At 38.5% G+C, this 72089-nt stretch overlaps 2 protein-coding genes across 2 annotated transcripts in view; one reads left to right on the top strand and one right to left on the bottom strand.

Annotated features, from left to right (window-relative positions):
• Window positions 1–4652, top strand: part of LOC108706739 (uncharacterized protein C4orf54) — a 10506-nt gene extending 5854 nt beyond the window's left edge. The window contains exon 2 of the mRNA XM_018243396.2: window positions 4007–4652. The gene's annotated coding sequence lies outside the window, so the exon portion shown is untranslated. The remainder of the gene's footprint in view (window positions 1–4006) is intronic.
• Window positions 4653–26859: 22207 nt separating this feature from the next.
• On the bottom strand, window positions 26860–69664 carry mttp.1.S (microsomal triglyceride transfer protein, gene 1 S homeolog). Its single transcript, XM_018243395.2, has 18 exons — window positions 69292–69664; window positions 56103–56290; window positions 54972–55115; window positions 47171–47278; window positions 45856–45972; window positions 43682–43821; window positions 43016–43166; window positions 41841–41998; window positions 40137–40305; window positions 39269–39376; window positions 38482–38694; window positions 37617–37828; window positions 34978–35075; window positions 33636–33757; window positions 32414–32641; window positions 31832–31956; window positions 28808–28978; window positions 26860–27402 (listed from the first exon to the last, which is right to left on the bottom strand). The coding sequence occupies exons 1-18, from the start codon at window positions 69353–69355 to the stop codon at window positions 27234–27236; spliced, it is 2685 nt and encodes an 894-aa protein (XP_018098884.1). The 5' UTR covers window positions 69356–69664; the 3' UTR covers window positions 26860–27233.
• Between the last annotated feature and the right edge of the window lie 2425 nt (window positions 69665–72089).

Raw genomic sequence — 72089 nt, 5'->3', positions numbered from 1 at the left:
GTGAATCTGCCCCTTCATGTTATAAAATGGACAATCTTAAGTTGGCCATAGATTTACCAGTAATATCATACAAAACAATATTTGGTGCGTTTATGGCAGGAGACGAGACAACCAATATTTGCAGAAGACTTGTATATCAGTCGGCTCGTCGATTGGACTGGCTGAAAATTTTGATTGGGCTCCTTTGAATGCACCTACCTGCACATTGCCCACTGTAGTGCTGAATCATTAGATACAGATACAATTCTATTGTTTCTACCTGTGTATCTGACGATTCAGTTCTAACACATTTGTATTGAATACAGTCTTTCCTGTGACCAATTTATGGATACCTTAAAGGGGTTGTTCACCTTTGAGATAACTTTTAGTATGATGTAGAGAGTGATATTCTGAGACAATTTGCAATTTGTGTTCATTTTTCATTATTGAAGGTTTTTGAGTTATTTAGCTTTTTATTCAGCAGCTCTTCAATTTGCATTTTAAGCAATCTTGTAGCTAGGGTCCAAATTGCCCCAGCAACCATGCATTGATTTGAATAAGAGACTGGAATATGAATGGGAGAGAGTCTGAATAGAAGGATCAGTAAAAAAAAAGTAACAATAACAATACATTTGTAGCCTTACAGAGCATTTGTTTTTTAGAAGGGGACAGCGACGCCCATTTGAAAGCTGCAAAGAATCAGAAGAAAAAGACAAAACAGCTATAAAAAATAAATAATGAAAACCAATTGAAAAGTTGCTTAGAATTGGTCGCTCTATAACATAATAAAAGTTACCTTAAAGGTGAATCACTCTGTTAAGGCTTACTGACAGCATTACGTAAAGACAGTGGCTAAAGGAAGAGCGGAACCAGTGCATATAATATCCCAGCTTTACAGTGTTACAGTTCCTAAAGGGTAATCTCATAATAGGTGCCAGTGCAGGTTTAAAGGAATTGTTCAGTATAAAAATAGAAACTAGGTAAATAGATAGGCTGTGCAAAATAAAAAATGTATTTAGTTAGGCAAAAATGTAATTTATAAAGGCTGGAGTGACTGGATGTCTAACATAATAGCCAGAACACTACTTCCTGCTTTTCAGCTTTCTTGGTTTCCAATCAGTGACTTGAGGGGGCCACATGGGCCATAACTGTTGCTTTTGTGTCTGAGCTGAATGCTGAGGATCAATTGCAAACTCACTGAACAGTTATGTCCCATGTGGCCCCCCTTCAAGTCACTGGCTAACTCAGAGTTAGAGAACTGAAAAGCAGGAAGTTGGTTTCTGGCTATTATGTTAGACACCCAGTCACTCCAGCCTTTATAGATTATATTTTTGCCTAACTAACTATATTAGAAATATTTTTGTTTTGCACAGCCTCTCTATTTATCCCGTTTTTATTTTTACACTGAACTGTTCCTTTAAGGCACTTCTTAAGCAGCAGAAATACACCAATGTTATATATGCCCATTTGCCTTGATAATCCCCCATTCCTTACAAATGCAGGTCTCCAAAGTCCCTTCTTCCTTAGATACAGTACTGAACACACACTGTGACATTGGGCTAGGGGCATGGCAAAATTCCAATAGGCTGTCACATGAATGTAAACAATCTGCCTGCCCCTCAACTCTGGCATTGCGGCTATCCAAGTGGAAGGGATGCTGGATATCAGCACAGATTAAAAAGTCAATACTTCTCATAACTGTAATCCAGGTGCAGATACTGAACTGTTTTGCAACATTAATTGATATATTTCTCAGCAGCATCTGTGGAATATTAGCTACTATTATATCAATTATAACTGCTGTTTTTACTGAAACTTCTGAGTAGGGCCAGAGATAAGAAATGTAGCAACTCAATGTATCAATTTAAAACTGTTACAGAGTTAGTGAAGCCCCCCCCATCCCCACACATAGCTGCTTTAGAAAGATTAGGTAAAAAAATGACAATTCAATCTTCATTATGAGAAAAACGGTCACATATAGAAAAAAGAAAAAAGTCATGATAAAGTTTATTTCTCTTGAACTATCTGAAACCAACTGAATTGAAAAAGTGTTGAAAGGTGAACAACCCCTTTAACGTTTATTCCAGGCTTAAGAAAGGATAAAGTCAATGTAAATTCTATATTGTGGCAGTAGTCCTACCCAATGGAATACATTAGCTTCATTTGGAAATAATGCTATGCAAGCAGCCTCTATAAAGATACAATTGACCCTTGTTGCTAATAGCTGATAGTTAAACACAACACTTGATAGCATTCAAAACTGATAATTTTTGTGAAATTGCTGTCTACTGAACGAGAGCCATGTTGGTAAAAAAATGTATTCACTAAAATGTAAGCTACATTCCATTGCATAGAGGGATCCTATTACCTGCTACTTATGTGTCTTCCAACTTCCTTCCAGTCATGGGATAGTAGCTGGGTGCTGCTGAACTTTGCATTCTGTAGCTAACACTTTTCTGGCACTACGCTGCAAGGGGTCATTCTGGGGAACTAGGACAGTGTCCCCAGCCATTGGAATATCTAGGAGCCACCAAACCCCATAACAACTATGGAAACAATTATGTGGTTTGCAAATTAGATATCATTTAGGGTCCTCTGGGCCCACTCTTCAAAATTACACATTGGCGTACTCATTGGCTGTAGGTGTACACAGGGCAGAAACTGCTGCATCTGATCTTGGTACATTTATGTGTCTATGTTTGCAGATACATATTCCTATTGGTTCAGGATATGAGAATTGCATGGATTCATACACCAGGCATCCAAGCTTTTAGTGTGTTATGGGATGGCTAATTGTAACCAACTTTTCAATTGGCCTTCATTTTTACAGTTTTTGAATTATTTGCCTTCTTCTTCTGACTATTTTCAGTTCAAATATGGGTCAGTGATCCCATTTAAAGCAAATGCTCTGTAAGGCTACAAATGTTGTTATTGCTACCTTTTATAGCTCATCTTTCTTTTCAGGTCCTCTCCTATTCATATTCCAGTCTCTTATTCAAATCAGTGCATGGTTGCTAGGGTAATATTGACACTAGTAACCAAATTGCTGCAATTTGCAAACTGGAGAGCTGCTAAGTAAAAAGCTTAATAACTTAAAAACCACAGAATTGCACAGTATCCTTCTGTCAGCCTAAAGGTGGCCATAGACACACAGATCCTATCGTACGAATCGAGGATTCGTACGATTTTCGCATCGTGTGTGGCGTGTGCCGACATCTTTCGTTCGGCGGAGATCGGTCGTTTGGTCGATCATTCAGGGTTGATTTTGACCGGACAATCCCGCCGGAGCCCATTGCGCATCGTAATCGGATCGTTCGGCGATACGGCCGAACAATCAGATTACCCCCAATCAGGCCCGGACTGGCAATCTGTGGGTTCTGGCAAATGCCAGAGGGGCTGCTATAAGGTCCAATTGAAAGTCAGTATTTAGTGGGCTGGTGGGGGCTGATTGGGCCTCTGTGTACCTGAAATGCCAGGGCCTATTTTAATTCTCAGTCCGGACCTGCCCCCAATATAGCCATGCTCGTTAATGGCATTTCGGGGAAAGATCTGCTCGTTTGGCGATGTTGCCAAACGAGCGGATCTTTGCAGGCCACCTTTAAGGTGGTGGCAGCACAATGGCACTTGTGGAGCTTCAATTACCGAAGTCGCCCAAAGTTGCCACACGAGGAAACTTCAGGCGACTTCAGAAATCGAAGTGCTGCGAGTGCATTGCCGCAGACGATTTTTCATTTTAGCAGGCGGAAGGCAGGGGGAAGGCAGTTTGGGGAGATTGTCGCCCGAAGAAGAGGCGATTAGTCGCCAGGCGACTAAATGTATCCCGAATCTGCCCGTGTGCCCCTGCCCTTAGTGGTTTTTCTGCAAATCTCTAGTGGAGGTAAAGAAACATTGAACAAAATATACCTGTCATATATCACTGATAAACTGTGTTACAGAATCTAATTGGTTATTATTATTATCTATAATAACAGGAAACAACCAAAATACCAAACTAAATAACATATTCCCTTTACCTTCTGTTTTCCAGAAATGATTTCTTTTGTGTCGGTGACTAGACAAATCCTTGTGAAGCACAAGAAGTTGTGGAACTCACACTAAGCTTGAAATGCATGGCAGATGCCTCCTAGTGAATACTAGTACATGTCCTTGGTGTGTAACCAAAAGAGAAGACAGAGAAGTCAACAGATTCCACACTTGGACAGCCAAATGTGTGTGTGAGTTTGGGTTCATAGAATTTAGTATATCTGGCAGACTCTGTTGCAGCCTTAACAAGTATTTATGTACTTTTGGTATTTTTCTTTGTCTCTCTGTACTGAAAGTCAGTGAGAATATTGTAAGAAGAAAAAAAGGAATTTTAGGAATATATGCCTACAATGGTATGGGTGCTTTTCATATGCTGCTTTAGGATATGTAAGAGTTTAAGCAAGTCACATAGGTTTGTATTAGCTTTGGCACTTCTGGCAGAGAGAGATTACAGAGACCTCTTTCTAAGATAGAAGTATCTCATTACAACTTGTGCTGCTATTTCAAATTAAATTATAGACCTTAATTATGATAATTGTACATGTATTTTCTGCCTTAAAGGGGAAGTAAAGTCTAAAATAGAATTAGGTTACAAATGCTGTATTTTGTATACTAAACATAAACATGAACTTACTGCACCACAAGCCTAATCAAACAAATGATTTATTCTTTCAAAGTTGGCCACAGAGGGTCACCATCTTGTAACTTTGTTAAACATCTTTGCAAGACCAAGACTGTGCACATGCTCAGTGTGGTCTGGGCTGCTTAGGGATCGTCATAAATTATCAAAACAGCAAGTCAAATAATATCTTCCAGAAGCAGATACAGCATGATTAATAATTAGAATATGCAGACTGCACATGTGTTGTCATGTAATCTAATGTGGATTTTATAGTTTTTGTATTGTTTAATACAAACTTTCTCCAACTCTGCAGAACCACTGGCTGCAGCAAAACAATTCTACAAATAGAATTCCAGTTTATCTTTTTAAATCTGGCTTCATGATCTTTGCCCCTGCAGCTGGAGTTGGAAACAATAAAGGGGATGTAAAGGCAAAAATAAAATCTAATACAAATTTCTACACAGTCGCCGACTGTTTTACAGGGAAACAAACAAAGCTGTTTGAGTTCTGCATGGCTGGGAAGGAAGTAAGGCGGGGGCTTCCCCTGCTGTTCAGGGCAGGACTACATGGCCGATTCTGCCGCGATCCGCCGTGCTGCACAAAATCGCAGGTGTCACGTCAGATGCGATGGAAATAAGGTAAGTAATGCCAGTGTCGGATCGTGTTGATGCGACGCGACACAACTCTCGGATGCAGACGCAGTGTGCAGCGTCTGCATTCGACAGTCGTGTCGCAGCGTCCAACAATTGAATTACTTACCTTATTTCCATCGCATCCGACTTGATGCCAGCGATTTTTGCAGCACGTCGAATTGCGGCGGAATCGCCCGTGTAGTCCTGCTCTCATAAGTATGCAGCGCAGTTAGGGACCGTCTGACAATTCCTATCCACAGCAGTAAATGAAGGGAGAATTTCACTGCATACAGTCAGGTTTCTTATAAAAACATTTTTTAATTAAAGCATATTGGTCATAGATTTCTTTTTCAGTAAAGAAAGTAAAAATGGGATTTTATTTTTTTGCCTTTACCTGCCCTTTAATGACACGTGCCTTGTATGCTAAATGTTAGGGCTCTGCTATGCCCCATCTTGCATTAAAAAAAAATTGTGTGCGTTTTTGGGTTGTTAAACACCCACGTTCTGACATTTACAGTTGTATGCAATGTAAATGTAATTTAAAACAAAATAAACTCTCAAGATATATATATATATATATATTTCTAGAAAAATAAGTGCCTTATACTGTTACAAAACGCATATATTTGGTAAATAGTTTGCATTAGCAGCTGCATTTCATATTTATTTTTATTGTTAGCTGATTTAAGAAAATATTATTTTCTAGTTACTTCAAGCACTTTTGTTGGTGATTGTCATTCAGATAAGATCCTGTGGACAAATTGCTAAAGAAAAGGGAATCAAGACTAGTGATGGCAAACGCTGTCTGCGTAGTTCCCTTACAGAGCTGTTTGTAGCAACATGATAAACCTAGCAGGTGCAATGCATTTTGAAGGTATTTATGTTCCAGCTGATTTGTCTAACTCAGTAAAGGACTGAAATTCTCAAGCTGAAGCCAGATTTTACAAAAGTATACTGTATTTACAAATAGTGATTACCTGGGTTTCATTGTTCTGTAGAGGTTCAGCAAGTAAGAACACTTTATTTTGCTGTATTAATCTCATTATTGCAATGAATATGTGTAGAAACAGACATACTGCTCTGGAAGTATAAAAAGTATTACTGATAAAAAAAAAGAATGTTTGATTTTACCAAGCAATACTATTGTTTTACGCATCAGTAGAAATCATGGAATTTCGTGATTTTTCTGCATTTTCCCTTGGAATACTAAAGCGCTGATTTCTTTTTAGACTTCTTATTGGTTTATATCTAATAAAAGGCACACATTTTACCCAGGTGCAGAAACCCATAGCAACTAATATGATGCTTGCTTTTAAATGAGGTGATTGGTAAATGCTACCTAATGATTAGTCGCTATATGCGAATAGACCTGTAGCAGACATTGCACCCTTTATTACATAAACCCATTAGATGCTATATGCAGAGCAAAAGGGCTGGTTTTATATGGTCTCTATTACAGGAGATGTTCACTTTCGGACAGATGTCTGAAATTGAACAGTTAATGCCTTTACAACATTTTTACAACTGATGTTGGTTTCTTAAATCAAAGCGTTACCATGATATTTAGCTCTGTAGCGCCTATTTGCCAGTCCTAAATAAATCTCTGATTCCCCTCCCAGCTGGGGGGAGGGGGGTTTCTGACCCTGCCAACATGTTCCAGTGCTACTGTGCATTGCCCTTTAATTTACATGTCATTGATCCGATTGGCTGAAGTTTGCCAGCCAATCAGATCACAGATATGCAAATTATTGGAAGGATGGCACTTGTGCAATAGCGATTTGGGTTTTTGCAGGCTGCAAGACCACGAAACCAAGCTTGACAGGGATCAGAGGTTCCTTCAAGACTGGCAAAGTTGAGCTGCACAGCTAAATATCTTGGTAATGCTGCATTTTACGAAACCAACATCAATTAGAATAATGTTTTTTGGGCTGTTCACTTATGGACTGTAGGTGAATAACCCCTTTAAAGTGCAAGAGTACTAAGGGCCACAAAACTGTAGACCGTAGAGCACTGTGCATTAAGATCTTGGCTCTAGTCAATGGTGGAAGGGTGCCCTGCTAGGCTTGTGGTGCACCTTGCTTCCCCTCGCACTGTTTTGAAGATGTGCAGGGAAGGATGGTGCTAGGAAAGGTAGCTTTGTTACTATCAATGCATAGGGTTTATGTATTATTTAGTATTTTAAAATATGCCCCCCCCCATGTATTATTTTACATATTTTTTTTGTAAAGTTACATGGTTCTTTCTGAAATTATTTGACCCTGGTATTTTTTCAGGCTGTAGCAATACTAGCACAGTGCTGAACATTAAAGGAGACATTACTCTAGTTCAACCCCTTCCAAATAACTCTTCTATCAATCTAAAATGTAAGATTTTTTTGGTTTCAACATTTCATAAGGACTTATCCTTCCTCTATCACAAGTTTTGTTCCCCTAAGTATTCTGTGTTTCCAGGAATAGCTAAAACAGCAAATATATTTCACTCCAGTTCTTTTCTAATTAGGATAGACCCCCAATTCTTCTGTTTTCACTTCACAAAGTTTGGTTTTAGTAAAATATATGAGAAAATATATGTCAGGCAGCCCTCATGCCTGAATCCATTTACCAAGCAAATTCAATCTGCTTTTTCCAAAAAGAATAATGGAGCGGTGCCCTTGTTCGTTCCCTCCAAGGGGTTCATAATATATATAATCAGCCAACCATTTCGATGGTTCCTGAAAACATTTCTTATTTCCTGATCGCAGACTTGCTCTTTGCAAGGGCTAGAACTAGGGGTAGGGAGCCGAGGCATGTGCCTTGGTCACAAAGGTAGAGGGGTGCCAGTCACGTACTTCTTCTGCGTCCTTCCCCTAGTTCCTTCCTTCTTCTGCAGCCTTTCAGTGGATGCGGTTTATATTCAGCGCGAGTAGAGGCGACGTAGTCAGCCAGGTTACATAGGGTGCCCAGCCAACACGTCCTGGCACTGCTCTATACCCTCTTATATGGAGGCCTGGACATCTGTAAAAAAATAATTGTCATTCTTTAATATAGCCATTTTAATTAATAGCAATACATTTTTGCAATTTTAGCACTTTTAATTTATAAACTCATATTTAAAAAAGAAAGATTATCATTTACAGATGGAATGGCTCCAGGGACCCAATAAAAATTCTGATGCAGGAAATATTTATTAAATAATTGTCAGTTTTAATTTATATTCCAGTAAATAATCTGTAGGTTATTATATACATTAAACCACATTATTTGACATACAGGTATATGTGTGCTGCTTATTCAGCCATGGTAACAAAATATCGTAAGTTGACTCCCAGGACATAGTACATACTATGGCAGACTGATCTGTGCATTTTGGGCCTGATCCTTTGACAGATAAAGTAAGACTACACATAAATGGTCAGTAAAATAACCTTTCAGCTCTGAGTAGCTCACTGTATCAGCCAAGGTTATTTCCTAAGCTAAATGCTATGTTCTAAAGCTCTTAGCTTGTATTTACTGGCTTTCCAGACCTCCTGTTCATAATGCTGGTACTTACTGAGGCAGCAGTTGCTGTTTTGAAAGTGTTAGCCAAGTGTTTGTTTCTAATCCATCCACATAGTAGCAGATAGGCCTCAGGCTGCATATGTGCTGTTGTAGTCTTGACAACAGTAGGCATTAAGACAGATCAGTTATGGTGTCCAGCATAAAGACACATGGCATAACTTGTTGTACAGTGGTCACCAACCAGCACTGCCCTATTAAAAAAAAGTAAATTCTTAGTGCTAAGTGCACTTAAGCTGCAACGCTGGTAAAAGCTGCAAGGCCAGAACACGGCAGCAAGTCAGCCGAGACAATCATGCAGCACCAGAGGTTTTGGGAATAATGCAATAAAGCAGGCAAATTTGCACCAGGTTTAGTGTCGGCCAATCAGCAGGTAGGATTTATTGGGGAGCTGTTTGAAAGGTTGCCGCAGGGTCTAAATGATGTGCTCTACTGGACCTGGTGCAAATATTTTGTGATTTTTCTTCTATTACACCACTTTTTATAGTATGGACTGCTGCAACTGAATGTTCTTAAACATTTTATCTTTTATAATATCAGTACCAGACTCAAAACCTGTCAGTGTAAAAAGTTTTTAGTGTCCCATCATGGCAGCTAATTTGTGAGTTTCTTTGTATCAGTGAGTTGCCCTTGCGAGATTCACACTATAATGATGCTAGGCAGTAGACAACCCCCCCCCCCTCTATGGAAATATCCAGGATGGATTTCTATATTATATCTGTGTTTATTTTTCCTGACTGCAAATTAAAGACACTTGCTGGGACATGGTGCTGTAGGAAATCCCATCGTTCCAGCGCAGGGCACTGGATAGCTAACCTTTTTTTAAAACATATATTTTCTTATACTTGGTGCTCAGCTATTTGTTCCATGTTACAGTTTACAGAATATAAACATCTCAGGGCTTACAGGTAGTCCCATGTGCTCTATCACACTGGATTAACCTGTAGCATAATTTGATATTTTCTGCTTTATGATAGTCTTCTGATATGATTTTATGCCACATGAAGGTTGCTTCTGTTCAAAATGGGGGGGGGTTATATTTTAATTAACATATGTTTGAGTCTGGGGAATAAAAAGTAGCAGCTTAGCACAGAGGCTCAGAATTTGTGGATACTCTTTATATATTTTTGGGATACTGTTCATGAAAGGCTTTTAGAACACACACCAGTCAAAATAACGAGTCCCTACATTTACAAATGCTTTAAACCTACAAAACACTGAAAGTCTGTTTCTTTGGTGTTTCCTAAAACATACAGGTCCACTATGTATGTATGTATAGCTTTATTTGTAAAGAGCTGTTAGAACTGTACAATGTATAAAAGTACAAAATATAAAAGAACACAGGGTGGACAAGTAACATAATAAATACAATAAATATACACAAAGTACACAGAGCTTACAGTATATAAGGACAAATACCCTCGTTGCCATATGTATGAGACACAGTAGGAAGGAGGTCCCTGCCCAGTAGAGCTTACAATCTAAGTGGATGAATATGTCCCACCTACTACACTATCTACAATCTGGTAAAGTTAGCCTGACTAAAAGGTTTTCTTATACATTAATACATGGCACATATAAAGTATGCCATAGAGTATGCATTGTCAGCTCACTGTGGATACTTTGAATGTATATCCTGTAACACACTGGAAACAATTACACTAGCCATTGTTAGCAAAAGCTACTATAATATAGACATAAAAAAATAGAACTGGAAGAATCCTAAACACAGGGTGATTTTCAAGGAAATGCACTAGCCATAATACGCACATGGAGGTGTTTTTACCTTAAATAGGAAATGGAAATGTAAAAAATGTCAAAAAGTTTAATAAGAAAAAAATGTTACAACTAAGAACAAACATTTGCATTTTGCAGTGTGATATTTTTCATTACACAGTGTGAATTTTAATTGTGTAGGCCACATTTCACTTAAAGGAGGATGAGGACTTAAGGGGTTGCCCAAAAGAAAACATTTTTGATTTGCTCATATTTTTTCAGTCCCCCCAACCTGAGTGTACAGTATATTTTCAGTAAGCTTCAATAAGAATGCTTGGATGCATAAAAATATCATCATATGACATATGATGTCATAATTGGAGAAAAGTCAAATAAAATCTATCTTGGGATAAAATAAGATAGAAGGGTTTTTTATGTGTGTGATTTTTCTGTAAATTATGCAGCACATGTCATGTTTCAAGGCAAACCATGTATTGGGGTACATTACTCACTGTGGTACAGCATGGTAACACGTTGGAAGTCAGACTGAAAAGAACAGTATGTTGTCAGATGGACTAGGAAAGTTCTGCAGAAAAGTGCTATCGCATTACATGAAAGGATTGTGTGTCGGGGTAGTAATGCCTGTAATGTTTGTGTTAAAAGATACATGAGCTGTACAGTAATCACACTGTTGAAAGCAACGAGAGGAAGAACTGTTGATATATAATGCTTGAAACTTGGAATACTAAACTTGTTTTTGTTATAAAGAAGTTTGTATAGTGTCTGAAGCGATTATAATTGAAAAATGTATTTTTAATAAAAGTCTGAAAAACGCATTTGGTCTTGGCAGTCATTTTTTCTTCTTCTGTTTTAGCAGCTATCAGATGTATTTTCTGTACAATTACAATGTATGTCGTATATTGGTATGTAACTTTACATTGATAAATTGGAAGTCACACACCTCAGTAATATTTTGATGAGAATGTTAAGTTTAAAGAAAAAGGCTAATGTAGCAACAGATGCAAAGTTTGCCACAGGGTTACTAACTCTAAGCAGAGCATCAGATGCTCCCTTTCAAACATGCTGGTAAATACTATGTGCTCATTGGCTGTTATCAGATACAAGTACTGCTTATTACTTTGCCCCCAAATCTCTGTGCAGTGTATTAGGCCTCTGTATACAGGGACCTGGATTACAGTTAGGGTGGCCATGCTTCTTCATGTGCATAGTACTTTCTTAAAGCAAACCTGTCACCCAGACATAAAAAGCTGTAAAATAAAACTCCTTTCCAAAAATCCAATTTTTTTCATTTAAACATCCATATTTGTAATACAGTATATGCATTTAAAGATTTCAGCTGTCAATCCTATATTGCCTGCCCCTCCTCTATGCCTTGGGTAAGCAATTATTTTCACTTTCCATTCTGCATTTCCTACATGTTGCCTCCCCCTCCCTGTTCACAATCTATAATGTGTAGCCAATGCAAAGGTATGGGCATCAGGTCCCCCATTCTGGTGCACAAACAAGATTTTGAGAAGTTACAATGCTTGTCTTAATAACAGTGTCCACAAAGTGGCTGCTGCCTGCTTGCTGTGGTGGTGAATTACAAGGCTGACCACAACCAATATTTAAATATAGTGTAAGTAAAGTTTATTTTGCTTAACAAACACAATAGTATTTGGAATTATTTCTTAGCGTGACAATATCAAATTATAACAAAAATATACTTTCTATTACAATAGAAGTAACAGGGCACATCAGCCATGTGGCATACATAAACGTTTTTTTTTTTTTTTGAAGAAAACAAATCTAAATAGAGGTATAGGATCTATCTATAGCAGGGATCTAGTGACAGCAGGATCTAAATAGAGGTATAGGATCTATCTATAGCAGGGATCTAGTTATGTGCTGGTCAGGGTTTCCCTGACCCGCACCCGACCCTAACCCACCCTGCCAGCACCCACTTCCGGGGGTCTTTTTATAGTCCCGCGCCAACCTGCTCACAATGACATCACAAAAGGGGCGGGGCGAGCAGACGCGAGACTATAAAACCGGACGTCGGATGCCGGCACCCGCCCGCCACCCGCGAGGAGCACTGCAAGGTCGACCCGAACCCGCCCGACCCGAAGGTCCAGCCGGTATCGGGTTGGCCCACATATCAATTTTATAGTAATAAGTCAAATCATCTATTTGCTGCATTTTCTTTTTTTCCTTCATTCTGAATTGAGAAAGTCAGTCCGATGACTAGGAAAATGTCTTCAAGGAAAAAAAAAATACAAGTCCAGTTAATTTGACTTTTTACTATAGATATACCATGACCTGGATGAATGAGAACCTTCATAGCTATAGGATCTGTTATTTTAATACCCATTATCCAGAAAGCTCTGAATTACAGGAAGGCCATCTCCCACTTAATCCGATAATTCAAATAGTTTTAATCGTTTCCTTTTTCTCTGTAATATTAAATCATTATCTAGTACAGGTACGCAACCTGCTATTGAAAATGCTCGGGACTTTCCAGATAACAGATCTTTCCGTAATTTGGATCTTTATGCCTAAAGTCTACTAGAAAATCCTATAAACATTAAACAATCTCAATAGGCTGGTTTTGCTTCCAGTAAGGATTCATTACATCTTAGTTTGGATCAAGTACAAGGTACTGTTTTATTATTACAGAGAAACAGGAAATCATTTTGAAAAATTTGGATTATTTGCATTAAATGGAGTCTATGGGAGACTGCCTTTCTGTAATTCGTAGCTTTCTGGACAACGGGTTTTCAATAACAGATCCTGTAACTGTACCCGAACATGTGATTAATCCTTACTGGAGGCAAAACAATCTTATTGGGTTTATTTAAAGCTCAATTGATTTTTTTATAGAAAAAGTTTAAGTTTCAGACTAGAGAAAAACCCCTTATTTGAAAAACTCCAGGTCCCAAAGAATCTGGATACTAGTTTGTATACCTGTATGGGGGGATCTGTACTGCATTCAGTAGGGATGTTAAAAATTTAATTTCCATTGCTTATGTTTAACAAGGGCATGGGATATACTTATATTTTACTGTATTGGGTACAGTAACCATTCAGTTATTATATTATAAGTATTATAAAGAGTAATTTGCAGCTATCTCAATACACAAAAGTGCAAAAATAGCTTCTTCATGTGTTGGTAAGAGAAATCTGGAGCTGTATTTCTTACTATACTAGGCAATTATCAGGTTACAGATTTTTGTGGTATATCCGAGTAAAGGTTTTCACAATATAAATAATTCTATTTTTATATTTGTATTCAAATGAAACTGAGCCCCTTGTATCCATAACTTCCAAAGGCTTATGTATAGTACTCCAAACTGATTTGGACCCTTCATTGCACTTGCAGGAAAGTTTACATTAGGCCTTAGAATTGGTGTGATGTTTCATAATTATGGTCATAAACTAAAAAATTAAATTTTCCCTTTGGATCATTAAGTAAATTTAAGATGTCCAGGGATTATATGTCATGGCCACCCCTGGCCTGGATTTCTCTCCCGGGTGCCTTGAGGCCTCAGGGTCCTAGCGCCCGATATCAGCGTGCACCATTCCCCCTCTCCGCGCGAGTTTGGACGAATGCGTCATAACGCTGGGGAAGGATGCGTTCCCCATACACTTTAGGATGCGGCTGGCCTTACATACCTTCAAGGAGAACTAAACCCTAAAAATTAATATGACTTAAAATGCCATATTTTAAATAGTGAACTTATTGCACCAGCCTAAAGTTTCAGCTTGTCAATAACAGCAATGATCCAGGACTTCAAAATTGTCACAGGGGGTCACCATCTTGGAAAGTGGCTGTGACACTCACATGTGAGCAGCTGTTGAGAAACTAAGCTTAGGGGTTGTTGCAAATTATAAAGCAGAAAATGAGGGTTGTCTGTAATATAAGCTGATGCTACAAGGCTGATTATTAAAGTCCGTTAGTTGCACTGGTTTCTGTGCTGCCATTTAGTAAATATCTGTATTAATTGCTAATCAGCCTTATATTGTGACATTTATATTCTATGTTCACTGTATATTGTGAGTTGGACCCTAAATTCAGTAAGTGACAACAGCACAGAAGCATGTGCAGTGAATCAGCAGAAAAGAAGATCGGGAGCTACTGGGGCATCTTCAGAGGCACAGATCTTCCCTGATGAGCTGCGGTTGCCTTGGGCTGGTACAGAATCCCAGAACATAATTACAGCATTTCTAGTCTATGTCTTTAGTCCTCTTTTAACCATCTGAGCATGGGTGTCATCCACAGGCAATGTCCAGTTAAATGCTCCCCACTGCTACACAGGTTGAGAGTATCTTTACCTACACCCATGTGTTTAAATTCCCAATATGCAAAAGTATAGGGACAAGGGTGTACTCACTTACCTACCAGACATGGATGAGTGAAATAAGACTAAGGACCACGCTTTCTCTTGTGACACTCAGATCAACAGGACCATGTACAGCTACATGTAATGGTAATACAGTAGGTTAGAAATGCTGCACATTTTGCTTTGAGATTCTGTAAGAGCTCAAGGCAACCACAGCTCTTTGGCAGGGAAGATCACATCTAGAGGCAAATTTACTTAAGGTCGAATATCGAGGGTTAATTCACCCTCGATATTCGACTGTCGAAGTTAAATCCTTCGACTTCGAATATCGAAGTCGAAGGATTTAGCACTATTCGTTCGATCGAATGAAAAATCGTTCGATCGAATGATTAAATCCTTCGAAACGCTCGATACGAAGGTTTTTAATCCATCGATCGAATGATTTTTGTTCGACCAACAGGCTAACATTGACTTCAGTAGCTTTTAGGTGGCGAACTAGGGGGTCGAAGTTTTTCTTAAAGAGACAGTACTTCGACTATCGAATGGTCGAATAGTCGAACGATTTTTGGTTCGAATCGTTCGATTTGAAGTCAAAGGTCGAAGTCTAAGGTCGAAGTAGCCCATTCGATGTTTGAAGTGGCCAAAAAAAACCAAGTTTTTTTCCTCTATTCCTTCACTCGAGCTAAGTAAATGGGCCCCCTAAAGTAGGACAAGTAGCTCTCCATTTTTCTGCTGATTCACTGCACATGCTCTGTGCTGCTGTCACTTAATGAGTTTAGGGACCGACTTACAAAATACTGTATACTGTAGACGATAGAAGCCACAATACAAGGCTGATTAGTAGTTAATACAAATTCTCATTACATTAGCAACAAAGTTCATCTGAATATAACATTCAGCCCTGTAGCATCAGATCATACCACACTGAGCATGTACTTGTCATTGACTCGGCTAATAAAATACAAGATGGGGAGCTCCTGTGCTCAAATATGAAGGCCTTAATCGTTGTTGTTATTGACATTTTGGTGCAGTTATGTATATAAAATACATAATTTCTACCTATATTTCTTTTTGGGTTTAGGTCTCCTTTAATGTGTCCAAATTTTCGGACATAAATATATGTTCCACAACAAAAAATTGTCCACTTTTTTATCTGCTTCAAATGAAGCAGATAAAAGGCTGAATTAAAAAAGCACTGATAATAAGCACTGCTATCTCTATGCGCTATCTTTTTCTGACATCTTTCCTTTTGATTTGTCTAATGTACATAATAAGTTAAATGTTACAAGTCAGAAGTTATAATTGAGCCGCTGTGTGGTCACCGAATATCCATGGTGTAAATGCCTTCCATTCATGCTTTCACGCCTCCGTATATATAACCTTGAATGTAAGGCATTCAAGTCATCCATCCACTCTACGACTCGCAGAGCTACTACTGACTTGCAGAAATCTGAATTCTTAGAGACCATTGCCACTGGCCTCATATTGGTGGCATATCTATAAAATAACACATTATTCTTCATTGTTTTAATTTTAGGAATCAAATGACGTGTCAAACAGTAGAAAGTTAATTTTCTACTGATCCACCATAGTTTTCAGCAGGCTATTCCTCATTATTCTTGGGATGGCTAGTTATACATCTCAGTGTATCGCCCCAGTGCTTATTTGCAGGTCTGCGGAGGCTATAACATGATTGGTATGTGTCATGGTCCCTTACATCTGACTCTGCACTACCATTGGTGCAGGAAAAATGAGTCGCACCAGTGATCTCCAAAAGCTCATTAATATGAACAACCATGTCTTATTACAGCTTATTTTTGATATCGAATTTTTAAATGCTAGCATTTCTATTTCTCTCCATGAAATTCCTCCTATATCGAGAAACACCTCTGCAGAATCTCTGTTTATAAAGGGAAGATAGTTTATTTTCAGACTTGAATTGTCCTATTCTATGAGATAGAGTTCTTACTGCAATCTGTTTTTAGAGGCATCACAGGTGCAAGAGGCACGATGCCCTTTACAAATAGCCATCTGCTTCCTATTATAGCTAAGCTAAGAGCAAACGTTCCCAGTTGAAATCTTTGCTGGTACACAGTTATAATCTTAGCATCTGCTTTCACACTTAAACCTCCCATCCTCTGGCTAAAAGTGTAGTTTGCTGTTAAGTTGGGATAGTCCTGTGTTGAACACAAAATGGTAAGTTGAAGAAACACTTTTGGTGAGTTAGAATAGCTGTGCTTTTGGCAATGGAAATTACAGATTATTTTAATTTAATGCAATACAATTGGATATCATTAGGAATAGGATAGGAGAACACCGCTAAAGACATTATTTAGGTTAAACAGAATATGGACCTTGGCCCAGTAGCAAAGATGCCAAAAAGGTCCATGTCGTGAAGATAATCATGACCAAGTCCTACATTTTAGAAAAAAAATCCTCTTCACTCAAAGTGTAATATCAAAAGGTGTCAAAAATGCCCAGAACAGATCATTATCAACCTAATGAAATTTGGCATAGTTGACATTGGTGTAGTAACCCACAGCTAGTCATGCGAACCAAACAGTATAACACAGAAAGAATAATGAAAGGAGAAATCTACCTGGTTCCTCATTATTAGACAGAGACATATAAAAACTCAGAGGTTACTTTTAATATTCTCATATTTTGCAACTGGGTGTACTATATTTATTATAATACACAAGTTTCAGTAAGTAATGTGACAGAAATGACATCAGAACTCACCGTTTATAACTGATGACATCAGAAATCAGAACTCACTGTTTATAAGGATATAATTTGCAAGATATTCATGCCTTTTGTGTATTTTATATATATATATATATATATATATATATATATATATATATATATATATGTATATATATATATATATATATATATATATGTATATATATCTCCAACACTCCTGACTTGTGGGGGGTTGCGCTAGATTCTATTGGCTTTATTAAACTACCTTGAAGAGTAAGGCACAAAAACGGTTACACATTTTCATCTATAAATCTGTTGTACAGGAAATATTTGGGCCGTGCTAATTAGCCTTATTATCTTAATGTTTCTAGCCTGCCTAAGTCTCTCTAGCAACTATTATGTATTGACCCTTTATTTGCTAAGGAACCTAGAATCTACTAGAGGGTCAGTGCCATAGATTCTGCACTTCTGGTTTCATTTTGATCTACACTACAGTATGTCCTGCCCCTTGTGTATTATTGACAACTCTTTACATGGCAAGATCAAAAACTACCACCTCTGTAAATTGATTCTATGAAGCTAGAAAAAGAGAGAGATTTTCAATTCCATCATGATAATATACATGAAAACCAATGCTCTAATAGAAGCTTTATGTCCCCTTTATCCCCTGCCAGTTGTATGCTGAACCTCACACAAATTAATATGCAGCAACTGCAACAGCAGCCCCTGTAATACTCACATTGATACCCATAAACAGTGAATGTGACTTACAGCAGGATGCCAGTTGTGCAGCAGTATTATTGCATAGCTTGTATGCAGAGGCATGCAATACTGAAAAATAAAATGTACTTTAAGTAATAATATTGTGAATATTATGAGACCCGTTGTGGCCATCAGAAGCTCATTGCTATTGTTTATTGATCCCTTTACATGATATGAGCTATGGAAACAACTGGGTAATTCAGCTGAAAGAAAAAACCTATGTATTCTAACCCATTCCCTCTAAGTTATATCATATTTCCTGGAATATTTCACACATCTCTCTGTGAACCTCATTACCCTTATTTTGTCTGACTTCAAATCCTATAATATTAGACATTATGAACATGACATTTGCTTTACGAAGAACAAAGCCTAACACCTAATCCTGGATTATATACATAATTAATGTTCATGTCACCAATGTTTATTTAAAGGGAGACCTTTCTCTGTTTATATGCAGGGCTTCTCTTGCATGAGTCTAAGCTATTTGTAGGTAGTGTCAGGCGGATCTCTGTGCACAAACTGGCACACAAATTTTGGCTTGTTTACTAATGTTCTGCATCACTGGTGCAAAGCATAAGGCAGAGCTCTGTGTGGTACTTACTGACAGCCAGGCTCTTTCTTGATGGTCATGTTAATCTTGTGCAATAATTTCAGGGTTTGGCTGAATACAACAATTTCAGAAAAATGATTTACTGCTCCACAGCGATTCATATGGAGGAAAGTGAATATATATATTCATCAGTGCCCACTAGAAGACGAATGCCACAGGTAGCATCTATTCCTAGGAGAATAGAAGAAGCCAAACAGGAACAGATGTCCCCTGAGGTCAAGGGATGGAGAATAAACCACAGTTGGATTAAGACCAAAGGTTGAAGTCCAACACCAGATAACATCCGTGTAAGTGAAAATGGAGTCATGTCATCATGTTTATTTTTCTCTTTAGACCTAGGTTACACTATGACCTCCGCTGGAAACATTCATTCTTTTTACCAAAGCATTTAACTGAAAAACAAGAAAATAACAATGAAAAATAGTTTGGGTGCAGAAAACAAACACGAAAAATATAAAATGACACAAATATATTGCAGATGTTTTTCAAAGTGTGATGTTTTTAAGAGACTAAAGATAAAGAGGAAACAAGTCAGCAAAGACGAGGCTTCAAACAAATACAGGAACTGAGGACTCTCCTTCTTACCATAAAGAGCAAGAGATCAATAATGACTCCACCACTTGAACAATGGAGGAACAGAAATTCAAACCTGACCTCACTTTGTACATAGATGAAGAAGAATACAGCGAGTCTTCCATTATGTGTTTAAATGAAGAGAAGAGCAGAGAGGTGGCAAATACAGAACCAATATTAAACACACAAAATCCTGTGGCAATGAAGAAAATGGAAATAAAACCTCTTCCTATTCAATAATGGAGGAAGAGAGAAATGAGGTTTCCACTGCTTGCAAAGCAGAGCAAGAGAGAAACAGTGACTCTACCACAGGGCCAGGCACCCTAGGCACAGGGTTGGACTGGGGCGCCCGGGGCCCACCGAGACTGCTGGTCCAGGGCCCCCCTCCAGCCCCCTGGCCCCCTACTGCGGCGCGCAGAGCTCGGCACTACTGTGTGAATGCTTCGCTCAGTGCGCATGCATGAACGCCGCCATGCACAGAAGGCAATGTGCATCACCAAATTTTTTTTCCCCCCAAAATAGAATTATCGGCAGAGGGGGCCTGACCTGGAGGTGGCCCACCGGGTTTTTTCCTGGTGTCCCACCGGGCCAGTCTGACACTGCCTAGGCAACCTCGCTGCACCTACCCCTGCAATGTAAGGACCTCAATCTTGCACCCATTTTTCATCTTAAATTTAAATTTGTACATGGACCTTATATACAGATACTTTCTGACAGCAAGAGAAACCACTGGTTTACTGGCAAAGCAAGTAGAGATTGCAGACAGTGTACAAGAACAACAAATGGTATTCTTATCAGGAACTGGTGTATGATCCAACAAGTACAATGAAAATACTTAATGTTGTGGGGTTGACTGTGGTGTTTATACTATTGCATTCCCATGCCACTGTACCCCCATTTGTTGGTATGATCAAAAGAAAATGAATTCCCTAAAAATGCATCATGAACAAACATTGGAAATAGAAATACTTCCATGCAATACAAGGCCTTCTCTCACATAAGTGCATAATATCTGAGCATCAGAAGCAGTGCACCATGTGACTAGAATGCCAGAGGTACCTGTCCCATAATTAGATAATCTAAAACTGAATCTCAAAGATGAAGTTCATAAAATTCCCAAAAACATGATTACAGAAATGAAAGGCAAACCCTTCCCTAAAGGGAATGATGGCTGGATCCCTGAACTGAACCTGACGCAGCAGCATAAAAGGAAACTGAAAAGTAATATATGCTTGGATGATATAATAATTGAAAAATCATTTGAATTTGAAACATTTGATCAGAAGAAATGAGGCACCTAATTCTTTGTTTTGAGAGGGGAAGAAATGAATGCATTCCCTAAAATGCCAGGTAAGACCATTCCTTAATGTATGTTGAAAGAGTACTTTGAAAATCATAAAATGGTAAGAAGTTCCTGAACACTTTTTTTTTTTAACTCCTTGGTCACCAACATTTGTTTGAATGCGTAGGGGCACTGGACACCAATGTTTTTTAACTTGTGGGGGCTTGGCCACCAATGTTTTTTATTAACTTGTATGGTACCCTGGCCACCAATGTTTTCTTTTAACGCAGGGATCCTGGCCATCAGTGGGATGGGCTGGCACTGGGGAGGGCAGGGCCCAGGGGGTTCAAAAAATTTTGTTGTATGTCTGATGGTGGCCCTGAGCATTCCAGAGTGAGGGAGAGGACGGATACAACTGTGAGATAAAGTGATGGGAGGACCAGAAGGTGGAAACATGGAGCCTGGCACATGCACTAACTGGGGAAATGGCCACCTGCTTTTGGAACGAAGAGCAAATCAGAAGAAACATGTCAAGAAAAAGATGTAGAAAATATGACCTTATTTGACTCTGATGGAGTTGATGACAAGGTAGATGAATAAACTCTACTGATTCTATACACAAAGGCAAAGATATGAGAAAGGCCAATGAATAAATAATCCCTGTGCTGATTATTTTCACAGACAAAATACTAAAGGAGAACTTATTGTGTATATGTATAGAACAACACATTTCATGATTTATACTCTCTACTCACTTAGATTGTAAGCTCTATGGGGCAGGGATGTCCATCTTCTTGTCACTTCAATACTTATAACCATCTTTAATGTAACTGTAGTTTGCATACATTTATATATATCATGGTATTGGCAACTGTTTGTTGTATTACTCTATTATTCTGCTGTACAGCACTGAGTATATAAGTAGTGATAGAGTAAGTAGTGATAGATAGATAAATAAAAATATACACACATACTTAAACAGTACCCCTAATTACACACTTATGGGAGCTGTAAGTAACTTTCTGGGTTTGCCAATAAATTGGCAAAGCCTACAAACTTTAACTAAGCTTCTAGACTTAGGGGCACATTTACTATGGGTCGAATATCGAGGGTTAATTAACCCTAGATATTCGACCATCGAAGTTAAATCCTTTGACTTCGAATATAGAAGTCGAAGGATTTACCGCATTTCGTTTGATCGAAAAATCGTTCGATCGATGGATTAAATCCTGGATTTAATCCATCGATCGAACGATTTTCCTTCAATCAAAAAAGCAAGGAAAGCTTATGGGGACCTTCCCCATAGGCTAACATTGGCGCTCAGTAGGTTTTAGGTGGCGAAGTAGGGGCCGAATTTTTTTTTTAAAGAGACAGTACTTCGACTATCGAATGGTTGAATAGTCGAACGATTTTTAGTTTGAATTGTTCGATTCGAAGTCAAAGTCGTAGTCGAAGGTCAAAGTAGCCAATTCGATGGTCGAAGTAGCCAAAAAAAAACTTCGAAATTCAAAGTATTTTTCATTCTATTCCTTAACTAGAGCTAAGTAAATGTGCCCCTTAGTCTAGAGAAACAGGTTGCTTTTTGGATGATAACCCCCAGATGCCCATATCCCATTGTGTTTTATACACAAACTTCATCCATATATTTTTATAACAATTTCTCTCAGTTCAGCTTTACTAGTACACATTCATTAACTGGGCTCAGGAGCAAGCAAATGGAAAGTATATGTACTGTACATTTGTTTGCACCTATAACATATAATAGTGTTGCCCCTATGTGATAAAGAAAGGACCACTGTCGTCTTATGGAAACAATAATTATAGTGTGTTTGTGGGATTTTAAGAGATTGTGAGTGTGACTAAAGCAGTGGCAGTGAAAGAGATTGTGAGAATGTAGCTTTGAAGACAGATATCTCTACAGCTTTTGCTTTTGTTTGTACAAATGAGGGATCTAGTTACTGTAGGAGCACACATTTATTTTTGGATTGTGATACTCCTATTTGGCACTGCCAAGTGAAACCAAAAACTACTGTGTACAAGATTTACGACTTCATGTGTAGCTGGAAGATTAGGTCTAATGGGGTAACATACCAGAACAGCTTTCCAAAATCATGCATTAGTACTTGGCAAAAACACAAAATTAACAGCCTCAGAGGGAAAAAGTGTTCTTGTTTTTAAGGACGCTGAGTGCTTGAGATTACAGCAACTGCTGAGTCCGGATGTTTGCAGATCCAGGTACATGTGCACCCGAGCTCTCCATACCTGGCGAATTTATTACAGTAAAATTGCTGGATCTGCAGTCATCTGGATGCACACACACATTCCTTGCTTGCCTTTTTCTCCCAGCAGGACCGAGTGGCACAAATAAGAATACATGTTAAAAGTAAAGAAAATAGAAATAATAATTTAAAAAAAAACTATATGGCCTCTGATCACACTCGCTAAGGGAGTCTGTGCATTAATCTGCCTCTGCACCCCAGGCCCATACACTTTTTTTTACTGTGGGGGTTATTTATCAAAATCCGAATTTATCTATCCTGAAATATACTCAAATCCGCACACGTTGTTTCCCCTTATTCATTAATACATTTTCCTGAAAAATTTCAGTGCATAAAAAAACTCACAAAAAAAACTTTTATGCCTGAAAACTCAAATTTTTGCATGGAACCCAGCACAGATCAGGATATCTTTTGGACTACACCCATTGACTTATATACAACATCGGCAGGTCTGAGAATTAGACTTTTTCCATTCTCGAGGTATAATAAATCATAAAAAATCATTTATAGTAATATACATTTTTTTTTACAGTTTTAGCCATTCGGACTATAAATAACCCCCATAAAATCTATATAATTCCCTTCACAGTTGTTTCTCTTTGTGCAATAATTGCACATAAATCTAATAATAGCCAACTTGTGTATTATTGCAACTGGATTGCACTGGATGACACTTCAGGGATTTACATTTGACTTCATTAAAAGTCAGAGAATGCCAGCAGGCTCGCCATCAAGGGGTTACTCCAATCAAGGGCCCAGTGGCATGACCCAAGAGATGTGAAGGTGCCAGGTGCGAATTTGCGGTGAATTCCCGCAATAGGCCGCCGGCAAATAAATTCTCGAAATCGCAGCGAAAATTCGCGAGCGTCCAAAAAAATGGATGCCAGCAAATGTGCAGAGTTTGACGTTACGCTAGCGTTGGCTAATTTGCATACGGCGTGCAGTTAAAGTACAATGGCCATATATGCTGCAGCAAATAAATAAGACTACACAAGGCCAGTGAACCTTAATAAAATAAAATAGAGGTGTCATGTTGCCCTACACATGTGCCCACAGTTTAGTTTAGGTGCCATATGTTATCAAATGTAGGGGGGAAGGAGGGTACCCCCAAAAATTTTTTTGATCTTTTTCAGCCAATCACCATGTAAAAAGGGAAAGACGCCAGAGTTTTTCGGGGGAAAAAGTTTTCAACTTTTTTTTGAGGAACTCCCTTTTGCCTGGTCTGAGGTGGGGAAGGCAAGTCTGGCGATAGAGGTAAAGGTCAGTAAAATCAAAAACGTAGTGAATTTGCGTAGTAACGCTCTTTTGCCAGAGCGAAAATTCGCCTGGCGGTAGAGTGCGAAGTTGCGTCAGAGTCTATCTCCTTGGTGAAATTACACCAGCATTAGCCACTTCGCCCTTTAGTAAATTTCCCCCCATGTGTCTAGATTTTCTCTCTCATTTTGGCAAAATGCTTTTTTCCTCCATTGTCATTACTTTCACCTACATGTGAAATCAGGATTTGAGTTGGGCTCAGGTTTCTATTTCTGTTACAGGTATGGAATCTGAAAAGTGGTAAATCAGCTAGAGATCCTACAAACAGTCATTTTAAAGAGAAACAAAAAACGCTTCAAACTGCAGGACCATAAGGCTTAAAATTATGTGATTTTCATTACACCCTTTTATAGGGCTTAGCTATGGGGTCTTTAATTCAGCAACAGCCATACAACCACAGAGTGGCAGCTCCCAGCATCAACTTTAAATTATTTGTTCATATTCTTCAAAGAGTTGAATGCAAAATCCCTCTGACCAGCAGCAATATACACCTGCAATTAACATGATTTTGGTAGGGTCCGGACCACATACAGGTATGGGATCTATTCTGCAGAATGCTGAGGACCCAGGGTTTTACAGATAACAGATCTTTCCATAATCTGGATCTTCATACCTTAAAGGGGTTGTCGACCTTCAAACACTTTTTTGCAGTTCAGTTGGTTTCAGATTGTTCACCAGAAATAAAGACTTCTTCCAAATACTTTGTATTTTGTATTTGTGACCTTTTTTTATATTGAAGTGTAAAGTTTCATTTTTCACCTTCTAAAGCAGCTCTGGGGGGGGGTCGACACTTTTGCTGTTCTAAATTAATACATTTAATTGATACTTTTGTTATCTTTGTCCCTGCTGAGCAGAATCCCTGAGTTTCATTAAGGGCAGATGTTAGAATTGATACAGTAGTTTCTAAGATTCCACTGATGAGAAATGTATCAACTAATTGTATCAACGAAATGGAGCAAATTGTAATAGTTCAGATGCTCCTGGATCACTGAGCTGCCAGACTGAGACACTAGAGACAGGAACATTGAATTTTAAACTTACATTTTGGGAAAACAGTAAAAAATAAAAGATGGAAAGCAATTGAAAAAAGTATTTGTTTATGGTGATTAATATGAAAACAACTGTACAAAAACATTTTTGGAAGGTGAACAACCACTTTAAGTCTAGTACAAAATCATGTAAACATTAATAAACCCAATAGGCTTGTTTCGTTTCCAATGGTTATTATATCCAAGCTTGTATCAAGTACAAGATATTGTTTTATTACAGAGAAAAAGGAAATCATTTCTAAAAATTTGGATTATTTGATTATAATGGAGTCTATGGAAGATGACCCTTCCTTAATTCAGAGCTTTCTGGATAATGGGTTTCCAGATAAGGCAAACCATACTTGTGTTGAAATACATTCAGTCTCTTGTTTTAATTTACAAAAAATCTGTATTTATTTCTTGTACAATGAAGAACAATGACATTTAATGCACTTTTGGTTGACAATATAACAAAACACCTTGGTTCTATAGGACAATTGTGCAAAGAAGGAAAAATTTATATTATCTGTTAGGATTATGGCACATTATGTTGCATTCTGTCCAGTGCTGGAAACAAGTGAAAAATTATGGCATCCTCCATCTGTCTGTCACTGCTTACCATTGAGATCTATAGGAAATATGAATGTGGCAGCGACTGGTGGACCTCTGCTCAGATATGTTCAATTTAACATTATTGAGCTGACTCTCTGCCAAGTGTCTGTAAAGCAGTGTGTGTCTTCCCTAGATGGGAAACAGTGACCAGCAGAGAGAGGCATATTGATCGCCACTGTTTTTCACTTAGACGTCAAAATACTGCATGTGCCTTTCACCTTAATCTTAGGCACGGTAAGCAGGAGGAGGGGGGGTAGTAAAGGTAAAAAAACACTGATCCATTAGATGATTTTTAATGAAGAATAGACAGAGCTCATATTCAATACTATTTATGTGGCTATGTCATCCCTTTAAGCCTATTTTTCAGCATTCAGATAGGGCACTGGTAAAAGGTAATTTTGGGCATTATGTTAATTTTAAAAATACAAATATTCAATCTTTTTAAACAGGACAATTTTTTTAGCCTATGGCTGAAAAAAATCACTCTATCCTATCCTATACCTTACATTTCTTTTTAGCTGACTCTTAAACATCCTCCTGCTGCCAACTTGAAAGAGAACTATAGTTTGTAGCATAGACTTGAATGAGATACCTAAGGGAGGGACTACACGGCCGACTTCGATGCGTTTCCGTCAGATTTGATGCTGGGCGACAAAACGCATGCGTCAAGTCGGATGCGACAGGAACAAGGTAAGTTATATAATGTCGGATGGTGTCGCGACGGTGATCCGACGCGACACGACTGTCGGATGCAAATGCTGCAAGCTGTGTGTGTCTGCATCTGACAGTCGTGTCGTGTCGGATCACCGTTGCAACACCATCCGACTTTATATATTTACCTAATTCCTGTCGCATTCAACTTGATGCGTGCGTTTTGTCGAATCCGAAGGAAACGCATCAAAGTCGGCCGCGCAGTCCTACCCATAATCTTCTGTTCTAATAAGGCTATACAAAGGAAAGGATTATTACATAGAACTGTGCTTATGGGCTGTGGATATTTGCCTGCAAGTGTTAACCCTGCTATAAAGCACTTGCTGCATGTGGTAAAAAGTCTTACAAAACATATGTGCAAACTTCTTTATTTTAGAACATTTTACAAAGACTTAAATACATCTACATATGTAAACTTCATGTCTGCACTAATAACATACAGTGCACACACAACTGTCCGCCATGGAGCCATTGATTCAGTACTTGGAAATGGTTTCTGTGGATTTTAGAACCAGCTGTCCGGTGAGCTGTCCTGTTCTGCAGTCACCTGCCTACACATGTTGGAGTTCTCTTGGTGAAGCGGGAGCTCGGAACCTGGCACTGTCTGGACTCTTCCTTTCCGGGAGATGTATGATTTTCCAGATGGCAAGCTCTCATACTTTGTGAGGTATTGTCTATAGAGATAAATGTGGTGCCAACGTTAGTAGATTTATCTGATGAATAAACTGGCACTATAAAAAAATCTTTTTTTCATAATTGTTTGTTCTTAGCTTTCTCTTTCATTCCCACCACCCTTGACTTTATTCTACAAATTATCTCTCTTCTGCCATTTAACTCTATCAGAAAAGGCAGGTGGGGCATTGTCAGTGTATTTCTTTGAGCCAAAAACATGTTGGTATAAAGAAGTAAAGGGGTTGTCCACCTTTGAATTAAAGGTGTATGTTTAGTATGTTATAGAATTAAAGGTGTATGTTTAGTATGTTATAGAATTAAAGGTGTATGTTTAGTATGTTATAGAATGGCTAATTCTAAGCAACTTTTCAATCAGTCATCATTATTATTTTTTTTTGTTTGTTTTTAAATTATTTACCTTCTTCTTTTGACTCTCTCCAGCTTTTAAAGGAGAAGGAAAGTTGTTTCACACTTGGGGGGTGCCAAATGTTAGGCACCCCCAAGTGATTGTATTGACTTACCTGAAACCTTGGGCCGGTGCTCAGAAACCTGCACTGGCCCTGGGTTATTCCAGAGCGATCCTTTTCCAGCTTTTTCTTGCTTCTCACGTATGCACATTAGATTAAAAAGTCAAACTTTAATTCTACTACGCATGCATCTGCCCTGGGAAATTCGAAGAAAGACGAAGCAGGAAGAGGATTGCTCCATGGTGCTCACTGGAATAACTCTCTATCACTCTCTACATCATAATAAAAGTTAACTCAAAGGTGAACAACACCTTTAACTTTTAGTATGACATAGAGAGACATTCAGAGACAATTTGCAATTGGTTTTCATTTTTTATTATTTTTGGATGTTGAGTTATTAAGGGTTTTTATCCAACAGCTCTTCAGTTAGCAATTTTGGCATTCTGGTTCCTAGGGTCCAAATTACCCTAGCAACCATGCATTCATTTGAATAAGACAATGGAATATGAATAGGAGAGGCCTGAATAGAAGAGTGATACAAAATAGCAATAAAAATACATTTATAGCCTTGCAAAACATTTGATTTTGATGGGGTCAGTGACACCCCCCATTTGAAAGCTGAAAGAAGAGAGCAAAGAATTAAAAAAAAAACTAATGAAGACCAATTGAAAAGTTGCTTAGAATTGGCAATTTAATGACATACCAAAAGTTAACTTAAAGGTGAACCACCCTTTTAAAATGCTGTGTGTGCCATAGGCCAATAGCTTGCCCCAGCCTAAATCTTTCACAGGTCTCTAATGGTCTCTTATTTTGATAAAATTTACTTTGAGGTCTTATGAGACCATTGCCCAGATGATAATGTGAGTGAATATATATGACCGTAACAATAATAAAGCAGCAAAGAAAACGTGTTTATTTTGATACCAGTATGGCCTGTTACCTTAATGGAAATGCTCCTTTATCCATCTGCATGCAAACCAAAAATGGATATGAAGAAAATTTTACAGTTGTAAGGAAATCAAAGGATGACTCTGATTCAAAGCGGGTTTCCATCCCGGCATTTACAAATCCTGAATCAATGGTTATATTGCCAGTAAATACCACGGCCCCTCTGTGGAAACAAAAAGTATAATATCATTTATGTATACTGTACCTTCATATGGTAACATTAAAACCATTTTAAATCATAGTACTGCTGAAATACAGATGTTTTTATATAAAAGGGGATATAGTATTAGTCACAGATGTGTTGAAAAATTCCACAGGTTGGCATTTATAAAGAAATGGCAATAATTTGTCACTGTAGATACCTTCATAGCAACTAGTCAAGCACTGGTGCATAATTTTACCGTTTGTGTGATATCCACTAGTTTGCTTTTCCCATTGAAGAAGTAACTGATTTTGTATATTAAAAATCGAGTGGCAGGAAGGGGTTAACTAAGTATATAGAAAGTAGGCATGTGGATGGGAGTGCTGGTGAATATAAAGCAAGAGGGTTAAATATATAAACCAAAGGCTGTTATAATAAGTTTTATTAAAGAATGAGTCAAACCAATTGCATGGAAAACTTTCCTTTAATTGAGGAAGGAGCTAAGAAGTGGCGAAAAGCATGTCCCAATTATATTTTCCAGCTGGCAACTATTTTACCAGTTTGTCTATTAAATTAAATTAAATTAAAGGAGAAGGAAAGGTCTTTTTACTTGCCCTTGCCGGCATACCCACAAGTGCGCATCTGCCAATATGCGAGTGCGCCAAAAATACCAATTCGTGAAGGTGGGCAGAGCACGCACAGAAGCGGGAGCTCAGAGGCGTGCTGGAGAAGAGGTATGAGCTTGGCACCCCCATTTCTCTGCGCCCTAGGCACGTGCCTCTTCTACCTACCCCTAGTTCCGGCCCTGTCAGGAGTAAACTGCACAACTTTCCTGGGGCAGATGCATGCGCAGTAGAATGAAATAGCCGACTTTTTCATTAAAGTTCGACTTGTCGCTCTATTGCGCATGCGCAGCCACGAGAAAAAAGAAGCCAGAAGATGATGGCTCCGTGGTGCTCGCTGGAAGAATCCCGGGCCGGTACATTTTTCTCTTAATAGCTGCACCGGCCCAGGGTTTCAGGTAAGTAAATACAATCACAACTTTTGGCACCCCCAAGTAAAGAGACCTTTCCTTCTCCTTTAAAAACGATGCTTAAAACCAACTGTGGTGTTTATACAAAGGGCCTGTAGGTGTCACTGTGCACAAGAGTTATAGGGGCAAATTCACTAAGCGCCGAAGCGCCGAACGCTAGCGTTACTTCGCTAGCGTTTTGCATTTTCGTTACTGCGCAAATTCACTAACGAACGCTGGCGTAGTTTCGCTAGTGTTACTTCGCACCCTTACGCCTGGCGAAGTTTCGCTAGCGACGTAACTACGCAAATTCACTACCGCGCGCAGTGTACTGAACGCTACCTTTTACGCTAGACTTCCTTCGCCACCTCAGACCAGGCGAAGCGCAATAGAGGAGATAGGGAGTGCTTCAAAAAAAGTCAAAATTTTTTCTAAGTCCCAAAAAACGCTGGCGTGTTTTCTACATTATGGGTGATAGGCTGAAAAAGATCGAAAAATTTTTTGGGGCTCCCCTCCTTCCCCCCTACATTTCCTGACTCATGGCAACTTAACTATACAGTGGGCATATGTGTAGGGCAAAATAAAAATTTTATTTGATGTTTTGAAGCTTTTCTAGCCATTTGTAGTGCTGATACGTATTCCTCCATTGAAATTTGAATTTGGCGCCGTATGCAAATTAGCCTTCGCTATCTTAACTTCGCTTTACTTAGCGAATCAACGCTAGCGCAACTTCGCAACCTTGCGCTACCCCTGAGCGCAACTTCGGATTTTAGTGAATTTGCGAAGCGCTGGCGAAACTACGCCTGGCGAAGTGTGGCGAAGTGCTGCGAAGTTACGCCTGGCGCAACTACAAATCTTAGTGAATTTGCCCCATACTGTGTACATAGTACTTTCTATACTGCTTAAAAGTATTAGAGCTGAAGTTAACTGTTGAAGTTTAATGGCTGCATAAACCTGCTAATAAAGCACTATTATACTCTACTCATCCTCAGCTACCAAAACATAACACCAACTTATTGATATCCTTATACCAATTCACTGAGGGGGTGGAGCTTAAGAGGAGCATTGGCCACTAAAGAACAGTTCAGTGTAAAAATAAAAACTGGGTAAATATGTATGTGCAAAATAAAAAATGTTTCTAATATAGTTAGTTAGCCAAAATGTAATGTATAAAGGCTGGAGTTACTGGATATCTAACATAATAGCCAGAACACTACTTCTTGCTTTTCAGCTCTCTAACTCTGAGTTAGTCAGTGACTATAAGGGGGGCCACATGGAACACAAGTGTTCAGTGAGTTTGCAACTGATCCACAGCATGCAGCTCAGATTCAAAGGCAACAGTTATGACCCGTGTGGCCCCCTCAAGTCTCTTATTGGTTACTGCCTGGTAACCAATCAGTGGAAACCAAGAGAGCTGGAAAGCAGGAAGTAGTGTTCTGGCCATTATTTTAGACATCCAGTCACTCCAGCCTTTATACATTACATTTTTGGCTAACTAACTACATTAGAATTTTTTTTATTTTGCACAGCCTATCTATTTACCCAGTTTTTATTTTTAAACTAAACAATTCCTTTAAGGGAAGCAGCAAAAAGGGACAATCTGGGCAGCAGGATGGACAATTGATATAAAAAAGGTATACATATATATATATTCTGTATATATTCTGAAGATACTGCAAACAAATAGTACAGAAAGAGAACCCTGTTTTTTTGCAAAATAATATCTACTTACCTATTTACCTGTATTCCAAAGTATGTGATAATGTATTGAAAGTAGAACATTGAATATTGCACGACAACCCTGCCAATCATTATCTAACAATTGTGGATGCAAATGAAAATTGTGTAGCTTGATACCCTACCGATTATTAACACTGGTTTTGGATTCTCTGTACCACAAACTGAAATCCATTCCACCGGAGATATCAATGGACAATCCACCTTGGAATTCTGCATTGGCTTTAAACCCAGATTGCAACTGGATAATCTAGGAGGGAAATGATACATTGCTGTTACAAAACTTCAAGGAGATAAATTGGTACCCAGTTTTAATGTTATTACTGCTAAATTAGAATCCATTTTAAACTACCTGGCAATTAAAATGCAGATTTTACATTTTCAAAAAAATCCAAGTGACTGGAACCACTGTTTTATAACATTACAAAATGTTATTGCATATCTGGCTAAATGTAGGATTCTGGAGCTATTTTCAGTGACACAGAAGTTAAAAATTGGCATTTATTTTGGATTCCCAACTTCTGATCTTCCCAGGTGGAAAACAATACCCGGGCACATTTAAATGTATCACACTGAGAAAACTTTTCCAGGTTTAGAAGACTTGAGTCAGAATGTATTATATTAACCAATGGCTCAAGAGTTCAGTCATTGTGTTCATTATGTGCCCTTTTCCCTAGCTAATCATTTTCAAAATATTTTAAAATTACCTCAGAATGATCAGTCAGAAGCACCAGTCCTTTCACTACACTTATAGGGTCACCAGTTGCTGAGAACATTTTTGACATCAGATCACTGTATCCTTGGAAAAATGTAACAGGCCGTAGTTGAACGTCAAACAAGACGGCTGACATTCCAGCAAAGGACTCCAGTTCTTCCTCACCTTCATCTGCAGTTGCAGCTATTAAGGACTCAAGACCTTGAGCTTCAATTACAACCTGAAAACAAGAAACATTTATTTAATAGCATTTTAATGACATTGACAAAAGGGGTCTTTTTAATAATTATAATAATATTTTAATAATAATTTTATTGAACCCTCTGTAGGTGACAGCTTTGCAAGAACAAAGAAAAGTCTCAGCTGGTATGTTTGCCCTTTAAAGGAGACGGAAAGGCTAAAATGAAGTAAGTTTTATCAGAAAGGTCTATATAGTTACTACTATTACTTAAAGTAATACTGCTCTGAGTCCTCTGTCAAAAGAAACACAGCATATATTTCCTTTTATTGTGTACACATGGGCTTCTGTATCAGACTTCCTGTTTTCAGCATAAACCTCCAGGTCAGGTCTTGAGCATGCTCAGTTTGCTCCTCTCCCCCTCCCTCCTCCCATCCCTGCTGTAATCTGAGCTCAGAGGTGTTAGTGAGCAGGGAGAGACTCAGGCAGGAAGTAATGTCACACCAAGCTTATATGGAAGCTTCTATCCTAAACAAACAGAGACAGTGTCTAGAGCTGTTTACAAAGGTATGGTAAAGCATTCTGCAGAATAAATATAGAGTTCTAGCTTGCACTAGTGTGGCTAATCTGTTGGCAATAAACTGTCTTGGAGCTTTCCTTCTCCTTTAAGAATGTAAAAAAGCAAGTATCTTATTCCCTTGCTCCTATCCACAGAAATCAATCAAGGGAACTTTGCAAGAATTCCAACATCAGAGGAGAATTAATGCAGAGGCAGACAGAGCTGCAAATCAAGACCATAGTGCACCACTGATAATACTATTTTCTCCTTTAGTTCATTCCCCAGTTATTTTTCCCTGTTATCGCTAATTTTGCTCGCCTGGCCTTGCTTTGGCTTGGTTGCCATATATAGACTGATCTGGTACAACGACCCACTGAGCCATGCGTTAAATGGCATAGAGTGTATATTAAAACAGCAGACCCCCCCCCAAAATTTCTGTTATTCCCTAAGGCTATATAGGACAATGAATACATTCACCTGAATGGCATGCAGCTCAGTGCTTTTATAGTATAAAAATATATCCATATTACTTCTTCGTAGAATGCCAGATCCGGAGTAGAGAATGTCTAGACTATAGGTTGATGATGAATCTAGTCCACCTTCAATATATAAAACAGAAACATACTGAGCAGTAAACCCTCTGCCTAGTCCCACAGTAAAAGTGTACAAAACTTTGCTTGAAAAGCGATTGTATTTAAAGGAGAACTAAAGCTTAACTAAGAAGTCACCTAGAAATGTTCTACATTATGTTTTGGGTATCTGTACCAGCCCAAGGCAACCACAGCCCTTTAGCAGTAAAGATCTGTGTCTCCAAAGATGCCCCAGTAGCTCCCCATCTTCTTTTCTGCTGATTCACTGCACATGCTCTGTACTGCTGTCACTTACTCACAATCTACAGTACACATAGAATACAAATGTCACAATATAAGGCTTATTACTAATTAATACAGATAATTACTACATGGCAGCACAGAAACCAGTACAACTAGCATCAGAATTTAATAATCAGCCTTTTAGCATCAGCTTATATTACAGACAAACATCATTTTCTGCTTGATAATTTGTGATGACCCCTAAGCTTAGCTTCTCAACAGCCGCTCAGAGCCCTCTGAGCATGTGAGAGTTACACACACTTTCCAAGATGGTGACCCCCTGTGACAAGTTTGAAGTCCTGGATCATTGCTGCTATTGACAAGCTGAAACTTTAGGCTGGTGCAATAAGTTCAGTATATAAAATATGGCATTTGTAGCCAAATAAATTTTTAGTGTTTAGTTCTCCTTAAATATTCACCATGCTAATTATTAACAAAAATATCTATCATGTCATATATACTGGGGTTCTAAATTTAAATTTAAAAATATTTGTGTATAAAATCTGGAGCAAATTCAGAAGATATTGAAGCAAGGAGTAAGGTAGAATGTGAAATAAAATATTGAGGGGGTGGTTCTCCAGCTCTCAGGTTCCATGCCATGAGTATTGTTTGGATTGCAGGAACCTTACTTTATCATTACTCCCATTCTCCTTCCCAACAGTATATACAGGGGTGTAACTACAGAGGAAGCAGACCCCGCAGGCAGGCTCAGTAGGTATAGGGAACCCCATGAGGTCCAAATAATAAGCAATTTCAATATCTATTGGTAGAACAGGGCGACATCTGGATATGTTTGGGGCCCTAAAACTAATTTGCTGTAGGGCCCAGTAACATCTAGTTATGCCACTGAGTATATATTATCTTTGTTCCTTGTTTGCAGGTTGCATTTGTTATGTTATGCTACATTTAAAAACTGAAATGCTGATTTCATCATTAACAATACATACGGGTCACGTAGCCAGAGAAAGCTGAAGAGGATCCAGTCTTTGCAAAGCGGTCATAGTTGTTAATCCTCATATCTTTTAGAACTTGACGAACAAGCTTACTGTAAAATATTATGTAAAAAATAAATATATATATATATTTATAAACAATAATAATTTTTTCTCATCAAAAGCAAGTTAGGAATTGCACAGAAGGCTTCGGAAAATGCATTTAAATTGCATATAATCTTTGTTTAGAAAGTAACCTGTTTGTTGGCAGAAGCAATTATCTGTGAATAATAATACAAATTGAACATGTGTGGTTTGATGACTTCATACATTATCAGTAAGTAAACACTTTGGCGTGGCTTCCTCTGAAATTGCAAGCAACAAATGAATTGTAATGAAGGTAAAACGAGGGCGAACCTATTGTAATGATTTCATTTTAACATATTCACATGTTATTTATAAATACAGGTATGGGATCCAGAAACCCACTATCCATTACGGAATGGCCGTCTCCCATAGACTCCATTTTATTCAAATAATCCAAATTTTTTAAAATTATTTCCTTTTTCGCTGTAGTAATAATACAGCACTTTGTACTTGATCCAAACGAAGATATAATTAATCCTTATTGGAAGCAAAACCAGCCTACTGGGTTTATTTAATGTTTACATGATTTTCTAGCAGACTTAAGGTATAAACATTCAAATTTTGGAAAGATCCATTATGTGGAAAATCCCAGGTCCGGAGCATTTTGGATAAGAGGTCCCATACCTGTAAATATTTACTTTAAGGATTGTAATCACTGTTCACCTGAATGTATTAACAAAGGTCACCTGCCATATTACATTTATATATATTATATATAGTTGTTCCCCATAATTTAAGCACTACAGGACTTCATATTGTACAAATACAAAAAGAATTTATTGTCAACATTTCGGTCCTGTCTGGGACCTTTCTCAAGACGTCTTGTCTTGAGAAAGGTCCCAGACAGGATTGAAACATTGACAATAAATTATTTTTGTGTTTGACTACATTATGAAGTCCTGTAGTGCTTAAATTATGGGGAACAACTATCTATGATATTTGTGACAGCACCCAGGCATGAGCTGAATTTTTATACATTTATTTACTTATTTAATAGCAAAAAATAATCTTGGTGCATGCCCAAAAGCCAATGCATTATTCCTTTAAAGGGGTTGTTCGCCTTCCAAACACTTTTTTCAATTCAATTGTTTTTAGATTGATCCCCAGAAATAAAGACTGAATTTCAATTACTTTCCATTATTAATTTTTTACTGTTTTTCCAAAATCTAAGTTTAAAGTTGAATGTCCCTGTCTCTTGTGTTTGAGTCTGACCTCTCAGTAATTCAGGTGCAGACTCTAAACCGTTACAATTTTGCAACATCTAGGGGCACATTTACTAAGCTCGAGTGAAGGATTCGAATGAAAAAACCTTGAATTTTGAAGTATTTTTTTGGGTACTTCGACCATTGAATAGGCCACTAAGACCTTCAACTTCGACTCGAACTAAAAACCGTTCGACTATTCGACCATTCGATAGTTGAAGTACTGTCTCTCTCTCTAAAAAAACTTCGACTACATACTTGGGCAGTTTAAACCTACCGAGGTACAATGTTAGCCTATGGGGACCTCCTTCCCCAGCACTTTTCTAAGAAAAATTCTTCGATCCATCGATTAAAATCCTTCAAATCGTTCGATTCGAAGGATTTTATCGTTCAATCGAACGATTTTTACTTTGATCATTCGATCGTAGCATTTGCTCTAAATCCTTCGAATTCGAAATTCAAATTCGAAGGATTTTACTTCAAGAGTCGAATTCGAGGGTTTATTAACCCTCGATATTTGACCCTTAGTAAATGTGCCCCCTAGTAAATGTGCCCCCTAGTTGATACATTTCCCAGCAGCATCTGGAGTATTAGCAACTATTGTATCAATTCTAAGGGGTAAACTTACTAAGTGGCGAAAATTCGCCAGCGACGGCTTCTCAGCCATCTCAACAATAATTCACTCAGACAACGCGGAGTTGCGTTCAGGGCGCCGAACGCTGATGAGTTTTCCCTATCGTTACTTCGGCAATGCGAGTAAATCAAAGTGAAGATGCGCTAGTGTTCAATTCTGCCTAGCACAACTTCGTTAGAGGTCTTCGCTCAGGCTAATTTACATAAGGCAGGAAATTTAAAGTTGAATGGACATAGATGTTGCAGCAAATACATTACATTACACAAGTCCAGGGAACCTAAATAAAGAAAATAGAGTTGTTATATTACATGAGCCCAATGTAAAGTTTATGTTCCATATGTTAGAAAATGTATGGGGGAACCCTGTTACCTAAATAAATGTTAAGGGCTTTTGCAGGCCTTCGCTCTGAAATAAGGAAAAAGAAAGACGCCAGCGTTTTTTCCACTAAAAAAATATTATGTAAGTAACAGAAGAATGAGGATCTATGCACTCCAAGGTACTTTGACTGGTCTGAGCTGGCAAAGGCAAGTCGGGCGAACGTTCAGTAAAATCCGCATCTTAGTGAATTTGCGGTGTTACATTCAGGCCACTTAATCAGGGCCTAAACACTCTATACCCATATTGCTACATTATGCACAATGTCTGAACTGGTTGAACAGAACTGGATATACCTGGTTGGCATCTCAAACTGTAGGATGTCTTGGAACACAGAGAGCATGTACTTATTCATTTCCAGGGGTAAGTCCCCAATAGAAAGCAGCAGGTTTTTTACATCCATGTAGGAAGGATTATTGTTTAGTATTATATCAGCTGCAGCAGTTCGCACTGTCTTTTCGTGAATTTTATAATTTTGATGATAGATCCGGTTCATTGCTTTTTTTACCTATTCAAAAGAAAAACAGCACATAGGCAACGATAGAACAAAGACATTTCCTTCATTTCACCTAATTCATTATTTGCAGTTAGAATAAAGAAAAAAGAATAAAGGGAAACTCTGACAAAACAAAATATTAAGTACTGGTGATATTCATCAGAAGATCACTGATTCAGTTAAGATTAAATAGCCAGGTAGCTAAGTAGACAGGCAGGATAAAGTCCTAAGCTGGTTTTATCAGGGAAAATGACTACCGGGGCCAAAAAAAGGGGAAGGTAGAAAGAATTATTTCACCATCAGGAATTGTTGTTAACATTATTATGCCTCAGAATAGTACAATAAGCCATATGTAGCTTACATATAATTTATAGGCTGCTATAAAGGTGTTATATTATTTTATCAGTTCAGGACACTTTTCAACAAGTTATCTTCAACAATGGCATGGTTCAGTGGTGTAACTAGATATTACTGGGCCCAAGAGCAAATTATTTTTCAGGCCCCAAAAAAGTCTAGAGGTTGACTTGTTTTACCTGTATTTATTCAAAATGTATATAAATTAGAGCCTCATGGGGCCCTATACCTCCTTGGACCCCCCTGCAGCCGCAGGGTCTGCTTCCTCTATAGTTACTTCCCTGGTGCCTGTTTTTTCATTAGTTAGTTACCTCTTCATTGATGAAACGTGTATCGTATTTCTGGAGCGCACTGATTGCAATACTGCTGACAGGTCCCTCCCCAGATTCTGCGTATTTCAGCAGCAGAGGAACGCCTTCCGGCAAGATGGCATTTTTTAGACCCAATAAATGGGTCTTGATATCCGCAGGCTTTTCAGCCTTTCCCAAACCTTCTAAGATCAACTTTTTTGCTTCCAAAATTGACTGTCAAGAAAATTAAAATAAGAAACCATCATTAAACGTAAGCTTGTTGAAGAGTAGCTTGTAGTTAGAACAACAATATACTGCTATTTAATCTCAGTGATTGGTATTATCATTAAACAACAGGGGCCCAATTTATATAGGCGCACACTCATTATACTTGAAACTGGAAAATCCTGAAGGATTCACAGCAGTTCATCTATTATTGCAATAAGAAAAGTGATTTAAGGAAGTGGCACATTAATCATAGTAGACTAATATGTCAGTTTGTCAGAATGTGATGACTGCTTTGAGTTGGACGCAATTCTGTTTTATGGGGGTGTAAGAGCTCATCAGCAGAACTGAGTGCTAACACCCAGGGCCAATTGATGTGTGCAAGGCCCCCGGGGCTGCCACCCCGGGGTCCCCCACCATGTCCCCACACCCCGCACATTGTTAATCCATAATGCAAATACAAGGGAGGATTAATAATTCACATAAGATTGTTTAAAAGTATATTTTTCTATTTAAAGGGTGAAAACCATAAGTCAAGTAGTAAATACAATTATGCCATGAAACAACACAGTTTGATATTTACCGGAAAATCACACATTCCATTCTTGCAGAGCCTCTTGATCAGCGCACCAATTATTATAACCACAGTTTCCCTGATCTCGTGATTTCCAATTATCCCTTTGGACTTGGCCTGGTGGAATTAAAAGAAACATGTCAGCATACCATAAATATGTAAGGCCACATTTCAGTATCTTTTTGATGCAACAGGATGCCTAAACTGTAGTTTATAAGTTTGCCATCCAAGTCCTAAACTGTCAGTATTATAGGGCTCATTCTACACCTATCTATTGAAAGAGATAATACAGATATGGAACCTGTTATCCAGAATTTTGGGGACCTGGGGTTTTCTAGATAAGGGGTCTTTCCATAATTTTGATCTCTATACCTTAAGTCTGCAAAAAATCATCGAAACATTAAATTAACCTGATAGTTTTGCCTCTGATCTCAGATCTGATACATGCAATCTTATTTTTACACTGTTGTAGTGATAAGGGGAATCACAAATGGTGAATATTGTTCTTTTCCAAGCCGTGTGTATTTTTAGGATAAATATCTGAGTATCTAATGCCGGGATTTTCATTTCCACTTTTGCATTTCTTCTGGCAAGGGATGGTTCAAATGGAGGCCTTAAATGAGCACAGGTGGAGAGGTCAGATGACTGAGCCACTGACTGATCCATGTTTGCTTATGTAAGGATATCATTAAAACTAACTCTTATGGGGGAAGAGGAGTCACAAGATCAGACTGAGGACCTCTGACTTAGAGAAACATGAGCAAGAGAGCCATATTTACAAATCTGCTCTTTCCACGATAGTTATTAACAGGCTGCCTGTTTGAGAACATAAAATGGTACTAGTAGACACAAGACAATGCCCCATGGCTGTACTTACAACAAGAGCTTTGAGCATTTGCTCATCTGGATGTGAGGCTAATCCGCAAGCATACAAGAATCTCTCTTGCAACAATGGCCTGCTCCCATTGGTGAAGTCAAGAAACTCTAGCATGGCCTCCAAGGATTCCGCCGTCTGAGCAAAAGTTATAGCATCAACCAGCTGTGGACTAATGGAACAATATGAAAACATGTTATTCATTATTCTATAGTATTCCAAAGTATGCACATCTGTGTTTTTAATAAAAATGGCTTGTCTGTATATAGTATTGTTCAGTAATATACAAAGCACTTCATGTTGTACACTTACATTGAGCCATATTGAAAAAAGGAGCTTTCTGATGTACACCTTGGTTAGTCCTACTAGTTAATTCACCACCTGCTAATGTATTCCTAAGGTAGTGTGCAATTTGATTGTGAGTGTCCCATAAAATAACAGCATACATCTCAGAGGTTATTTATCAATGATTGAATTTGAATACTTTTCAACAAATTAATTTTTTTAGTGCTAAAAGTCATGAATTCGAATTATGCTCTGCAAAACTTGTTTGGAAGATAAGTATTGAGCTCAAATAATTTGTATAGCTTGAATGTAAAACTTCACCACGAGTTCATGTAGAAGTCAACGGGAGCCATTTCTGGCAATTTGAAGGCGATTCTTCAATACAAACTTTTCTAATTTTTCGAACCATTGAAAATGAGTAACAATTTTAGATATTCAAATTTTTTTCCCCGAATTTTTTCTATTTGGATTTTTTTAATAAACAAGCAAGCATTCAATTAAAAAATAAAATAAAGTTTATTGAAGTATAAAATCCTCTAGTATTACACAAACTCTAAGGCCCCGGACACACATGTGGATCTTCACTGCGTTTTTAAAAAAAGCCGACCACCGTTTAGTAGGCTTAGCGATTTCACGCTTAGGCAATGGGACATGCCGCCATCTTATTTACATGGTGGTCAGCTTTTTTAAAAACTGCAACCGCGACGACAATGCTGCACATACCACATGTGTGTCCAGGGCCTAATTCTGATAAATTAGCTTCTGGCTTCTTCTTTCTTCAAATTTCCCTGGCCAAAAGCATGCACAGTAGAACATAATAGCTGACTTTATAGTTAAAGTTCAGCTTTTCGTTGTAATGCGCATGCGCAACCCTGCCATGAAAGAAGAAGCAGGAAGAAGATCTCTCTGTGGAGCTCACTGGTATAACCCCGGGCCGGTTGCAGTTTTCTGCCGATAGGCACCGTCCAGTGGTTTCCAGTAAGTCAATACAATCACTTGGGGGTGCTTAACATTTGGCACCCCCAAGAGCAAATAGACTTTCCTTCTCCTATAAATACTATATTGATAGGTACTTGCTCAGTACTCAGTCTTGCATTATCTTGAAACACATCAGGAATGGCCCTCACTTGCATAAAAGGTATTTGGTCAATTTTATTGAGCCACACTCAATGATTATGAAACTCAACATTTATGGGTGATGAAGGCAGACCTGAAATGTTGCATCATTTATGTAGCATTTTAAATGTTTTTAGCAAATTTTTGCATCCTTTGCATTGCACTTCACATACTTTTAAGTAGACAGTCTAGATATGCACGCGTCTTTTTAAAATCAGTTAAAGCCTTTGCCCTAATGCTTTGTACTGAAACAAACTTCATTTTGGTATTAGCTATTCAACACACAGTGTGGTTATAAGTACTTACAGTACATCTTCCTTTTCTGATTTAAGAAGCTTCAAAATTTCAGATTTTTTTGCTCTGCGAAGACTTTGAATTAAAGAGAGGAAGCTGTGGGCTGCGTTGGCTTTTGAAAGATTCTGAGGCTCGAAATGCTCTCGAGTTGCTTGCCAGTGCTGTGCGAGCTAAAAAATAAACATTAACATCTTAGATTTTTAACAGAATATCTTGGCTTTAATTGCTTAAGGAGAGTTTATTATATTGCCCTTCTCACCCCCACCCAGATCTTGATGGTCTCTTTGGAATGAAAACACATTTACCCCTTACCTTTCACTATAAGCCCTCTGTGAACTGTGGGAAAAATTAGATGATTTATTTTTTTGTGTCATGAAACATTGCCAGTGTGCCCCCCAATTGCCATGCAAGCGATCAGATTTTTTTTGTTTTGGGCCTGCTCTGGTTTAGGATTTTCATTTCACTATATTTTGAATAAATACCAAATTGAAGAGCCAACCAGTGTCATCTTATACCAGTAATATGGTGGATAATGTATCCCTTCATGATATAATTTGTTGATTTTGGTATGTAAAAAATTGGAATTATAGTAATTTGTGTGTTTTTTTTGTGTAGAGATTGACAGATAATTTCTCAGAACATGTAATGTATATAATTCATAATGTAGCACAACCAATGGATATGAAATACTTAATAATTTAAAATAAAACAGCTGTGTTATATGCAACCCTTTTCTATAACTACAGATTGTAAAGTGACAGCAGAGAATGAGAAATGCTACTGAAGATCCTTGAAATACTGAAACTATACCATTTTATTAAAGAGCATTATTTCTTGAAAGCATCATGTTCAATATGCAACTTTTTGCAAAGTCCTATCAACGTGACAGGAGCTGTCTTAGAAGGACTGAAAAAGAATGACTTCTGTAGCAATAAATTTAAGCTTTTTAATTAAAGTATGTATTTATTTGGTGTTACTGGACCTTTAGACATATTGTAAACAAGATAAAGCTGATGATGAGTGTTGTCATTACCACTCTTTGATGATTTTATTTGTTTTTATTTGTTTTATCCCACCTTTACTCTGCATCTCAGCAACTGATGACATGCTCTGTGCAGTTCAAAGATTTTTGTTGCAAAAAATGTATATTTGCCAAACCAAGTGTAGTATAGAGCTTGTCAACTTACAGGAGGACAACCCTTGCAGTCGGATTTCATTTGATCTGCTGCCAGTGGGAGCTGTACATATTTTGCATCTACTGCCTTAACCACAGTGCCAATTTGCTTGCCTGGAGTTTCCTTGGACCCGGCTTGCGTAGACTTTAGTTCCAGTTTTTGCCTGCATGTTAGAAAAATAAATAACAGAAAAATAATAGAAGCAGAAGTCATCAGGTTCTGTGTTAATAAGTGGATTTTTTCTCTTTGTATAACTAAACAAAAGGGTATGGCAACACAAGAGTTCTGGGGAAAATATTGCATTCTTAGTCAAAAGCATGCAGTTTTGATTCACACATGCATTCCTACATGTGTTCTACAAGTGTAAATAATGGTGTAAAGGTTACCAAGATTAATTTACTAACATCAGGCATAATTCTTCCTATGCAATAACCTATACCAACCAACTATCAGTTAGCTGCAGACTGAATAGTATAAAAAATTATCGATCATAAATCAAATTTGGTTTTGATGTTCCCTTTTTTTCAGTTTAGCGCTACATATTTCTCTCAAAGCTCTATACTTCTTTTAAGACACCACTAAGGATACCTAATTAAAGGTAGATATATTTAGATAAAGGCAAATGCACAGACTCATGACACTGCTGCACAGCGCAGGAGTTTGTTGGATTACACTTACTTGCACACAATCTTTGCTGCTACTGCATTATATGAATTAAGAGTCAACACATGATTCTCTTCAGCCAACACCGATTTAATGAGATCCTCATCGAGTATGTAAATTGTACTGGATGTTCCTTTATTAGAAATGCCAATCACCTGAAAAACATAAATGTAAACATAATTGTGGGTAATAGGGACTAGAGATTTAAATAAAAGCTTAAAGCAACATTGCACAATGTTGTGGCCAAACACAGAACAACTAAACAGCAGTATGTTCTCACTTCTAATCTTTGATTAAAATGTAATGCCACGGTCATAATAAAAGAAAGATGGCATAGTGCTTGCAACCAGCATTCTCACTGATGGATTCTTTAGTATCTGTAATCAAACATAAGAGAATTAGGGGGCACAGTGGGACAGTTTTTACAACAATTTCTATAGATCCCATAAGTGAAGGTCAGAAATATATACTTTTTCAAATTGCTTTCCATTTTTTATTTTTTTACCATTTTTCCAAAATTGAGGTTTAAAGGGGAACTCTGCACAAACATAACTTAAACTTTTTGAAAAGTAAACGTAATTTCAAACAACTTTGCAATTTACATGAATTAAAAAATATGCAGACATGATTTTTAATGGTTTGAAACAGTTCCCTAAGCCTAGCCCCTGCTCTCCTGCTGATCTCTCAGATTACTTTGCTGAGCTGGCTGACTACTGTTACTTTGTATCAGCAGCATCTGTCCTCAGCCTGCATCCTCCAAACCCCATGGTTCCCTGCACATGTGATTTCAATAATTCCTGCATGCTGTCTGTAAGCTGTGGAGAAGTTGTTACAATCAGTGTTTAGTCCCTCTTTCCCTGCCAGGATTTCAAATAATGCAGAAAGAGAAGAACTGTTAAACTGCTGGATTTCAGCATAGAAAATGGCATGCATTCATACTTTTTCAAGTATGAAGCTTACCGAGTGATGGGTATATTAGGGGTTTCTGTGTTATGTGGGCCTCTATATAACATTTTGGTTTGGAAGCTGGAGTACCCCTTTAAGGGCAGAGACACATGCTGCTATTTCGGGAACTGCCTTCCCGCCGGCTACAATGTAAATCGCCAGCGGGATGGCACTCGGATCGCCTCGTGAGGCAACTTCAGAAAATGAAGCTTACCGAGTCCCATGCCGCCGGCGATTGACATTCTAGCTGACGGGAAAGACAGTTCGGGGAGTTTCCCGAAAAAGAAGCGATTTGTCGCTGGGCGACTAATCTCCCCAAATAGCAGTGTGTCTCTGCCCTAAAGTTTAAAGTCTCTGGTCATTCAGTCTGGCAGCTCAGTAAACAAGGTGCAGATTGTGAGCTGTTACAATATGCTACATTAGTTGATACATTTCTCAGCAGCATCTGTGGAATATTAGCAACTAGTGTATCAATTCTAATGGCTGCCTTTACTGAAACTCAGGGATTCTGACCAGCAGTGACAAAGATAAGAAATGTATCAACTATCATTTAGAACAGTTACAGTCAGTGACACTACCCCCCCATAGGTGCTTTAGAAAGACAAAAGAAGGTGAAAAATTAAACTTTATTTATTTAAAAAAAAATGGTCACAAATAGAAAATAAAAAGTAATTTAAGAATCATTTTTTTTATTTCTAGTGAACTATCTGAAACCAACTGAACTGAAAAAAGTGTTGGAAAGTGAGCAACCCCCTGTAAAATTATAATTGATTATTATATAGTATGGGTTTCTGTACCAGGACCAAGTGTTGAGGTGGGTCATTTAGATAGAAAGGCTTATATGATAAGTAACACCAAAAAATGAAAAGGTCTTAATAGAAAACAATATCATGTACTGCACTGGTAAAATCATTGTATTTGCTTCAGAAACACAACTATAGTTTATAGAGACAAACTGCTGTGTAGACGTGTATTTTCTATTGCATTTAATTTTAATACAGGCTTCTGTGTCTCCTTAAATGGTATTTAATTTAACCTCAACTGAGTGACATTATACCACTATATTAAAAAAAATATATAACCCAAGCAGAGTAAGACTGTACTGTTTACACATACAAAAGTCTACATATAGGCAATTACATGAAGCCTTTATATTTTACTCATCGTTCCACAAAGGGCACAAGTGAACATAATATCAGCATACAACTATCTAATAATATTTAAAAGATTTTTCTATATGTTACCATGTTGTAGGTCGAGAAGCCTGCTTTTGATATCTTGCAGCTTGCAATATCTTTTACTTTAGTCACCTGGTTCTGCCGTGTTTGATAATTAGCCTTGCAGTTCCCAGAAACATCGACCTGATATGAATATAGTATCATTGGAAATATCAATTCACAATACTCATATGATGAATTTGAAGTATCAATAAAGCAGAAAATATATTTTGTAGAGAGAGGCCATCGTTAGCCGTCGCTAGAGAAAATTCGCCAGAAATCGAATCCGCAGGGACATTGCCAATTTTGTGAATTTGACCCATAGCGTCTTGTTTCTGGAGTACTTTTTAAACACTTGCACTGCTGGGTTCGATTTTTTCACTCCCCAGATTAACTGAGTAAGGCCTAGTGATTTTATTATTGATTAGTTATGGTGCTGGAAAATCAGTATCAGTTATTTGTGGTCCTGACTAAAGGCAAGCATTCCACTACAAACATAGCTTAAAGGATAAGTAAACCTTAAAAAAATATATAAATGCTCAGGGTGCTTTAAAAGAACTTTTGCAATTTACATTATATTTTTTTTCAGTTTCAGGGCTATTTCATTTTTATCAACTGCCAATACAGTGAATTTTGTAACAACAGTGTCACTTGCTGGTCAGTTCCTGTAACTGTACCTTCAAAGAGGTGGAAAACGTGATCTAATGTTGCTCTGCTCAGAATAGAGAAGGGAAAAGGCATCTGAGGCTTCTATTTTCTTTCCTGAGCATCAGAACACTCTGATTCCCTTCTGGGGCTAAATCTCTTTGTAGAGTTACACTTTTGCAGTTTACATATATAAATAATTAATATATACTGCACCCTGAGAAATGTTACGTTTTCTAAAGGTTTACTTACCCTTTAATATCAATTAGGTTTCTGTGTTATAGCATCTGAGGTCCCATATAACTTTCCAAACTAAACTAGAGAATTTGACAAAGCTCCATAATTGTCAGTTCAGTTGTTTACCCTCTCTGATAGCGGTCTGATTGCAAAATATTGTACTCTTTATTTAATGGTTGACATGGCATACATTTATTTATTGCTTTAGAAATATGTTGCTTGGGACAAGGCAAAAAGATTATTGACAGGTGCCGCTCAACATTTACATATTTCCAATGCCCAAAATTCATTTGCTGCCCACCACGCAAAGCATCTCATTATCTTCTTCCTTTTTTGTATTTGTGAGACACCCACAGCCCTTCCATTTCACAGAAGTCATTGATTACTCAACAAATTTCACGCTGTGCAAACAAGCTACCACTTGAGCCTACTGCCTACAACTTATTACAGATGGTATTACCTCAGTGACAGAACCAGGGTTAAGTTGTATCTGGAACAGGCTAGCCAGGCCTCGCTTCAAATTTAGAAGGACAGTTGATTCATCTTTGTATGAGAAAAAGCTTTTCACCTGTGGAAACAAACCAACAAACAAACAAACAGCTAAAGTATGAAAACGTTACCAATAAACATTGCAAGGTTTGTGTTATATTGTGGATAGCCCCATGAACTAAAATCCGTACAAACTGTGCCAATTACAATGCTGCACCTAAAGTGTTTCCATCATCTATATTTGCTCAGCAAATATACGGAGCACACAGTGGCTGGATTCATAAAATCTTCATTTATTGGGTATAGTTAAAAGCATACCCCACTGTGACACATACCCCACACTTGATGCGTTTCGTGGCATCTCACCACTCCCTCAGAAGCTTCTGAGGAAGTGGCGAGATGCCACGAAACGCGTCAAGTGTGGGGTATATTTTGCAGCCGTGAGTGGAATTTATGCTTTTAACTATACCCAATAAATGAAAATTTTATGAATCCAGCCACCGTGTGCTCCGTATATTTGCTGAGTGTTTGTACACTTCGCCCAGGTTCCGGGGGCGTGATTATGAGCTAGCACAGGTGATTGTTGGACCCGAGGTGCAGGTGTGGGTGAGTGCTCTCAATTGATGTTTTCTACATCATGTATATTTGAACAGGACCTAACACCTGCTTTGACCAGGTGGAATTTACAGGGGTTCATTTGTGCCTTATACCCACAACTTCCATTTTACTGTTGTAAAATATTATGCCACAACTGAGAAAATGCAGTTGAAAGTTCTACTTTAAAAACTAGATGAATGTTGTGTTCTTTGACTTTAAACAGCTCATTATCTGATGCCATGGGATTCTCACTGATATGGGACTTTGTTTCTGCTGACATTCAGTAACATGCATATCAATTTAAATGTGATTTGTAGGAAAAAATAACAAAATATAAAAAAATATTTGGCCTCTGAAATTGAAAGAGAAAGATCATTGTAAGGTGGCAAAGAACCCAGCAGTTCAAGCTCAGTTGAAGGTCTAACCTCTGTCCATGGTCCCTTTAAAAGTTCAACATTTGGTCAAAGCCCACTTTTGAGTGGCTTTTGGGTAGCAAAATATCAGTCATAGTTTCCATAACACCTATGACCGCAAATACATCTAGGAGAGCAACGGCCATTATCCCTACCTGTCAACCTAAATGGCCACCTGCAATGCTCCAAGCCCCCTAGGGGGACAAGCAATAGCCACAGAGTTTGGGAAGCACTGCCCTAACACATGCATTTAATCATTGACTAATTCACCCACTAGAACAGTGAGTGATCCCCAACCATTGGCTCATGAGTAACATGTTGCTCACCAACACTTTGGATGTTGCTCCCAATGGCGTCAAAGCAGAGTTCATATAGGAGCTACCAGCCAATCACAGCACTTATTTGGCATCCCTACATTTTTTTTTCATTCTTGTGTTGCTCCCCAAAGCTTTTTACAATTGAATGTGGCTCAAAGAAAAAAAAAAGTTGGGGACCCCCTCACTAGAGTCTTAATATTTGAAAAGGCTGATTATTAGCAGTGTTACAGAAATGCTAAAACATGGTTATTACAGTCATTTTGCAATTGTTCGAGCAAAATCCAAGACTGCAAATAGTTACCCACACTCCCTCCATAATTAGGGGGCTATTTACTAACCTTTTTTTACAATACATTTACACAAAAAAATTGTGTCTTTTTATTTCTTTAAAACAACAATTTGAGGTTTAAAAATGTAAAACTCTAAAAAAAACTGGCAAGAAGAAGCAGGCAAGGTCCTAAAAAGCTGATCTGATTTACCATTTTTACTTCATTTGGACTTTTGGAGGTTTTAATATTTTTTTATTGCAGAACTTAGAGAAAATGAGTTTATTCATAGCTTCAAAAACTGACAAATTAGAATTTTGATAAAAGGGCCCCTAACTGTCTTGTTGGCTCTAGAGATGTCGCGAACTGTTCGCCGGCGAACTTGTTCGCGCGAACATCGGGTGTTCGCGCTCGCCGGAAGTTCGCGAACGTCGCGCGACGTTCGCCATTTTGGGTTCGCCATTGTTGGCGCTTTTTTTGCCCTCTCACCCCAGACCAGCAGGTACATGGCAGCCAATCAGGAAGCTCTCCCCTGGACCACTCCCCTTCCCTATAAAAACCGAAGCCCTGCAGCGTTTTTTCACTCTGCCTGTGTGTGCTGAAGAGATAGTGTAGGGAGAGAGCTGCTGCCTGTTAGTGATTTCAGGGACAGTTGAAAGTTTGCTGGCTAGTAATCGTTTTGATACTGCTCTGTTATTGGAGGGACAGAAGTCTGCAGGGGTTTGAGGGACATTTAAGCTTAGGTAGCTTTGCTGGCTAGTAATCTACCTTCTACTGCAGTGCTCTGTATGTAGCTGCTGTGGGCAGCTGTCCTGCTTCTGATCTCATCTGCTGACTGCTGCAATAACAGTAGTCCTTGTAAGGACTGCTTTTATTTATTTTTTGTTGTTTTACTACTACTACTACTACTACTATAAGAGCCCAGTGCTATTAGTCTAGCAGTGTTGGGGAGTGGGACTGGTGTGCTAATCTGCTGCTCCTAGTAGTTCAGCAGCACCAACTTTAATTTTTTTTTTTTTAATATTCATTTTTTTTTTATTTTACTTTTTTTATTTTACTACCGCTGTAGTAGTGTATAAGTTGACCTTTTAGGCATTATTTGCCCTGTAGGCATTATTTGCACACTGTTTTCTTCAACCCGCCATCTAGCTGTGTGACCTTGTTCACATTCTGTCTAAATATCCATAATATTACCGTCTCCAGAAAAAACACCGGAGTGACTTTTTTCAAGCAGCCATAATATATTTTACGTAATCCGTATCCACCGCTGTAGTAGTGTATACGTTGACCTTGTAGGCATTGTTTGCCCAGTTTTTTTGGCCGCAGCCACTGAAGCACAGAGGCCAGAAAAAATATGCCATATAAATGCTGAAAATAGTCATTTTTTGCCATACGTTGACTCAACGTATATGGCAAAAAATGACTATTTTCAGCATTTATATGGCATATTTTTTCTGGCAACTGTGCTTCAGTGGCTGCGACCAAAAAAACTGGGCAAACAATGCCTACAAGGTCAACGTATGGCAAAAAATGACTATTTTCAGCATTTATATGGCATATTTTTTCTGGCAACTGTGCTTCAGTGGCTGCAACCAAAAAAACTGGGCAAACAATGTCTACAAGGTCAACGTATGGCGAAAAATTACTATTTTCAGCATTTATATGGCATATTTTTTCTGGCAACTGTGCTTCAGTGGCTGCGTCCAAAAAAACTGGGCAAACAATGCCTACAAGGTCAACGTATGGCAGTTGTTTAAAGAGAACAGTAGATTACTAGCCAGCAAAGCTACCTAAGCTAAAATGTCCCTCAAATCCCTGCAGACTTCTGTCCCTCCAATACAGAGCAGTATCAAGCAGATTACTAGCCAGCAAACTTACTATCATCTGTCCCTGAAATCACTAACAGCTCTCCCCCTACACTATCTCTTCCAAGCACACACAGGCAGATTTTTCAGATACATTTTTGCCCTTGATCCCCCTCTGGCATGCCACTGTCCAGGTCGTTGCACCCTTTAAACAACTTTAAAATCATTTTTCTGGCCAGAAATGTCTTTTCTAGATGTTAAAGTTCGCCTTCCCATTGAAGTCTATGGGGTTCGCGAACCGTTCGCGAACCGCTCGCATTTTTGCGCAAGTTCGCGAATATGTTCGCGAACTTTTTTTCCGACGTTCGCTACATCCCTAGTTGGCTCTAAACCACTGTTTTAGGCAATGCAAAGGGGCTCAGTACTGTAGTTTGAGACCTGCCTTCAGCCATTTGCAGTTAGAAACATAACAGCTTCTAATGAATTTTGTCTTTCTGCTTAAAAATGCTGATCCTTGGGTAAAGTATATGAAGCATTACAAAAGAGGGTTGCCACCATGATGTAATGGGTGCAGATTGATAACGTGGCTGGGTGGGTCAATGATGTGTTGGCGCAAGCTGATAATGTCAGGGGGTGTGACATGGCAATCAGCAATTAGCCCGTTGCCACGTACAGGGCCGAATTTACATAGCGGGCACCCCTAGGCCCACTGACATTCTTCGCCCGTCCCCTCCCTTTTATTAGAGCAATTTTTATCATCGGGACCGGAGCAATGGGGATTGGTGCATGGGAAATTTAAAAAATTATTTTATCTCTAGCGCATCCCCAATGTTTCTGAACCAATGTGGGTGTGGTTAGGCAGCATGCAGCCCCTTTGAATCCTTCCGCCCTAGGCCCGGGCCTTGGTGGCCTTTCTACAAATCAAATCACCACTACAAATTCAAATCGAACGATTCGAACTAAAAAAACGTTTGAATATTCGACCATTCTATAATCAAATTACTGTCTCTTTAAAAAAACTTCGACCCCCTACTTCGCCACCTAAAACCTACCGAGGTGCAATGTTAGGAACGTCCCCATAGGCTTTCTAACAATTTTTTGGTCTAAGAAAAATCGTTTGCTCGATGGATTAAAATCCTTCGAATAGAACGATTCGAAGGATTTAATTGTTTGATCGAACTATTTTTCGTTCGATCGTTTGGTAGAACTATTTGCAGTAAATCATTCGACTTCGATATTCGAAGTCGAATGATTTACATTCGGCAGACGAATATCGAGGGTTAATTAACCCTCAATATTCGACCATATGTAAATCTGCCCCAAAGAGTATAATGAACAAGTCAAAATCAAAGATACAATATATCCTATACGTAAAAAGGTACAAAAAAACTTTGCACGTGTTAATGTAAGCAGAAGCATTCACACTAATGTGAATAAGATGAAAAACTTCATAAGGACAATTACTTTGTAATGTGGAGCATTTATCATATGAAAAGAGTCACTGCTCCTTTTGCCCGCACTCTCCAAATTGTTTATAACCCCACGGTGTTATTCCCAAGTGTAAGGTACACAAACGTGCCAAAGGTTAAAGTGCACAAGGCTTTTTAGGACAATAGCAAGCACACATATGCTATTTAAATAAATGTCAATCATTTATTCCCAGAATTGCTGATAAGGCAATACTTTGCAGAATATATGTTTTGTATCACTCAGTTTTCTTGCAATGTAACTGATATAAAGGATAACAGCAATGCCTAGAACAAGGTTGAACACGGATATTTATTAAAAGTATACTGCACTAATATGTCTGGCTAACCAGGTACACTTTTCTTCTATTTTACAAGTTGTTGTAAATATATTACCTCTGCAGGTAGTTGACTGACGGGTCTGCATAATCGGGATCACTCACTTCCTTGACACAGTGAGCAAAGTACAATTTTAGATGCTATTGTCATCATTTTTTCCCACAGTGCACCATTTTTTCCAGAATCCTACTGTCATTGTAGGTGCACTACGGGCATTGAATCTGTTGCAACGGTGCTGCGTCTGACTCCAAAGCATGTGCATGTCAAAATGGGCACAATTACCCATGCACTGCATAGCAAATTAGATGCAATAGTGACAAATGTTTTTGTAGGTTGTCTACCGTAATTTCCAGTGTTTGGTGTGAGAATAACTGCACCGAATTCTTTAGGTGCTGTGTCTATTGATCAGGCCCAGACTTGTGGCGAAGCCACAAAGGCCCGGGCCCAGGGCCTCAAAATTTTAGGGGTGGCATATCGCCCAGCCACATCCTATGGAGCACTGGGAACTCAAAGCTCCCCAGTGCTCCAGTGCTTGAGAAGGCGTTGCGTTTGGCACTAGGACCATGCAACCTGGGGGGTGGGGCGTGCGTGCGAATGGCTTTAGGGCGCCACTCTCTGAAATCCAGCCCTGTTATTGATTCAAGGCGCTGAGGAAATCCTGGAGTTACTCAGAAGGTGATGGTGGTTCCAGGGTTTGCACAGCTCCATGCATTAATGGATGCAACAGTGCTCAGTTTGGAAAGGAAGGCAGGAAGGACTGATTAGCAATAAGCACAACTATACGGAAGTCAAGTTGCATTTTGGATGCAAAAGTGTTTTTAGATGCAGCTCATTGCTGAGAAGAGCTCAACTTGTCCACTGCATCTGTGGATGTAAATGAACCCTATCATCTTCTCTGAACAGAAGTGAATAGTGATGGGCGAATTTCTCCCGAATTTTCTTGCAAAACTAGAATTTTGCAGCCTGCGTCAATTTTGATGCCGGCGTTAAAGTCAATGGGCGTCCAACGTTGACGTGCAACGGTTTTGACGCGATCGACTTTTCCGACGCGCATCCAAATTTTTTTAAGCCGGTTAATTTTTGCAGGACTTTCACAAATTTATTCGCCTGCGGCGAAACACGGAGATTCGCTGCAAATCCGCTCTTGGTGAATTTATTTGCCCATCACTAGTAGTGAAATTAGAAAATGTAATCCTAACCTGCTATGCACGGTTGGCTTTAAGTAGTCTGATTAATCTGTGGCATAAACTTTAGTAATTTTCAAAGAAGTGGGCAGCATTAATAACATTTTAATAATATTTAATTAAAATTCCATACAATATGTGCCATATAGGTTTATCCACCACTTGTGCCTTTATTGATTTCCATCTTCTTATTTTTGGCAATTCATTTATTTTCTTAAAACAGGGTTTCTGAAGCTTTGCAACATGATAGTGTTGGTTTAATTGAATTATTATTGACTTCTTTAATAGAGTATTTAACTTCACTAAAGGGGGTTAATTGAAACCCACCATAAAATGTGGGTCCCAATTCATAGCTTAAGGCTAATGCCAGATGGCAGCTGAAATTGGCCTGAGGGAATGCATCATTTCGGTGAACTTCAGCATCCGAGCTGACACAATAGTTCTGGGTAAAGGCAGGAGAGGAGGCTAATGCCCACAAAGGGACTCATTTTTGACCAGCGTATTACAGATGGCTGATTTCAGCCCCCGTGTGTCACTAGCCTAAGAATCATTATCTTAGTCATTATTATTCTGAGATTCAGTTTTCCAGGGAGTTATACAGCTTTGGGATGAGTTCAGAAGGGCAAGGGAAATAAAAAACAAACAGTGACTGAAGAAAGATAAAGCAAAATGTCCAAGCATTCAAAACACCTTCAAATAAACTATGGAGAGACCTCTAACAGGGATAAAATAGTATAGCCATCTCTGCATATTGACTTTTTTGCAAAAAAATACATCAAGTGCAGTCTGATTTTGTTTGAAAGGGTATGGATCTTGTGCATGCTAAAACAACAAAGATACCCAATTTATTTATTAACTTAGGGGGCTATTTATCAAAATCGGAATATTTCTGATTTCTTAAATAAAAAAGTCAGACCGAAAAGCCTAAAAGGTTGGATTTTCGGGCTAATTCCAGCAGAGACAACTGACTAATATGCAACCTCGGCAGCTCTGAGATGGCGGATTTTCCAATTTTGTTGAATCAAGCTTTAATAAATCTTGAAAAAAAACATTTGTGTTTTGCCCCAAAAAGACATACTGGAGTTTAGTGAATAGCCCCTTAATTTAATATTTGCCCTCTTGCTTTTCAACTATTGCTAAACTAGCAAACTAAAAGCCTATGTTTTTCTAGGCACTTAAATGAATTACTTGTCAAATATGGGGCCAGAGACAGAAGTAACACTAAAAAGTTTTTGGCTGTTAATTGACATTTGTGTTACTCTCAGTAGTGACTCTTTTTTGCTGTGATATTATATATAGTATTATGCAGCATATGAATTAATGCAGTGCAACCAGTGAATATGCCAAACCGTAGCTAGCATCTGGTCTGTAAGGATACTACTTACCTTTCCAAAGCTCCACTGTACCAGAAATGGCCTCTGAATACTTTTAATATAATTGTCACCAAGTATCTTTGCAGCATTAGTGCCAGTAAATATATTCTTGTCCTGTGGGCGCTCAGTTACACTTTCAACTTTAATATTTTTCATCTAAAGCACAAAGTAAAAACAAAACACTATTGATTATACAAAGACAATGATACATATATATTGCTCAAACCTTTGAGGGTCACCATTATAATATGTCTCCCAGTACCATAATGGTGAACCCCCCTGCCATATAAGATGTATCTGATGGAGAGGGAGGTTGTAGCTGTTCCCTAGATGAGCCCAAAGTAGTTACTCTTAGACACTCTTTTGGGAAAGACATGAGAATCCAAATTCTCTTCTCCAGTTGTTGTAAAATCCCACCAAACAATTATTTATTATGCCCTATCTTAAAGGGAGACTACAAAACAATCATGGCATTAAAACAATAATGGCTCATCTAATTGTCTCCTTCAGCACCTGCATGCAATGATGATAATTTCTTCTGCCTTGGCCCATTTATCCCTGGGTAGTCAAGTGGTTTGTCTCAATAGCGACTGATCCTTAAATTGATGCAACAGTTGTGTTTGTACATAGGGAACTTTCGTGATCATCAAGGCCTTGTCAATCGTAGTTTAGAAAAGCATCTAACCTTTAAAAGCATCCACATATGGAAAGATATTTAATATCGGAGATGGAATAATTCTGGTTCAAAACTCCGGTTTATGCAATTGAAGCTGTCCATGATATTGGCAGCTTATTCGTCTGTGTATGTACCAAAATTATGACTGGCCTTACTGCTAGCAAATATGGCTACCTAATGGCTTTTGCTAAGGCTACAAGCAACTACTAAACATTGTTTTTTTGTGACACTGTCAAATGAGCAGGTCTACCTATGTACTAGTTTAAACCTATTTTTTAAAGTTTTTTTTTATTTATTGTAAAAGTTTCATACAAACTCCATGCAAATGGAAGTGAATTACTGGAAGAGGTGCATGGGTGTTGTGGTTGTATTTCATCAACATTTCATGGACAGAATTGCAAAGTATCACTCGTAGCTAATTCCATAGTGATCTTTCACAGTGTGTAAGTACATGACATTAACCATACCTCAATTCTGATGAGCTGATCATCTTTGTTAGCTGGATTTCGCCATACCAGGCTGACATCTACATCTGAAGAAATCTTGTATCCTACACTATCCTCGACTGATCCTCTAGGTCGGTCAATAAGGACTTCTGTTGTATAGAAGTACTTGTAGGTCTTGTCATTGTTAAGTCTTGGTCCTGTTGTCTGCACTATATTTGAAAAGGAAAATATACAAAGAATGAAAAAGCAATTTTTGCAAGAATATGGAAAACAAGCAAAACTGAAAATTCATATTTGACTAAATGACTGCAGTTTGCGCAGATTTGGCTATAGATTTTTTTTATAGGTTTGTATGCCTCTACAGTTCATGTGCTGATTTTTGTGGTGCTGTCTGGCAGAAATGCCTGGATATAATGATTTATACACAGGTATAGGACCTGTTATTCTGTTATCCAGAATGCTAGGGACCTGGGGTTTCTGGATAAGGAAGGAGTCTTCAGTTAATTTGGATCTCCATACCTTGTCTGTAAAAAAAAATAATTTAAACATTAATTAACCCTACTAGGGTTGTTTTGCCTCCTATAAAGATTAATTTAAATCAAGTACAAGGTACTGTTTTATTAAAGGAAATATTTTTTTAAAATGGAATCTATAGGACTATAATAAATAAGTGATTTTATGATCTCATGAATCAGTGATATATGAATTTAAGGTCAGCTGATTTCTCCCCATATATATATATATATATGCAATAGTGATGAAAATATATATACTGAAGGATGTATGATGGACAGTCATGACACCATCTATGGGCCATTAAATCATATACTGCTGCTCTGTTTCCTACAAAATGGGGGGGGGGGCAGGTCAATTCAGTCACTTCTGATATGAGAAAGCTAATCTTCATACATAAGCAACTACAATTTTAGCTAGGTGGTATGTTTGAAAAGTGGCTACAAGCTAGTTTCACATAATATTGTCACGAAAAAATATTTTCCTCTTTTCTTAAAAGAGATGGAAAGTTTATACTTGGGGGTGCCAAATTTTAGGCACCCCCAAGTTATTGTATTTACTTACCTGAAAACTGCACAGGGCCAGGGTTATTCCAGCGAGCACCAAAAAGTGGTGTCTTCCTGCTTCTATTTTCTTCTCGCAGCAGCACATGCGCAGTAGAGCGAAAAGCCAAATTTTACGTCTGCCCCGGGAAATTTGAAGAAATAAGAAGCTGGAAGCTGATTGCTCCGTGGTGCTCACTGGAAGAATCCCTGGACCGGTGCAGTTTTCTCCTGCACCGACCTGGTGTGTCAGGTAAGTAGATACAATCACTTGGGGTTGCCAAACGTTTGGCACCCCTAAGCAGGTCCGGACTGAGAATTAAAATAGGCCCTGGCATTTCAGGTACACAGAGGCCCAATTAGCCCACATAGAGGCCCAAACAGCCCCCCACCAGCCCACTAAATACTGACTTTCTATGGCACCTTATAGCAGTCCCTCTGGCATTTGCCAGAACTCACAGATTGCCAGTCCGGGCCTGCCCCTAAGTAAAAATGGCTTTCCTTCTCCTTTAAGTGTTAAAGAAATTAAATCTTGTAATTGTTGTTACAGAAGAGAAATTTATGGAAAAGCAGCAAATACAGGAAGGCATATGTTTTTTGAACCTACACATTCCCCACATGAAACAGACTGTAAGTTATGTATACATTAGGATTTCTGATAAAAAAAAACTTTATACTACAAATGGGAAGTGGTCCTTTGCCTCCTAAACACATGCTAAATAATTTTAGAAGAAATGTTTACTGTCCACCAATCACAAAAGCATGTCCAGTCTATAATTAAATCTTGTCACTGAATACTATATGTACTTTGCAGTGCATACATAAGCAGATGTCAGTGTGTGTGGCTAATATGCAAGGCATGCATTTCTGGCACCTGTTTCCTACATTCTTTTTCTCTATATTAAAAATACTTCCCTTCATTTGTTGACAGTGAAGATGTGAGATATAATAAATGATATATGTTTACACTTAAGTTCTCTGCTTCTTTGTTCCCCTTCAGAGATTTTCATAAACCCATAAACCCAATGCATAACAGGTATACGTTTTATTGTGATGAATATTAATCTTGGGTTGGTGAAGTGTTAGCACAAGTGGCTTTGCCAAAAAGAAAAAGAAAGTATTGTGTGATTGTAGCAATCTTTCTATTTCTGACACATCTGCAGGGATTACATAGCATCAACCTGTTCCTACCCTTCTCTAACCACAATACAATAAACCTTCACAATTATAAATTTATCTCAAATTGTAATGTACAATTCAGCCATATGCAAACATTATGGATTTGTTGCATCCCTGCTGTAAACATTTCAATATTTCAATACTGATTGGCTACTTTTTGGTCTTAATGGTGAGCATATTGTAAAACTATAGCTTCCTATAGTAGAGGCCTTTCACCCATTGTCATCCAATATTTTCTCCACACCCCTTAGCTTACAATAATGGCAATTGCTAACAGGCTCATTTAAGCCTCAGCAACCTCAAATTTGGATACATAGAAGTTTGGCCAATATAATATCAGCCTAAAGGGTAAATGACTGAAATCTGTAAATAATAACAGAACACAGCAGTCTCTACAGTCATTGTGTTCTCTGTGTTGCCCCCTCGCTAGAGCATCATGCAGACAGTCATTACTAAGTACAGCCCCCCCGCCTGAGTACCCAGAATTAGTGATGTGCACGCCGGCCCGATACTCGCGGGACCCACACATCACTAATTCTGGCTCTTTTCCTGCTCTCCCCGCCAGCATGCACTGCCGGCTTCCTATTTTATAGACGGTGCACCTGTTCGCCCCGCCTCTTTTGTGAAGTCATCGGCGAGGCAGGTCGGCACGGTCTATAAAAGGAAGCCGGTAGGCAGGTGCGGGCGGGCGCAGGGAGGGCGAGCTTCAAGCGGGTGCGGGTCGGTAAAAACGCAACCCGCACATCACTACCCAGAATATAAAGCCTATATGAATCCCTTTGCAAGTGCACTAGCCTTTTTTTCCTTGTTAGAATAAAAATTTTCAAAGAGGGATGCTCAGTAATATTTTAAAGGATTTTTGCCAATGTGTGTTGTAGATGAATTATAGACTTTGGCAGAGTTATATCTACAGCTGTAATACAGGTGTGACTAACTTTGGTTACAAAGGCTTTAAACAAGTTATGCAAATTTATACCTTGGAGAATGGGAACGATTTGTGTTCTCTAGTGATGAATATGAGATGTACCTGTGCCATATTCTTCGATGGCACAGATACATTGATGACATCATGATCATCTGGCAGGGCTCCGATACTCTATTGAAAGAGTTTGTGGCCAAACTTAATGTCAACATGTATAACTTGACCTATACGGTCAATTACGATAGGGAGAGGCTTGAATTCCTAGATATTGAATTGCGAAAGGACCAACAAGGCCTTTTGACCACTACCCTTTCGTAAACAAACCGCAAGTAACAGCTTCCTCCATGCCAAATCCATGCATCCTCCAGGATGCATAAAAGGCATTCCCAAGGGACAATATTTAAGATTGAGAAGAATATGTTCTTCGGAGGAGGAGTACAAACGGGAAGCTTACAAACTCTATCAGAGATTCAAGGCTAGAGGTTATAAAACAAGATGCCTCCGTAGAGCTTATCAAGGAGCTCTGGCCACCAATAGGGAAGACCTGCTTTATAATGCTCATAGGCAAAGAAACGTACTTGCGAAACCAGCAAACCAGGAACATACGAGATTAATTCTAACCTTTAATAGTAATGACAGGGATGTGAGATCTGTTATTCACAAACATTGGGATATATTGACCGGGGATCCGGCCTTAGGACCCCTGGTTTCCCCACACCCCCAAATCACATATAAAAGGAACACAAGTATTGGGGACCTTCTAATACATAGCCATTTTCGGAAGGGATCCAAAAGGACCTGTTGTAAGAACCCAGGCACCTTCAGATGTGGAGCCTGTGAACAGTGCCAATTTCTAAAAATGTCAAGTACCTTTGGAAACGAGCAAACAAATTTTGACATGTATCATTACATATCATGTACCACTACATTTGTAATATACTTATTTACTTGCCATTGTGGTAGCATGTATGTGGGGAAAACAATCAGGATGCTAAAGAGACGTATCTATGAACACATACGGGACATAAAAAACTGTAATCTCATGTCCAGTATCGCCAAGCACATACATTGCTCACATGGCGGCCGATATTCGGGCTGCTCATTCCAGGGCATTGATCGCCTACATGGAGACATAAGGGGAGGTGATTTGGAAAATAGATTACTCCAATTAGAGACTTCTTGGATCTTTAGACTCAATACCTATAAGTCAGAATTTGGACTTAATGGACATCTAAATTTTCAGGCATTTATTCACAAATAACCCAATAATGCATTAAGGCAATGTCGAACTTACTACTGGTTGACAAAGCCTGTGACGCTTTTAATTAAGAAAACCTCCTTTTCTCTCCCCCTGTATGCGTCAAAATTTGTTCCTCTAAATATGGAATTTTGCATTAATTAATTTTGTTAATTAATTTTTCATTTTATTTCATTTTTTTCTTAATTGGCTTTCTTTTACCTTTTCTTTTTTCTTTTCCTTCTTTTGTTCTTGCTTTTTTGTTTATATTTAGTGTGTATTGATTACATTTCATAATCTTGGGGTGAAATTCCCTATTACTAAATTACTATATTGAATTTGTTCTAATTTTTATTGATCAAGTTTATTGTTTACTTGACCTTTAATGTTACATTTTCACCACTATGTCTGGTTTTCTGAGGTGTCCATAAAGCATGATAGGGCTGTTCTATGAAATACTTTCATCAGTATCATGTTACACTGACAACCCAGCATTGATCTCCATATATGTGGAATTTACAACATTGTACAGAGAAACTGTTCAAAGATAATAATTGGCAACAAAAGTTGCGGAATCCCAATTGCTGGGCGTATGCAATTTCATTGCCCATTAGATACAATGAAACCGGAACAGCGCTTGGGGCATCTGAAATTCACGGTCACATGACCTTCCATTTAAAATGCACATCACTTCCGGCTCTTCGACCTCTTGACAAAGCCACGCTTGTGGCGAAACGGCTGTTGAGGTGCAGCGCGTGCCATACAAGTGGGGATCCCCTTATACAGGTCCACAAGCGCCAGGACTGCCGAATACTGCTCATCACGGAACCGGAACGAAGACGCTGCCACACGTCTCTCTAAGGACTCACAGTCATTCACGGACTTCCGCATGGTCGGTAATATACTTTATCTTGGTTGAGCGGGGCTGCCCTGGAAAACATCCATATTTGTAGGACACCCCACGGAGGCGTCCTTTTGGTCATTCCAATTATTTTGTACTCACCTACAGGGTTTTGGCCGTACGGCAGGTGCATAAAACCCCTCCTCACCCTTGAACATTGAAGGGGGTTATTATCTAGAGGAGACCTACCCTGAAGGGGTGCTTTATTGATACCTATTGACTCTGGCACTTTGACACCTGGGATATTCCATTATTCATAATTCGGTTATAATTAATCGAATACCAGCATCGGATAATTTGGAACTTTCGCTATAGGTGGCTCCAGATACGCCACTTTCACACCACAACATTTAATCATTACCCATGCTGGGTTACACCTATAATATTCACAAGGGATCCCTTTGTACACGCAGCGCTGCTTAGTTTGGTTTTAATTGTTTTTAATTTGAGATTTTGGCATAGTGTTGAACAATAAATATTGCCTTTTATATATTTGAAGTATTCATGTATAATTGAGTAGTTGGGGGTCACATGGGCGGGGATTTATAGTCCCAATTGTTGTGTATATATGTTTAATTGTTGGAGGACACCCCAGCCCATTTGCCCCCACATATACACCAACATATCGAATTGTGGTGCCCACACTGCACTTATAGTTCGTCGTTTGTTGTTGTTTCATTTAAACAAGGTTCCATATCATTCTCTCCATTTGCATTATGCAAAATTATTTGCAGCATTTTTAATGTTGGCAGCCGAATGGTGGTTAGTCCAAGCAAATACCAAATACTATGTGCGTGCAACATTTTCTGCTCAAAACAATGTCAGCAAAAAAGTGGACAATCACAAACACCAAGTACCCTCATGTACAATGAGGGGCCTTGACATGGCACGTGAACTTACAGGTTTTGGCCAAAGTGTGGTACTAACACCTTGTTTTTTGTATTAATTATTTTTAAAGGCAAACTGTGTGCTGGCAAATTTTCTCTTTCTTTTTGTGTACAAATATCGGCTTTTTATTGTTTATAGCAGCTGGTCAACTCCAGAATATGGGTTAGATCGTGCGCTGTGTTTCATGTACAAATTGTAGCCAAATATTGCCTATAGCTGCCATTCAGCCTTTAAAATAGGGAATTAGGTATAGATGTATGTTATTTGGCTGGGCCTAAAAACTCTTTGCTTTTTCACTATAGCCCCTGAGTTAAGGGGAAGTGCACCATGGTCTTCTTACTCAGTCACATTGTCTACTGGGGGACTTGATTTAAAATGCACTACAAACTTAAAATGCTAGTAGATAGCGTAGGAAGGTAATTATTCACAGATTTGTTTGTTGGCTGGGGCTTAAAAGCTACTTACTTTCTCACTAGTGCTCCTGAGCTAAGGGTAAGTGTATCTTACTACTCAGTCACAGGTGTCTGGGGTACTTGATTTTAAATTCACTACAAACTAAGAATACTCACAAATAGTGTAGGACTCATGTACAATGAAAGGCCTTGATGTGACATGTGAGCTTACATATTTTCGCCAAAGTGTGATACTAACATCTCATAAATCAACATTTGGGCAAAATTAAGTATAGATAATGTTTAATGTTATTAGAATAACATTTCATTAATAGATGCGTTAATGTCAAATAAATAAGGTGCCATTGTCCAACAATAAGGTTTGTCCTTGGTTTCTGTTCTATGAATAACTTGCCTTTAATTAATGCATTTAGAATACCAAAACCATTAACCTCTACAGTCACCAACCAGAGATAAGAAAGGGAAGCATGCTAAAAATGATTATTTTATATACAGTACATGAAGGCATAGCATCTTCTGCAAAAATAGCTTTTGCAGCCATGATTCAGATCTTCGTTTATAGAGGAAATTAAGTCATACTTAAGTACAGAGAAACTAGTCAAAGTAATACAATAGAAGTTTAAGTGGGTTGGAGAGGAGTTGTGAAGACCTTCCTTGGATGAACCCGAAATAGATTTATATAAGATATCATTAAAAAATAAAGCTGGAAAGTATGGCAATTCAGTTTGACGTTGGCATTGACCTGCCTCCCACAATAAACACCAACTGCTCCATGGGTCTGCTGCCTGTCCATACAGGAGAGTTTGTCACAGGACAACAGCTGTGATAGTGGGTATAGAAACTGAAGGAGGTTGTGAACTTTGCTTCAGCACTTTGGTAGGACACAAGATATGTTAATAACAACCATTCTTTCATTTAGCGAAATGTCACGCTATTAGTATAAAATAAGGAAAAGGGATTTGTTTTCTTTGCTTTTTTTCCAAATCCAACCAATTAATTCTTCAGGCTTTCTAACAGTACATTTTGCAAAAATACATAGGTTGTTATTGTTTTAAAAAAAATGTATACAGGCTTCATATTATGTATAAAAATATCTATTTTGGATTCAAACCCTAGAATCCTTCATGAAAAATTCAGACAAATACCGAACCGTTTACTAATTTGCATATGTAAATTAGGGGTGGGAAGGGTTCAGCTGGGCAGTAGGATTCGGCCGAATCCGAATCCTGCTGAAAAAGACAGAATACTGTCCGAATCAAGTCCTGGATTCGGTGCATCCCTATAAAATATACAGGCATTTCTTAAAAGATACACAGATTTCTAAGTGATTTGAGACATGGTCACCAGAAGAGCAGGCGCAATATTGGGTTGGGAGCTTTGTTCTATGGAAACAAACCAAAAAGTAAAATGTATTGCATTATGGAAAGTAAAGGGCCCCTTAATGCCTCATTAAAGGGGACCTGTCACCCTAAGAAATAATTCCATTTTCTATCAAATTAGTTGGGATAAAATAAACTTTACTTACACTATATTTATAATTAAAATTTTGTTTCCACAGTCAAAGCAAGCAAGCAGGTGCCATTTTGTGGACACTGTTATTAAGACAAATTTTGTAACACTCCAAAATCTTGTGAATGCACCAGAATTGGGGACCTAATGCCCATGCACAGTGCCCTACACAATTATAGAGTGTGAGGAGGGAAGGGCGAATGTGAGGAGGGCAGTGACATCTAGGAATTGCTGAATGGAAAGTGAAAGTAATTGACTGCCCCATCTCTATGCCTCAGGCATAGAGGTGGGTCAGGTGATATTTGATTGACAGCTCTGATATTTAAACACCTTTATAACAGTTATGTTTTAATGAAGAAAATATTTAGGTTCCATGTTTAATTTGCAAAGCACTTTCATTATACAGCTTTTTATGTGTGGGTGACAGCTCCGCTTTAAAGGAGAAGGAAAGTCGTTTAGCACTTTGGGGTGCCATGTTAGGCACCCCCAAGTGAATGTATTTACTTACCTAAAACCCTGGGCCGGTGCTCATATCAGCAAAAAAATGCACCGGCCCAGAGTTATTCTAGCGAGCACCACAAAGCGATTCTCTTCCGGCTGGTATAACCATTGGCTGGTGCAGTTTTCTGCTGATAGGTGAACCGGCCCGGGGTTTCAGGTAAGTAAATGCATTCACTTTACTTTATTTATGCTTTATTTATAGAACTTCAACACATTTTGCAGCGCTTTTCAGGATATTATACAACACTCACATCAGTCCTTGTTCCAGCTTACAATCCAATGTTCCTTTCACATTCACACACACCAGTTTTATCAGGAGCCAATTAACCTTGCCGGTATGCTTTTGTAGTGTGGCAGCAAACCAGGGTACCCAGAAGAAACCCATGCAAGCACCAGGAGAACATACTGTATGTGGAGCAGTCTGCAAAGAGCGAAGTTCCCTCCCTCATTAATTGTTGTATTTACCCTAAAATATGACTGCATGGTTTTATATTTAAGAATAGATGGAGCTTGGCTAACACAATAATGTATTATGTCAGAATTAGAAAAGTAATAAAGCAAAATTATGAAACAGCTGATAATGCATAATAAAGACATTGTCCTGATTGGGACACCCTAGCCTATCTTTACTAAAATGTGCCAACTGAAAATCAACCTCTGTAACTAAGTTCAATACAAATTTGATTTCATAATGTTGAAATCAGCAATTTTATTGGCAACATTATTTGGCAATGTCTGTAGGCTCAGTGGCTGAAATATGGGGGTGGGGGTGCGGCTGCACCATGGCCCGCACCCCCTCAGGGACTGCAAGCAGTTTGCATGCTTGTGAATTCACTGTGATCTCCGCTTCAGAAGGGGGGGGGGCCCGGCTGCATAGCCTGCACCCAGGCCCCGTACCGGGTAGTACCGTTACTGTGTAGGCTTAATGGTTTAAAGGGAAAGTCCTCCTGAAAATTAAAATTACCATGTATATGCGCATTAAGCAACAACTTGCTGGCTGCACCAGTGACTTCATCAAGCCAGTCTACAAATGAGTGACTTCTATGACCTAATTCAGAATAGGCAAAGCAGTGAGATTCCCTGAACTCCAAACTAAAGTGAATTAGTTCAATAAGTGCAATAGTCTACAAATTTCTTTTCTAACCATGCTTTGGTTTTAACAGTTGAAATGTTTCTGAGATTGCCACTAGATATATATACAGTATATAGGCTTATCAGATCTAAATGCTGATAGGTGTCACTAGGGCATAAAAATAACTGGGTTAGCCCCCTCAGTAGAAGTTACTCATCATTAGATCTGTATAAGTATAAGAACCTCAGCTTCACTAGGTGAAATCTCCTTTGTTTTAGATTAGATCAAATTTATATATATACAATATCTATTTATTCTGTCTTTTTTCATTATCTGTTATCAAATGTGCAGCTGCTTTAGTGAGCCAAAGGTTATTGCACTGCAAGTAACTAGAATTCCAAAGTCAGATAGAAAGCAATCTGCACTGCTTATTGATAATCAAGAAAAGGAAAGTCTCAAAGGTCATTAATACTGGGTGACAAGAAATTGCAGACAATTAGCTTTTAAACAAACAGGTTTGAAATTACTGTTAGAGGTTCTACAAACATCACTTAGCAACATTTTGTTTTGTTGAGTTGTGACACTGGGAGGCCCATTTATCAAAGGTCAAATTTCAAATTCATGTGAATTTTTTAAGATTCGAATATACTCACAACTCGACTGGAAGGTTACTTAAGAAAAAATTTGAATGGCTAATATGGTTGTGTCCTGAAAATTCGAATCGCATTTGATCCGTACGAAACAATTTTCCTTCTGAACAAAACCTTGAATGTCAGAAAGGCTATTAACATTCCCAAATGACTTGTATATAAACTCGGCAGGTTTTAGGTGCCGAATACTTGAATTAGGACTGTTTCCATGGTCGAGGCGTGATAAATCTCACATTAGAATTTACATTTGAGTAGGGGGGATTAAAATTAGAATGCGTGAATTTTGAAACTCAAAAATTCTAATATACTATTCGACCCTTGATAAATCTGCCCCATAAAGTCAGTAAGACTTGGTGAAATAGTGAAGCCTGCACAAAAGCTTTGTTTGATAGTCATACTGAATTTGAAGCTAGCCATACACATGCAGATTGTACAAATTTCAGTGCATGTACTGTATGGTTGCTTCATGAACCCAACCAATATCCATTGGCTATCTCAATGATCAGCCATATCTAGGGTTGCCACCTTTTCAGGAAAAAAATACTGGCCTTCCTATATATTTATCTTTTTTCCCTATTAATAACATTGGGATCAGCCATCATTTTTACTGGCCAGGCCGGTAAAATACCGGCCAGGTGGCAACCCTAGCCATGTCTGAAATCTTATCTGTTACATATCATATATTGCATAGGTAAATAAGGAAGTGAAGAAGATGTGAAGCTTGAATGAGTAGAACAATGGGAAAGGTGACCATTCTGTGAATGGTTATTTTATACACAATCCATCCAGTTGGTCCATGGGCTGATACTGTGCATAGATGAATCACTATTATTATCTTTTTTATATAATGTTAACTTATTCTGCCGCACTTTTAAGAAAGTATACATCATTCAATGTTCCAGCAGAACTTACAGTCTAAAGATGGTCATACATAGGTGGGTCTTTCTAGACCAGGAGTGCCCATTCCCACACCTATTTATTAAATGACCTTAAAATAATAATTATCTGAATGAAGAGCATGAAACAGGAGGGTGATTTAGACAAGCTGTTTGTTGACAGTGTCTTCAGATCTTCTGATCACCAGCTAAAGGTCTACTGGTAGATCCCGATCTACCTTTTTGACACCCCTGTTCTAGACCAAGTCGGCAGTTTATTGGCCCATGTATGGGGCCCTCGAATGGGACAAAAATCAAGTAGATATTAATTGGGCTGGTTTAAAAATCCTAAAAGGGAAAGGATCCTATTGGCTTGTTGATGCAATCCTCGTCCCAATGGCCTGCATTTTCCAATGTTATCCAAACAATCAAATTAGCCTGATATCAATCACCTCAAGGTCGGCATATTGGGGAAATATCCACTCATTTGGCAACCTCTCCAAATCCACAGAGTGTATGGCCAGCTCCAATCCCACAATAATATCAGCTTTATTAGGAATCAATTAACCTGCATGTAGATTTTTCAAGGAAACTAGAGTACCCAAAGGAAACCCATGCAGACATTGGGAGAACATACAAATACCTTGCAGCACTCTGGCTGAAATCAAACCTTGAACACCATCACTACTAGGCAGTTATACTACAATTGCACTTTTCACTTACTTCCTGAATAATTAATATACTTGGAAAATGGTATTGCTGTAAAGGATTAAAAAATTAATGACATAGCCCTCTTGGCATTCATTTCTTCCCTTACAATAAACTACAACAACTTGTTGAAGATTGCCTGCATACATTTCTTAAGTTCTGAATCAGACCAGAAGTATTCAATATCATTATTACTTATTTAAAAGCACCAGTATACCACCACTGCGGAGGGCGTATACATCACAAATACAAGTTTTGTACAAATACTGATAAATACAGGAAGTAAAGGGGGCCCTGCTCGTTAGAGCTTATCCCAAGCAAATAGAGTTAAAGGAAACCTGACTGCTGTGTTTAAAGTCTGCCAGGCTGCCTCCCACAATAAATACAATTAAATACAATTGATAATTTGAATTGATAGTAAACAAGGGATAAAAACTGTGATTGTGTCCTTTTAAAAATCCAAAATAGCAGGTGGCGCAGTCTCTGCATATTGAGTCATTGCATTGTTTGTTTGCTCTAAGGGTAAGGCCACACGAGGAGATTCGGGGAGATTTTGTCGCCTGGCGACTAATCGCCTCGTCTTTTGAGCAACTATTTTCCCGAACTGCCTCAGCGTTTTTCCTCATAGGATATAATGAAAAGTCGCCTGCGCTAATGCACACGTGGCAATACGTTTTCTATAGTCGCCCGAAGTTGCCTTTGGACGACTATTGAAAACGCATCGCCGAGTGTGCATTAGCACAGGCGACTTTTCATGTAGCCTATGGGGAAAAACACTGAGGCATTTCGATGAGATAGTCGCTCAAAAGACGAGGTGATTAGTCGCTAGGCGACAAAATCTCCCCGAATCTCCTTGTGTGGACTAGCCCTAAAGGTTTCAGCCATCTCCTGAAACTAATAGAATGTTTATGAGGAGAATTCACAACATTACAGCAACCTTTCTATAGCTAGTGCTCCCATCTAGTAATGCAAAAATGGAGTCCTCTGGTATTAGCATTTACATTTAATATTGAATAAACTACAGGGCACATATAATGTATGTGAGTTACAGGAAGAACAACAGGAGACTGTCACCATACTGAAATGCAAAAGCATGCTAGTTTCTGCCAATTAGCTATAGCCCATGTAAATATAGAATAAAATATGTTATTTAATTCAAGGCAACTTGATTTCTACTCTCATATTCTGCACCTACTATACAAAATAATGATTCGCAATATGACTGTTGTGCCTAACTACATTTATCTATAGGTTTTATTAAACATTTTCCCCAGTATAAAAGGAGCCGTTCCATTCTTACCTTGAAGCGAAGCAGAAAAGGTGCAAAATATACAAACAAAAAATAACAAGGTTAACGGTATCATTATTCGGGTTCCTCAGCTTTTGGTGTGGTTTGTTTCAGCCTGCAGAAAATATTCGAATAAAGCTAAATGAATGAGTGACCTGTTCAGATTGAGCCACAGAGTGAAGGGAGCTCAGGCACAGGAATAATGTTTATCTAGATGTAGTAAAGGTCAGATTCCAAACTCCATGCCCAGGTTAGCTTGATTAAAGTTCTTTTAGTTAATGATTAGGCTAAAAAGCACCTTTTTTCTCAAGACAAAAACCTCCATTATTTATTTTTGGGTATTGTCTTTTAAGAACGAACATTTTGGTCTGTGGTGAAATTCAAACCTTCCAGAGTTAACTATTTAGGCAGGTTTTTAGAGGATATAGATACTGTATATAGATACTATATATATATATATATATTGAGGTAGAGTGACTAGGAAGAGGTGGAAAAAGGTCACTCTAGCCTTTCATTTCTCCCCAGGTACTGAGATAGTTATTAAACAGAGAATCAGCGCTCTGTTTAAAGATTTTAGTAGCCAGGGACTCTATTCCGCAGATCCAGTCCAGAGATTGGAGTTCACCTTCCACAGGAAAGCTGTCCTGTGGAAAGACTATTTAAAGTTAATTAGAATGGGAGAGTATGTCTCTCAACAGCAGGTAGGAGACCTGGCTGTGTGAGGAACTCCTAGAGGAGCTGGGCGTGCTGCCTGATCCTGCGACTCTCACAGAGATTATAATGAAGAGAGTGAGGAAGCCAGGAGGCTGAATATTACCTGGGAGAAAGTCCTGTGAGTACAAGGGTGAGCCAAACTATTTTTGTTGTGCTGGTTGTCCACAAGGGGCCCAGTCTAGTCAGGGACTGCATCAAAGTGTGAAGTTAGTGCCCAGTGGGCAAGGTTTTTATTTTATGATTTATGTTTGTTTGCTACAATGATCACCCCTGTGTCTGTGGATAATAGACTGTTTAAGTTTGTTTAAAAAGGGAAAATAAACTGCTATTTCCTTGAAGAAGCTGTGTGTCCCTGTCTTTCTGCTCCTTTGTCCACCATTGACTAATTCCCCCAAAAGTTATGTGTTCAAGCTGCCAGCTTGCCACAATAAAAAAAAAAATTATATATATATATATATATATATATATATATATATATATATATATATATATATATATATATATATATATATATATATATATATATATATATATATATATATATAAAAGTTGTGCTCACCACTAGTTTTTAAAAATCATTAGGCGGGGGTGCAATGAGGGTGTGACCACAAAATACATATAGACAAATACAAGATTCCTCTGCACTCAACCCATTACCAATCTATTTAAGACAGAGACATTTTGTGCATACTGCTACTGAAAAATACCTTACCCTTTAAACAAAACAGGGATTGTTTGTCCATATATTGCAATATATTTAAGCTGGCCAACTACGTCAAAGTCATCCCATATCTGGCCAGTCCTACGCTTAATTTTCATCTGATTCATTAAGAATTCTATGGTTTAATTATACATTTTATAAGCACAACTTACATTTTATGAGCACAACTTTCCCTTGTTTGTTATAGTTCTACAAGAGCAGTGACCAGCTCCATGTTGTAGCTCCCACCCTCTCCAACTATAGTCAGGTGATCCCACTGGTGTCTAATAAAAGGGCAGCCAAGTTTGGGAGTTTTACTTTGAAAGCAGCTAGTAAGTTGCAGGTAAAACGTATTCGTCCCTTTTATAAAATGTATAATTAAACCATAGAATTCTTAATGAATCAGATGAAAATTAAGCGTAGGACTGGCCAGATATGGGATGACTTTGACGTAGTTGGCCAGCTTAAATATATTGCAATATATGGACAAACAATCCCTGTTTTGTTTAAAGGGTAAGGCATTTTTCAGTAGCAGTATGCACAAAATGTCTCTGTCTTAAATATATTGGTAATGGGTTGAGTGCAGAGGAATCTTGTATTTGTCTATATCTATATATCTATATATATATATATATATATATTTCAGAGTACTGGCACTACAGGATTTTCATGGAAATCTGGAGTGCCAGTACTTTGAACCTAGTATCCATAATTTCTACTAGAGCACCCAGGTCATTTTGCTATTTTTGAGGTGTGCAACCTTCGCCGAGAGATTGCCTATTTCTTTATGAGGGAGATTTTTTATTTATTGCAACAAAAGCTAAGTGTAACAATTTGGTTATATTTCCAGCAGATCAAGTGGTGTGCATATTGTTAAGAAGGTTTTCAATTTGCATTCATAGGTACTGTAAATGGTGAGCATTTTTAACAGGGTATAGCATTAAAATCTATCACAGGTATAGCTACAGAGCAGGTATAAATTGTAATTCCCCAAATGCACCAGGGAAGTATCCCATAGAAGTTAATAAGACCAGGGCCAGAACTAGGGGTAGGCCTAGGGCACAACAATGTAGGGCACTAGCCACGTGACGTACCTCTTTTTTTGCCTGCCCCCCCGTCCAGGCACTTCTTCCCTCCTCTGCGGCTGGTCACCATCATTCACCTGTGTCAGATCTGTTAACTTACAATGCCTGTTTCCATGGGCATATGCGGCAGGCGGAAGCTGGCCGGCAAAACATTTCCTGTTCTCTATGTACCTGAAACCCCGGGCCGGTGCTCCTATCAGCAGAAGACTGCACCGATCCGGTGGTTCTTCCAGCAGTGAGCACCATGGAGAGATCAGCTTCTTCTTTCTACTTTAAAAGCATATTATCAACAATTAGGTGTAGATATTGAT

Source organism: Xenopus laevis, chromosome 1S (genome assembly GCF_017654675.1).
Source record: "Xenopus laevis strain J_2021 chromosome 1S, Xenopus_laevis_v10.1, whole genome shotgun sequence".
Taxonomy (NCBI): Eukaryota; Metazoa; Chordata; class Amphibia; order Anura; family Pipidae; genus Xenopus; species Xenopus laevis.
This window is presented reverse-complemented; position numbering and strand designations above follow the sequence as displayed.

Excerpts from the sequence above, each read along its gene's own strand:
- mttp.1.S (XM_018243395.2), bottom strand. The coding sequence starts at position 69,355 with ATGATACCGTTAACCTTGTTATTTTTTGTTTGTATATTTTGCACCTTT. Across the intron at positions 47,279-54,971 it reads TACAGTGGAGCTTTGGAAAG|GTGAAAAGCTTTTTCTCATA; the intron begins GTAAGTAGTATC and ends TTGTTTCCACAG. Across the intron at positions 41,999-43,015 it reads ACTGCAAGGGTTGTCCTCCT|CTCGCACAGCACTGGCAAGC; the intron begins GTAAGTTGACAA and ends TTTATTTTTTAG.